At 41.7% G+C, this 72,089-nt stretch overlaps 2 pseudogenes; one reads left to right on the forward strand and one right to left on the reverse strand.

Moving 5' to 3' along the window:
* The first annotated feature begins 42,624 nt into the window (after positions 1–42,624).
* Positions 42,625–52,359, forward strand: LOC147427357 (uncharacterized; annotated as a pseudogene).
* Positions 52,360–54,429: 2,070 nt separating this feature from the next.
* Positions 54,430–55,898, reverse strand: LOC147427358 (uncharacterized; annotated as a pseudogene).
* Between the last annotated feature and the right edge of the window lie 16,191 nt (positions 55,899–72,089).

Here is a 72,089-nt window from a genome sequence, read left to right on the forward strand (position 1 = left end):
CATACATACACATCCTATGGTCTAAGGGGCATAGGGCACTATATGTAGTTGTCTCGTGATGGGTCTATAACATTCTATGTCCTTAGGACCATAGGGCACTATATGTAGGTGTTTTGTGTTGACTATATATAAATCATATGGACTTTAGTCTATAGGATGTTTTATCAAGGTGTTTTGTATTGAGGGCGATAGGGCGCTATATGTAGTTGTCTCATGATGGGTATATAGCATCATGTGGCCTTAGGGACACAATGAGTTTGTATACATCCTTTGGACTTAGGTCCATGGCCATGGGATGCTATATGTAGGTGTATTGATATGATTATATATATACATCCTATGGCCTTAGGTCCATAGGGCCTTATATGTAGGTTTTTCATGATGACTATATGAACATCCTACGGACAAAAGGCCATAGGATGCTATAGTTGATGTTTCTAGCTAAATATATATAGATCTTATGGATTTATCACCACAAGGTCCATAGCCTAGGGAGTGATTATATACATACATCCTATGGCCTTAGGTCCATAGGGCCCTATATGTAGGTGTTTCATGATGACTATATGAGCATCCTACGGACAAAAGGCCATAGGATTCTATAGTTGATGTTTCTAGATAAATATATATAGATCTTATGGATTTATGACCACAAGGTCTCCTCAATTCGTGTTTTGTGGTGAGCTATATATGCATCCTATGGACTTTGGGCCATAGGGTGCTATATATAGTGATTTCAGAAAGCTGGAGCCTGCCAAGACATAAGGGGGTACGTATGAGCCGCACGATATGCCACGTTGCGCATCCACATTCATTGATAATATGCCACAACCATTGATTATATCTAGAGACCGTGTCTCAAGTAGTCCTGTGGATGTACATCCATATGACATGTTTACGTCTTTCAAGGGACATAAAAAACAATGGTGTGCACGTATCGCATGATCAAATGTGTGATCAAATCGCACCTTTATAAGCCTCTTCGCAAATACGCACCAGCACCTTTGCAACCCATTCTAGTATATGACCTCCTCGTTTAAATACTATTTGTATAAATATATACATGTATGTTGCATGTATACTTACACTTTCAAAACACGTGCAATTAGTGCGCAATTGCATGTGGCGAAAAAAGCCTTCTTTTTTTTTTGCTTATCCCAAATTTTTCTAAAATGTGTTTTCAAGTCTCCCGATCAATACTGCACGAAAACATATCGCACTTTTTTCGAGGAAAAATTCTCTAATTTTGAATGTTTCTAGTGAATTTTTCAGTATATGATTTTGGTCCCGGGACGGAGATTTCGACCATGGGTGTCGTTCCACTCGTAGCGAGACGACACGGGCATTGACAAAGTCTCACGTAAATTTTTCAAAAAAATTCTATACTATGACTCTTTTGGTATGACTCTCCTCCTTGAGAAAACGATTATAAACTCCTCAAAATTCAAAATAAAAGAGAGTGGGAAGTTTAGGTTTAAAACTTGAAATTCAAATTTTGAAATTTGAAATTTTAACCTAATCTCTATCTCTCTCTCTCTCTCTCTTTCTTTTCAAAATTTTCGAAACCCTAGTCTTCTCTCTCGAGCACAGCTCTGTGCACTCCTTGCTTCTCTCCTAAACGCCCTCCGTGCGCGCTCCTTGCTCCTCTCCTAAACGCCCTCCGTGCGCCCTCCCTACGCCTCTCCCAAACGCCTCTTTTGCGCCCCTCTGTCACCCTTGCTGCGCCTGTGGTGCCGCCCGCTCACGACATCAAATAGCCACCCGTTGCCACCTTGTGGTGCTGCCCTCTCACGACATCGAATACGCCCATTGCCGCCCTCTGACGACATCGAATAGCCGCCCATTGCCGCCTTGTGGTACCGCCTCTTTCGCGTTCTCTCTCCCTCTCTACGTAGTGCCTCACATGTAATCTCAATCTTTAAAAAAAAAAAAAATTACCGCTCTCTGTAAAAAAAATAGTAAAACTGTAAAACAGTAAAACTGTAAAATAGTAAAACTGTAAAACATTAAAATTGTAAAACAGTTAAATTGTAAAATAGTAAAACTGTAAAACATTAAAACAATATAAGAGAAAAACAGAAAAGAACTAACCTTTCTGTTGGTGTGAGATAGGTCCTAGAAAGAGGAGATGTGGTAGGGGGTGCGTGAATGACGATGCCACCGGTAGATATTGAAGCCCTTTATGAATGGGGAGAGATGAGAAGAGGGAGATAAATAGTTGTTTGGAGTGAGAGAGAAAGGAGAGTAAGAGAGACAAACAGAGGAGAGGAAGCTGAGAGAGAGGGAGGACTGATAATAAGGCCAAATTAACAATTTAAATCCGAGAGAGAGAGAGAGAGAGAGAGAGAGAGAGAGCACCTTGTGGCCCTGGGGCCGTAGGGTGCCGTAGGGTGTCAACGTAGAGCATAGAGGGGTTTAGGGTAGCATAGATCACACCTGGGCCCTACGCCATAGGGTGTCAATGTAGAGCATTCAGGTTTTTTTAGATTATTGCCATGGAGCATGGCACCTTGTTGTCGTAAAACAATAGAAGAAAAACTTAGAGAAATGGTGGTTTCTTATTAGCAAATGGCACAACCGCCATTAGATGCCTAGATATAGACCATGGAGAGTTTTCCTTAGTATTCAACAAACCCTATGGCCATAAAGAGAGCATCGTATGTCCATAGGTTGCCCAAAAACCCTCATAGTGGTTTCTAGCATACAGGGTTCCATATAGAGCATAGATCCGTTCTTACTAGCATAGAGCGGACCCTATGGACTTTAGGCAAAAGGGTGCCAATATAGAGCATGGAGAGACTCTTACTAGAATAGAGGGGACCCTATGGCCTTCAAGCCACATGGTGCCAATATAGAGAAAATAGTGTTTTTTATTGACAAATATAGCTCCCTATGGCATACATGGGACCCTATGGCCCGAAGGCCATAGGTTCCTAATATAGAGCATAGAGCATAGAGGGTTTTTTTGAAAGAATGAGGGCACCTTGTGGCCTTGGGGCCATAGGATCTTACTAGCATAGAGGGGACCCTACGGCCTTCAGCCCTTGATGGCATATAGAGAACCCTATGGCCCTGGGTCACTAAAATAAAACTACACATAGAATCTTTAGAAGGGCAGACAGGGTGTGGCTACAAAGGACACCCTATGGCCATAAGGCCATAGGGTCTCACATCAAAATAGAGGGAATCATATGGCCCCAGGGCACAATATGGCCATAAGGCCATAGGGTGTCACTTCATACTAGAGGCCATAGGATCTCATATCATACTAGAGGGTAACCTATGGCCCTAGGGCACCCTATGGCCTTATGGCCATAGGGTTTCACCTCATACTAAAGAGTAACATATGGCCCTAAGTCACCCTATGACCATAAGGCCATAGGGTGGTCTCACATCGTACTATAGGGTGACCAATGTCCCATCTGGCCATAGGGTGTCAATGTACAATCTCAAGGGTCATAGGGTTCCTTATGTTGCTATTGAAGATCCTATGGCCCTAGGGCCATAGGATCACATGGTGCTCTATGTCCAAAAGGAACAATAGGGCCACAAGATCTCTAAATTGAACAATATGGTTTCCTAGGGCCATAGGACCACAAGTTGCCCTATGTCCCATCTGGAGATCTTGTGGCCCGAGGGTCATAGGGTGGCAATGTGCAATCTCAAGGGCCATAGTGTTCTCTATGTTCCTTTTGGAGATCTTATGGCCCTAGGGCCCTAGGGGCATGGGGCTGCCATGTTGCCCGTTAATGTGCACCATGGGGTTCCCTATGCTCATTATTGCCACCCTTGGGCCCTAGGATGCCCTCCAGTATGATGTGAGACCCTATGGACTTAGGGTCACAGGGTGACCTATGTTCCTTTTGAAAACCCTGTGGCCCAAGGTCCATAGGGTGGTGATGTACAATCTCAAGATCCACAGGCTTCCCTAGGGTCCATTTAGAGATTCTATGGCACTAGGGCTATATGATCCCCAAAAGGAACATATGGCCCTAGGTCCATATGATCAAAGGATGCCCTATATCTCATATTAATCCCTTGTGTCCATAGGGTGCCAATGTACAATCTCAAGGGCCATAGGATTCCATAAGTTCCATTTGGAGATCCTATGGCCCTAGGGCCATAGGATCACAAGGTGTCCTATCTCCCATCTGGAGACCTTTGTGGCCTAAGTGCCATAGGGTCAAAGGGTGCCCTATGTTCCATCTAGAGACCTTGTGGCCCAAAGGTGATAGGGTAGGAATGTACAATCTCAAGGGCCATAGGGTTCCCTATGTTCCTTTTGGAGATCATATGGCATTAGATCCATAGGATCTCCAAAAGGAACATAAGGAACCTAGGGCCATAGGATCAAAAGGTGCTATATGTCCCATCTTCAGAACTTGTGGCCCAAGGGCCATAGGGTAGGATTGTACAATCTCAAGGGCCATAGGGTTCTCTATGTTCCTTCTGAAGATCCTATGGCCCTAGGGCCATAAGATCTCCAAAAGGACCATATGGCCCTACTGCCATAGGATCACAGGGTTTAGGGTGTCCCATCTACAGATCTTGTGGCCCAAGGGCCATAGGGTAGGAATATACAATTCCAAGGTCCATAGGGTTTTTTATGTTCCTTTTAGAGATCCTATGGCCCTAGGGCCATAACATCTCCAAAAGGAACATAAGGAACCTAGAGCCATAGGATCAATGGGTGCTCCATGTCCCATATGGAGACCTTGTGGTATCAGGGCCATAGGGTGGGAATGTACAATCTCAAGGGCCATAGGATTCCTTTTGTTCCTTTTGGAGATCCTATGGAACTAGGGCCATAGGATCTCCAAAAGAAACATAAGGAACCTAGGGCCATAGGATCAAAGGGTGCCATATGTCCCATCTACAGACCTTGTGGCCCAGGGGCCATAGGGTAGGAATGTACAATCTTAAGGGCCATAGGGTTCCATATGTTTATTTTGAAGATCCTATGGCCCTAGGCTCATAGGATCTCCAAAAGGAACATATGGACCTAGGCCATAGGATCACAGGGTTCCTTGTGTCCCATCTAGAGAGCTTATGGCCCAAGGGCCATAGCGTGGCACTATGCAATCTCCAAGGCCATAGAATTATCTATGTTCCTTATGGGGACCATATGGCACTAAGGCCATAGGATCTCCAAAAGGAACATAAGGAGCCTAGGGCCATAGGATCAAATAATGCCCTATGTCCCATCTACAGACCATGTGGCCCAAGGGCCATAGGGTGGGAATGTACAATCTCAAGGGCCATATGGTTCCCTATGTTCCTTTTGGATATCCAATGGCCCTAGGGCCATAGGATCATTAAAACGAACATAAGGAACCTAGGGCTCTAGGATCAAAGAATGCCCTATGTCCCATCTAGAGACCTTGTGGCCCAAGGGCCATAGGGTGGGAATGTACAATCTCAAGGGCCATATGGTTCCCTATGTTCCTTTTGGAGATCAAATGGCCCTAGGGCCATAGGATCTCCAAAAAAAACATAAGAAATCTATGGAAATAGGACCAAAGGGTGCCTTATGTCCCATCTAGAGACCTTGTGGCCCAAGGTCCATAGGGAGGTAAGGTAAAATCTCAAGGGCCATATTGTTCCCTATGTTCATTTTCGAGATCTTATGGCCCTAGGGCCATAGGATCACAGGGTGCCTTGTGTCCCCTCTAGAGAGCTTATGGCCCAAGTGCCATAGGGTGACACTGTACAATCTCAACCGCCATATGGTTCTCTACGTTTCTTATGGGTATCCTATAGCCCTAGGGCGATAGGATCTCCAAAAGGAACGTAAGGAACCTTCGGCCATAGGATCAAAGAATGCCCTATGTCCCATCTAGAGACCTAGTGGCCCAATGGCCATAGGGTGGGAATGTACAATCTCAAGGGGCATATGGTTCCCTATGTTCCTTTTGGAGATCCAATGGCCCTAGGGCCATAGGATCTCCAAAACAAACATAAGGAACCTATGGCCAGGGGATCAAAGGGTGCCTTACGTCCCATCTAGAGACCTTGTGGCCCAAGGGCCATAGGGGGGAAAGGTACAATCTCAAGGGCGATATTGTTCTCTATGTTCCTTTTCGAGATCTTATGGACCTAGGGCCATAGGATCACAGGGTCGCTTGTGTCCCATCTAAAGATATTATGGCCCAAGGGCCGTAGGGTGACACTGTACAATCTCAAGGGCCATATGGATCTCTATGTTCCTTATGGGGATCCTATGGCCCTAGGGCATATGATCTCCAAAATAACCTAGGTCCATAGGATCAAAGAATGCCCTATGTCCCACCTACAAACCTTGTGTCCCAAGGACCATAGGGTGGGAATGTACAATCTCAAGGGCCATATGGTTCCCTATGTTCCTTTTGGCGACCCAATGGCCCTAGGTTCCCAAGGGCCATAGGGTGGGAATGTACAATCTCAAGGGCCTCTATGTTCCTTATGGGGATCCTATGGCCGTAGGGCCATAGGATCTCCAAAAGGAACATAAGGAACCTAGGTCCATAGGATGAAAGAATGCTCTATGTCCCATTGACAGACCTTGTCGCCCAAAGACCATAGGGTGAGAATGTACAATCTCAAGGGACATATGGTTCCCTATGTTCCTTTTGGAGATCCAATGGCCCTAAGGCCATAAGATCTCCAAAACAAACATAAGGAACCTATGGCCATATTGTTCCCTATGTTCCTTTTCGAGGTCTTATGGCCCTAGGGCCATAGGATCACAGGGTGCCTTGTTCCTTATGGGGATCCTATGGCCCTAGGTTCCCAATGGCCATAGGGTGGGAATTTACAATCTCAAGTGCCTCTATGTTCCTTATGGGGATCTTATGGCCCTAGGGCCATAGGATCTCCAAAAGGAACATAAGGAACCTAGGTGCATAGGATGAAAGAATGCCCTATGTCCCATCTACAGACCTTGTGGCCCAAGGGCCATAGGGTGGGAATGTACAATCTCAAAGGACATATGGTTCCCTATGTTCCTTTTGGAGATCCAATGGCCCTAGGGCCATAGGATCTCCAAAACAAACATAAGGAACCTATGGCCAGAGGATCAAAGGCTGCATTATGTCGCAGCTAGACACCTTGTAGCCCAAGGGACATAGGGGGGAGAGGTACAAGCTCAAGGGTCATATTCTTCCCTATGTTTGTTTTCGAGATCTTATGGCCCTAGGGCCATAGGATCACAGGGTGCCTTGTGTCCCATCTAGAGAGCTTATGGCCCAAGGGCCATAGGGTGGCACTGTACAATCTCAAAGGACATAGGATTCTCTATGTTCCTTATGGGGATCCTATGGAACTAGGGCCATAGGATCTTCAAAAGGAACATAAGAAACCTAAAGCCATAAGATCAAAGAATGCCCTATGTCGCATCTAGAGACCTTGTTGTTGGGGTATAAAGCCCAATGTGGTCGCCCAGGTAAGTGGGCGGGCCGCCAGGTATGTACACATATTCTTTTGTAAAACCTAATAAGAACTCACTATGCTCTACACATTACAGTAGAGAGAGTTCACCATATCGTCGTGCTCTTCTTCTCACACTCTCTCTCGTGTCGCACTTCCGCTTGTACTCCTTCAACTGGTATCAAAGCTCAAATCGAGGCTCGGGGCAGCACTGTAGGAGGCTAGAGTCACCAACTCAGATTGGAGTGAAATTCTACAGGTGAAGACACAGCCCCAAATCATTTCATTCTGAGGTCATCTTGGCCACCGTTCGGCTTCGACAAAGGTCTACGCAAGCCATTTTCGACTACGTGGTCTTGGCGGGTGCAGATCCGACTCTGCAAATTTGGGGTTTTCGGCCTACGAATGCAGGTGCTGAGGATATCGACACTCCCAGAGTGTTGATTTGTGGCTGTCTACACATCGAAGGACAGCTCACAGTTCTTGGAGGCGTGTCACATACGACACGGGCGCATCTCCACACAAACTGTAGGCGACATCCACTAGTTCATCAGGTAGCTTGTGTTTGCTACTTGATATTCCAGATTTCATCTTGACATTGCAGGTACTTCCACATGGGATGTATTGTCAGAGATGATGTATGTCTGTTGAGGGTTTGCTGGCTGTGAGTCACGCAGCAAACAACCGCCGCAGCGGTTACAACATACAGTGGGAAATTTGTGGATGTATGACTTTGTGGGAAGTCTATGTACTGTCAGATTTACTGTAGCCTTTGTTGAGGGTCGAGTGAGGTTTTATTGAGCTGGGGGATTCTCGAATGTTGAGATCCTTTCGGTGATATAGGTCTTGGAGGGACCCCTCGAGCACCCTTAGATAGGCAGCTAGGATGTATTGACCGTGAGTTAGACAGTTGGGATTGCATCTTTGCTTTACTGCCATTGAGGCATTGTCGCAGTCTATGCTTATAGGACAGTGACAGGACAGTGAGAGACAGTACAGGTGCAGGACAGGTTTACCCGCATCTTACAGTGTCAGAGAGACAGTGTTTTTTGAGCTATTTTTGGTCTGTTTTTGAGTACACCAGAGCCATTTTACAAAGGAGACTCTGCCAAAATTTATGTAGAATCTGAAGCTTTCTTGGTTCATTTGACAGGTTGATATTGGTTCGAAGGTCAGTTTACAAGGGAAACTCTGCCAAGTTTTTCCCAGGAAAGTAAACCACTGTGAAGCGTGGCTATGGTTGGATCACAGGACACTGCTCTTTACAATATCAAGAAGCTGGATGGAACCAATTTCCCATTGTGGAAGAAGCAGATTTGGCACGTGTTGGTACAAAAGAAGCAGATAAAACCTATAAAGCTCAAGGGGATAAAACCAGAAGATATGAATGAAGATGAATGGAGCGAAATGGATGAATTGGCACTTTCTACCATTATGCTGACTTTGGCAGAAAGCATTTACTTCAATGTAGCAGACGAGATGTCGGCTTATCAAGCATGGTTAAAGCTCAGTGATCTTTATGAGAAGCAGAGTGCAGCTTCACAGGTATACTGGCTTAAGAAGCTTGTTGACTTGAAGATGAAAGAAGGGACACCTATGTCCAATCATTTGAATGAATTCAACACAATCTATAGTCAGTTGTCAGCTCAAGGTGTCAAGTTTGATGAACCTGTTAGAGCTATGTTCCTGTTGATCACATTGCCGAAAAGTTGGGACACTTTTCGCACAGCTTTGAGTAATTCTGCACCTCCAGATGGTTTGAACATAGCAGGTGTAGAAGGAAGTCTGCTTACTGAAGAAACCAATAGAAAGACAATGGACAAAGGCAAAGGAACAGCCTTAGTTGTCAGGGTAAGGACCAAAGAAAAGTACAAAGGTGGAAAGAGGAATCAATCTCGTAGCAAGTCCCGCAGTGCTAAAGGCAAGAGTGACATAGAATGCTACCATTGTGGCAAGAAGGGTCACATGAAAAGAGACTGCAGAGAATGGAAAGCACAAAAAGGCAAAGAGAAAGCTGAAGACCATGGTGAGAAGAACAAGTCCTCAGTCAAGATTCAAGAAATAAATGTGACAAACACTGTTGCAGAGGATGACAGTCTAGTGTCAAGAGACATCTACTTCTTGAAGAATACAATGGACTCAGCTCTTCTTACAGCATCTGATGGAAATGCACTGAGTGACTGGATTATAGACTCAGGGGCATCACTTCATGTGTCTCCAAACAAGGAGTGGTTTACCTCTTATGTGACCACTAAAGATCATGTTCGGCTAGGCAATGGGCAGACATGTGATATCTTAGGTGTTGGAGATGTTCAATTGAAGTTTCAGAATGGCTCTTCTTTCACGCTGAAGAATGTGAGACATGTTCCCGCAATTACAAAGAGCTTGATCAGCACAGGTTTACTTGATGATGCTGGCTACGTCACCACTTTTGGACAGAACATGTGGAAGATATCCAAGGGTTCTATGACAGTAGCACATGGAGTAAAGTCTGGAGGACTTTACATGATTTATGTATCAAATGTCTCTAAAAATGTAATCAATGTAACCGAGCAGCCGAACGTTTCTTTGTGGCATAGCCGGTTAGGACATATGTCCAAGAAGGGAATGGAAATCTTGTCTCGTTATGGTTATTTGCCTAGCTTTTCATTTAATGATTTTGAATTCTGTGAACATTGTCTGTATGGTAAGCAAACACAGCAGCCACATAAGCATAGAAGCAGTAGAAGAGATACACAGTTGGCACTTGTTCATAGTGATTTGTGTGGACCTATGCCTAATCTATCTCTAGGGGGAGCTTCTTACTTTATGACATTTGTAGATGATTACTCGAGGAAAGTATGGGTTTACTTTCTCAAGCACAAGCATGAAGCATTTAGTGTTTTCAAAACGTTTGTGACACTTGTGGAGAATCAGAGTGGCAAGAAGCTTAAATGCTTATGCACTGACAATGGTGGAGAGTATGTTTCAAAGGCCTTTCAGGACTTTTGTGAGTCAAAAGGTATAAAACGTGAACTTACTGCTCCTTAGAATCCTCCTCAAAATGGTGTTGCAGAGAGGATGAATAGGACCATACAAGAGAAGGTCAGAAGTATGTTGTCTAATGCACAGCTGCCAAATGGGTTTTTGGCTGAAGCTGTATCAATAGCTGTTCATCTTGTAAATAGATCTCCTAGCAAGGTTTTGCAGAAGGATTCAGTGCCAGATATGGTATGGTCAGGCAAGGTGCCCTCATACAAGCATCTCAGAGTCTTTGGCTGTAAGGCATATACTCACGTTTCAAAGGAATTTAGGAACAAACTTGAGCCAAAGAGTAGAAAGTGCATCTTTCTAGGCTATGGTAACTCTGGTGAGATGGGGTACAGACTTTGGGATCCCGAATCCAGAAAGGTTGTCCGCAGCAATGATGTTCACTTTAATGAATCCAAATATCATTCTAAACCAGAGAGGGTTGAGCATTGGTTGCCATATTAGATTTGGTGTTGCACCAAATGGATGTCAAGATAGCGTTCTTGCATGGTGATTTAGATGTGGAAATTACATGCAGCAGCCAGAAGGGTTTGTTGAGAAAGGCAAGGAAGATTGGGTATGCCAGTTGTTAAAGAGTCTTTATGGCTTAAAACAATCACCGAGGGCATGGTACCATAAATTCCACAAGTTTATGCTTTCTCAAGGCTACAAACGTAGTGAGTTCGATCCCTATCTATATACAAAGAAGGCTAAGGATGGCAGTTGGCTGATCCTTATTTTGTATGTGGATGACATGTTGATTGTTGGCAAGCACTTGGAAGAAATTTCAGCTTTGAAGTCAAAGATGGCAAAATCGTTTGACATGAAAGACATGGGTGAGGCAAGTCATATACTTGGTATGTGCATTGAGAGAGACAGATCAAGGAAGTTGATTTGGTTATCTCAAACAGAGTATATTGACAAGGTTTTGCAACGTTTCAATATGGAGAAGGGAAAGGCATTGAGTGTTCCATTGCCACCATATGTGAAACTTAGCAAACAAGATTGTCCTGTGTCTGAGGAAGAACAGGCTGAAATGGATAAGATTCCATATGCGTCTGCAGTGGGTAGTTTGATGTATGCAATGATTGCTACTCACCCAGACATTGCATTTGCAGTGGGAGTAGTAAGTTGATACATGTCAAACCCAGGCAAGAAACATTGGGAGGTAGTGAAAGGAATATTGAGATACCTGAAAGATACAAAGAGTATGCGTATATGCTATGGGAGTCAGGAGCTAAGTATAAAGGGTTTTATAGACTCAGATTATGCAGGTGACTTAGACAACCGAAGGTCTACGTCAGGGTATGTCTTTACATTGGCTGGTGGAGCAGTATCATGGCGTTCCAGATTACAAGATTGTGTTACTCAGTCTACTACAGAGGCTGAATATGTTGCAGCATCAGAGGCATGCAAAGAATCAATTTGGCTTAATCGACTAGTAACAGATTTGGGAATCAAAGAAGAGATGCCTGTGTTATATTGTGATAGTCAAAGTGCTATACAATTGGCTCGCAATCCAGTTTATCACTCAAAGAAAAAGCATGTGGATGTGAAGTATCATTTCATTAAGGAAATGCTCGAGGATAAGCAACTTCAGCTTGTCAAAGTTCACACCACAGAAAATCCTGTTGATCTACTTACAAAAGGACTTCCCTCAGAGAGCTTTGCACATTTTCGCAAGCAGATAGGTGTAGGGTAGTACATCACTTCTCTACATCTCTTGTATATTAGCTTGTATAGTAGCTTCTCTCACACTTAAAGTACCACATTGGACTTTAAGTGGGAGGTTGTTGGGGTATAAAGCCCAATGTGGTCGCCCAGGTAACTGGGCGGGCCGCCAGGTATGTACACATATTCTTTTGTAAAACCTAACAAGAACTCACTATGCTCTACAAATTACAGTAGAGAGATTTCACCATATCATCGTGCTCTTATTCTCGCACTCTCTCTCGTGTCGCACTTCCGCTCGTACTCCTTCACTTGTGGCCCAAGGGCCATAGGGTGGGAATGTACAATCTCAAGGGCCATATGGTTCCCTATGTTCCTTTTGGAAACATAAGGAACCTATGGCCATAGGATCAAAGGGTGCTTTATGTCCCATCTAGAGACCTTGTGGCCCAAGGGCCATTATGTTCCTTTTGGAGATCTAATCTCCCTAGGGCCGTAGGATCTCTAAAACAAACATAAGGAACCTATGGCCATAGGATCAAAGGGTGCCTTATGTCCCATCTAGAGACTTTGTGGCCCAAGGGCGATAGGGGGTAAATGTAAAATCTCAAGCGCCATATTGTTCCCTATGTTCCTTTTCGAGATCTTTTGGCCCTAGGGCCATAGAATCACATGCTGCCTTGTGTCCCATCTAGAGAGCTTATGTCCCAAGGGCCATAGGGTGGCACTGTACAATCTTAAAGGCCATAGGGTTATCAATGTTCCTTATGGGGATCCTATGGCACTAGGGACGTAGGATATCCAAAAGGAACGTAAGGAACCTAGGGCTATAGGATCAAAGAATGCCCTATGTCCCATCTAGAGACCTAGTGGCCCAATGGCCATAGGGTGGGAATGTACAATCTCAAGGGACATATGGTTCCCTATGTTCCTTTTGGAGATCCAATGGCCCTAGGGCCATAGGATCTGCAAAACAAACATAAGGAACCTATGGCCAGAGGATCAAAGGGTGCCTTATGTCCCATCTAGAGACCTTGTGGCCCAAGGGCCATAGGGGGCGAATGTACAATATCAAGCGCTATATTGTTCCCTATGTTTCTTTTCGAGATCTTATGGCCCTAGGGCAATAGGTTCATAGGGTGCCTTGTGTCCAATATAGAGATCTTATGGCCCAAGGGCCATAGGGTGACATTGTACAATCTCAAAGGCCATAGGGTTCTCTATGTTCCTTGTGGGGATCCTATGGCCCTAGGGCCATAGGATCTCCAAAAGGAACATAAGGAACCTAGGGCCATAGGATCAAAGAATGCCCTAGGTTCTCTATGTTCAAAGGTCATAGGATCAAAGAATGCCCTATTTCAAAGGCCATAGGATCAAAGAATTCCCTCCCTAGGGTCATAGGATCTCCAAAAGGAACATAAGGAACCTAGGGCCATAGGATCAAAGAATGCCCGATTTCCCATCTAGAGACCTTGTGGCCCAAGGGCCATAGGGTGGGAATGTACAATCTCAAGGGCCATATGTTTCCCTATGTTCCTTTTGGAAATCCAATGGCTCTACTGCCATAGGATCAGAGGGTGCCCTATGTCCCATCTAGAGATCTTATGGGCTAAGGGCCATAGGGGAGAAATGTACAATCTCAAGGGCTATATTGTTCGCTATGTTCCTTTTCGAGATCTTATGGCCCTAGGGCCATAGTATCACAAGGTGCCTTGTGTCCAATATAGAGAGCTTATGGCCCAAGGGCCATAGGGTATCCTTGTACAATCTCAAAGGCCATAGGGTTCTCTATGTTTCTTGTGAGATCCTATGGCCCTAGGGCCATAGGATCTCCAAAAGTAACATAAGGAAACTAGGGCCATAGGATCAAAGAATGCCCTATTTTCCATCTAGAGACCTTGCGGCCCAAGGGCCGTAGGGTGGGAATGTACAATCTCAAGGGCCATATGTTTCCCTATGTTCCTTTTGGAAATCCAATGGCTCTACTACCATAGGATCATAGGGTGCCCTATGTCCCATCTAGAGCTCTTATGGGCTAAGGGCCATAGGGTGGCAATGTACAATCTCAAAGGCCATAGGGTTCCCTGTGTTCCTTATGGGAATCCTATGGAACTAGGGCCATAAGATCTCCAAAAGGAACATAAGGAGCGTAGGGCCATAGGATCAAAGTGTGCCTTATGTCCCATCTGGAGACCTTGTGGCCCAAGGGCCATAGGGTGGGAAGGTACAATGTCTAGGGACGTATTGTTCCTTATGTTCCTTTTCGAGATCCTATGGCACTAGAACCATAGGGTCAAAGGATGCTATATGTCCCATCTTGAGACCTTGTTGCCCAAGACCATAGGTTAGGAATAAACAATATCAATGGCCATAGGTTTCCCTATGTTCCTTCTGAAGATCCTATGGCCCTACTGCCATAGGATCACAGGGTGCCCTATGTCCCATCTAGAGATCTATATGGCCATAGAGTTCCCTATGTTCTGTTTGGAGATCCTATGGACCTAGGGCTGTAAGGGCTGCCATGTTGCCTGTTAATGTGCACCATGGGGTTCCCTATGTTTGTTATGGCCACCCTTGGGCCCTAGGATGCCCTCAAGTATGATGTGAGACCCTATAGACGTAGGGTCACAGGGTGCCCTATGTTCCTTTTGAAGACCCTGTGGCCCAAGGGCCATATGGTGCCAATGTACAATCTCAAGGTCCATAGGGTTCCATAAGCTCCTTTTGGAGATCCTATGGCCCTAGGGCCATAGGATCACAAGGTGTCATATGTCCCATTTGGAGACCTTGTGGCCTAAGGGCCATAGGGTGGCAATGTACAATGTTCAGAGATCAAGCATGGCTAGATAATGTGAGGTAGTTTTCTATTTGACCAGTAGCATTCAATATAGAGACTCTACTTGGGCACCTAGGCCAGCCATGTAGCACTAGAGCCATTTATAACAAAGTAATGTTATGCTGTTAAGTGTACATAAACTTGGCTCAATCATATTCAAATCGAACATAAATACAAATAATTTTATATTGTTATGTTTTCAGAGATATGGCTCAATCCTCTTCAAAGAAAAGAATGCCAAATTCAGTTGATGCAACAGGTTCCACTCCAAGCCCATGGTATCTAGATTTTCACTTACCAAGTGGTAAATCTGATAAGAGAGTCCAGTTGTTCTTTAGAGATAAAGAACAATCTCCCTTCAAAGATTGTGGAATTGTCAAGGAGATAAATAAAGATTGCTCACATCTTGACATGTCCCCATGTCTTGGTGTGAAAGTACAAAACGGTGATTGTTACTTGCTAGAGCCCATGGCCTTTGCTTGGGAGTTGCTGAAAGATAGCAGTGATGGAGAGACAATGATAAAGGCAGGGTGGATAGAAATCAGAGAAGATACTCCCAGCGAGAATCTCATGGACATGCTTACTGAAGGCTTCAAGAAAGTTATTCAATATTTAGCCAGCTTGAAGGCACAGAATAGTAAGAAGCGAAAAAATGAAGGTACAAGTCAAGTTAATCAGAAGAAGACTTTAAAGGAGAGTGAGACACCCTCAGTCAGAAATAGCATCGAAAATGTGGAGCAAGAAAGTCTTTCACTAGTACCTCTAGAGGCTCCACGTAGGGATGAAGCTAGCTTAACTAAACCTCCTTTAATAACTCCTTCAATAGCAGTAATTGCAGATTCAGCCTTAGTGAAGGTGCTAGCCTCAATTGTTCAACCGAAAGAAAAAGATCTTGATAAGGATGTTAAGAAGACTTTCAAGAGTGGGCTAGATGGGTACATTGGAATAGAGCACTACTTCAAGTTTGGGGTGCAGTTTACACAACTCATCTCTGTTGACCAATGCAATCTTGCACCTGATCACTTCAAATGTAGGCCATTGTCAAGTGTGTATGTAAAGCTCCTTTTGAGACAATTTGCAAAGCATTCTAGACCAGTCTCCAATGCAGCTGACCTTATGCCATATGATCCCATAAAAAAGGAGCCTCTAAAGGCTAATGAAGTACATGCAGACAAGCTGGCAACATACCACTACTGGATTCTTTCTGGTCAACACTCCATAATAGCAGCTAGAGCATTTTTGCGCAACAAGAGCACAAAGTATGCTTCAAGGAGAGAGTTCTACAAATACAAAACTGCAAGGATTGTTGTAGATACCCCTAAAGAGATTGCAGTGCGAATCTCCAAAATGGAGAACATAGAGACACAGACAACAATGAAAACCCAACCTTATGTGGAGGTCTTGAAGCATGGGCGTGGACAATGGCTAGCATATTCTTCTCCAAAAAAAACCAAAGGCAGGTGTTCCCCATGGTCATGAGAGTCAAAAAGATTGGGATGTAAGTTCTATTTCTTGTTTCAATGAAAACCCAACCTTATGTGGAGGTCTTGAAGCATGGGCGTGGACAGTGGCTAGCATATTCTTGTCCAAAAAAACCAAAGGCAGGTGTTCCCCATGGTCATGAGAGTCGAAAAGATTGGGATGTAAGTTCTATTTCTTGTTTCTAATTTTCTTAATCTGTAGTTGTAGATAAAACCTTATTACTTTTTGTTTCTTGTGGGCCTTTGTGATTATGGCAAACATCACATTTAACCATAGCTCATTTGCGAATAGAGAAGCCCACATGGTCATGTATCCAGAAGACTTCTATGAGGAGTGGATAAACATCCTAGAGAACCATCAAGCCTCATTTGCACGTGGACGCCAACCATGTATAACTACTTTTAGATGCTTACGAGGCTTAGAAGATAACGATGTTAAGCTATTACAACAGGAGCTCAAAGAAGAAAATATTTGCTTGGTGAAGCAACCACATCAACCGGACATGATCGACCTCTCTGCACGTGCAACAAACATAAAACAAACGAAGGTGTTTTTGGCTGAGATGTTCAAGTTATTCAAAGAGCTTGATCCACTAGAAGCCATTACTTCATGGGAGGAATGTAGATCTCATTATAACATTACAGATCAGATCTACAAATCTCTCTTTATTAGTTGCACCCAATGGCTACATCTTAGGCTTCAAAAAACAAAGGAGACCCTAGCAATTCCAGAAGTTGCCAAGGGATATGTGCAATGGATCATTGCACAAAAGAATGGTTCATCTAGATTACAATTCAGCTTGCCATGGACCATAAAGTGCGTGGGGAAGAATCTAGAAGGCATTGAGTTTCTCCAAGGTGAGAATAATTCTACAGTGCGTGTTGGTGTATGTATCATAGACACAACACACAAGGGCACTATATCTAGTGGTTGGAGTGCTGCTCAATTTGGAAAGGTTATTAATGGAGTTTGTAGGATAGCACATCAACCATCAGAATTTGTTATTGTTGGTCTAGTCAAGTACCAACATGCTGCTTCTCTTGAGAAGGCAATCTCTGAAAAAGCAAAATGGTATGAGTTGTATGCTTTGCCTCTTGGATCTTTAATAGCATCAGGGACCGTCCAACCCACTGCTCTTCATGAAGTAATTTTTGGAGTTTGGGCTTTCTTTAGTCAAGAAGAGCAATTTGCCAATCACTCTAGTCTCAAGGAGTCTCTCTTTCAACCAATGTCTACTCTAGGCATTGACGACAATGAAGAGTTTGATGCTATGACTACCGCCAAATCTTTTTTTGTTCAGCGCGCCATCAAGTGTATTTGTCTCAAAGAGGATGATAAGGTAGTGGACATATTTTCACTTGGCTATGGGACCAAAGAGGCACTTCTACAACAACGAGAGGTGATCTCAGTTTCTTGTACCAATGAGCAAATGACTGAGCTAGAAGCTCTTTGCCATTCTACAATAGATGAAGATGACGAGCTTAAAAGGTGGGCAGGTTTGGTCTCTACTCCACAAAATGATAATGGCAAGGACTCAGAGAATGAAGAAATCGATGAGCCATTAGATGTTGAGGCTGATGCCATTCTAGAGCTTCTACAGGAAACAGGTTAAGCTAGCCAAAATTTCAATTCTTTCATGATCTTTAGAACATTGGTATTTGGTTTGGTGTTTTTCTTTGACTTTGTAATCTTGAACGTTGATTTTGAAATCTTAAACATTGGTCTGATTTTATTTCACAAAACAATTGTGTATGCTTATGATTTAGAGTATTTTCTAATGAGATGATTTGAATTGAAGTGTGCAAATATTTCATGAACAAATGGTGCCAAAGAGCAAAGAGTACCTTTTAACCATGTGCCCATAAGATATGTATGCTTGGTAATTAAAGTATCTTCAAAATAGATGAATCAAATATAACCACAAAATATGAAGATGTGAAAGTTTTCTAAATCTTTCTATCAAAGTTTTGAGTAGCATGTGTGTTTGATGTGCCAAATGTTTAGTTTCCATATTTAAAGATTTCTTTTTATTTTGTAACTTGAGTTTATTTTCGATGTCAAGGACAATGTACATTGTCATAAGGCCAAAAGTTGATTTATAAACACAAGAAAATTTTCACTTTATGGTATCAACACCCTATGACCGTAAGCCATAGGTTGGATCAAATATATTTACACTTGAATAGATGATGGAGAAATATTTTGTAATGTTCTATCATTATGTACTTTGTGATAAATCTTATGTTTTCAAATAGATTGACACTTGAAAAGATCATGGAACAAGGGTTTGTATTGTTTTGGCATTATGTACTAATGGATCCATACTAGAACCCTACGGCCTTAGGGCCATAGGGCTCCTTTTTAATGTAAGGATGCAAAAGGATGAGATTATGACCATGGGGCCAAAAAATACAAGTAGAGAGCCATTATGTCATCTTTGTATGTAGCACACACAGATCTTGTATCTAGTACGTAGCACAACTAGACCACCTTATGGCCTTAGGGACATAGGGTTCCTTATTGACGTATAAGTGCAAAATTGATGAGCATATTGTTCTTAGATGCAAAATAGAGCACTTACAATTTAGGTTTCTAAGCCCTTGATAAAATTGTATCAATTTAGGTTTATAAGACCTTGATAAAATTGTATCAATTTAGGTTTATGGAAATTGTATGTAGCATTTATAGAATTTAGAGAAACCCATGAATCTAAAGTTTAGGGTCATAGGGTAGTGTGACCATTGGGTGCAAAGTATATGGTTCCCATGACACCCTATGGCCTCAAGACCATAGGGTTATGACTCTATGAAACAATAAAATATCCTAAATATGAGTGTCAAATATTTTATGTTATAGCTTAACTAAGAGGCTTAGACTTTTTCCAAAGTTGTCAAAAAAGAGATCCAAAGTGTCTTGCTAGTGACCTTAAGGGTAATAAATGTAGACCACACTTTGTAAGTAGCTTGTAGAAAAACAAAAAACAAATTATGGCCTTAGGATCATAGGGATCATACACCACAAAAAGTAAGGTGAAAATCCCTGGCTCTTGTTTGTAGTACATAAAGCAATATGACCACCCTATGGCCTTAAGGTCCATAGGGTTTCTTGTAATCATAAACAGCACCATATGGCCCTATAGGGATCCTTGTTAACATTAAGATCAAATATGGCCCTATGGTGCTAGTACATAGGCAAAAAGGAGACGAGTCTATGGTCTTTAGCTTCAAAATATAGCACCGTATGGTCATAGAATTTCTACATAACACCTAAGCAACCTTATGTACACCTAATGGCCTAAGATCCATTAAGTGTACTTTGTAGGTAGTACATAATGCTCTTGTAGGCCACTTTGGTGACCTTAGGCTGTTAATACAAATATGCAATATAATGATCCTATGGTTCAATGTCTCAAAATAGAACACCTTTTGGACATGAGGTACATGTATGTAGTACCTAGTACTTTTGTAGGGCCATAGAGATCTTCACTAACAAAGAGAGGACCGTATGGCCCTAGGACCTAAGGGTGGCTTTTTAGAGGTGAGTCAATAGTTTTTGGTATAAATTTGAGCACCGTATGGTCATAAATTTGATCACCGTATTGCTTAGAGTTTTTTTGAATCGTTAAAAAAGGGATCCAAAGTGTATTGCTAGTAAACTTTTGATTATAAGGTGATAATTGTGGACCACACTTCGTAAGTAGCTTGTAGAAGAACATATAGCAAATTATGGCATCATGATCATAGGGTCATACACCACAAAAACCAAGTGGAAATCCCTAAGCTCTTGTTTGCAGTACATGAAGCAACATGACCACCCTATGGCCGTGAGGCCATAGGATTCCTTGTAGAAAAATTATGTCCTCATGATCACAGGGGTCATACACCACAAAAACCAAGTGTAAATCCCTAAGCTCTTGTTTGCAATACATAAAGCAACATGACCACCCTATGGCCTTGGGGCAATAGGGTTCCTTGTAGACAAATTATGGCCTCATGATCACAGGGGTCATACACCACAAAAACCAAGTGGAAATCCCTAAGGTCTTGTTTGCAGTACATAAAGCAACATGACCATCCTATGGCCTTGGGGCCATAGGGTTCCTTGTAGACATAAATAGCACCATATGGCCTTAGAACCATAAGGCTCATTTTAAACATGAAGATCATCCATGGACGTATGATGTTTATACATAGTACATAGGCTACCTTATTTACACCTAATGGCTTAAGAGCCGTTAGGTGACCATGTAGGTAGTACATAATGCACTTTTATGTCAATTTGGTGGCCATAGGAATTGTATTGAGCATAGAAATCACCTTGTGGCACTAGGGTCATAGGTGCCAATACAAATGTGTAATGTAATGATCATATGGTCCCAATGACCCAAAATAGAACACCTGATGGATGTGAGGTACATGTATGTAGTACAAAATACTCGTGTAGATCCATAGAATTCTTCACTAACAAGAGAGGTTGGTATAGCACAAGTACTAAAGATACCTCCATAGAGGTGCAGAAAATATAAGTCTATAGTCCCAATGTGTGAAATGGAGCACTTTATATTCATGAAACTATAAACTGTCAATATAGAGGGTACCATATGATTCTAGGGCCATAAGATTCTTGACCAACATATGGAGCACCCTATGGCCCTAGGGCCATAGGGTGGTAGTATAGAGCAATGAAGTGAACTTTGCATATAGTATATAAAGCATTGTAATTTAATTCTCATGTATATGTCATTTGGATACTCAATCTTTTTCTAAGTGCTTGATTATAGAAATTAATCACATTTGTATGTATTTTCAAAGCTAAAAGTAGGTGTTGTTTAAACTTTCAGGTCATCAACAAGATATTGCAATTGAGGATGTTTCATGTGAGTTGATCGGTACAGAAGATGTTCAAGCTATTGAAACTATTGAAAAAGAGCCTCTCAATCCCCATTTAAACCAAAATGTCCATAAAGATGATGACAAAGAGATCCAAGATTCCGAAGGTCAACCAACGACAATTCTCCCATGATATCGAGATTGTTGTTTCTCTTTGATTTTGTAAATATTGACCAACAATATTGTTTTGTTTTAAAAACTATTTTGCATGCTTGTGAGTTTTAATGTTTTCAAATTAGATGAATTAAATTTAAGTGTGTAAATATCATGTCATGAACATATGGTGGCAAAGAGCACCCATTATCTATGTGACCATAAGAGTGTATACTTGTGAGCTTGAGTATTTTCAAAATAAATGAATTTAATTTAAGTGGAAAATTTATACATAGACATGAGGTTACAAAGGTCATCCTTTAGCTTTGTGATCAAATGATGTATGATGTAAAACTTTAAAGCTATGTGGTTATTAATATATTATGTAATGCTTTTAAGCTATGTGATGCTATGAGGTTTATTGTCACACATATGACATTGTACCACTTAAGGCTAGGGGTCTTGTCAAAGCATCCTATGATCTTAGGGTCAGAGGTTTTTCATTGTTGAAGACAAATTTCATGGTTGTAACATCATATCATTCTTTGTAGACATGCAACCTTATGGCCCTAAGGCCATAGGGTGGCAATTGTATGCATCCTCTAAAATATTTAAAAAAATCTATGACTAGTGACCTCATGGTCAAAGGTTCTAATTGTAGGACACACTTTGTAAGTAGTAGCTTGTAAAAGAGCATATAACAAATTACGGTCTTAGGATCAAAAGGTTCATACACCATAAAAACCAAGGTAAAAATCCCTCCGCTGTTGTATATGTAGTAGTGAAGCAACATGACCACCCTATGGCCTTAGGACCATAGGGTTCCTTGTTATCATAAATAGCACCCTATAGCCTTAGGGCCATAGGCTACCTTGTAATGCAAAGATGATCCCATATCCCTAATGTGCTAGTACATAGGTAAAAAGAAGATGAATCTATTGTCCTTAGCTTCAAAAGAGAGCACCTTATGGCCATTGAAGCTCTACATAAGTACCTTATGTACACCTAGTCCCATAAATTTCACTATGTGTACTATATAGGTAATGCTCTCATTGGCCACATTAGTGATCATAGGTTTCTTAGTTAGCAAAGAAAGCACCTTGTGGCCCTAGGGCCATAGGGTGCCAATATAGATGTGCAATATAATGTTCCAATGGTTCGAATGACTCAAAATAGAGCACCTTATGGACAAATGGCCATAAGGTTCCTCACTAACATATGGCTCCACACAAATATAGAGAGGACTGCATGGCCATAGGGATAGAGTATGTCATTGTAGAGGTGCAAAAAGATGAGCCTATAGTCATTATGTATAACTCAACACCTTATGTCCATATAGCTATAAACTTTTCATATAGAAGGCACCCTACGGTCCTAGGGCAATAGGGTGCTAGTATAGAGCCATTAAATAAACATATCATGTAGTATATACAACATTGCAATATAATTATGAGATATTTAATATGTAGTTTGGATACTTATTGTTTTTTTAAGCCATCAAGATTGTAGGTATTTTCAAAGCTAAAAGTGGGTATTGTTTAAACTTGCAGCTCTTCAACAAGACTTTACAGTTAACAGTGTCTCTTGTGAGGTCATTGATACAAAGGATGCTCCAGCTATTGAGCCTATTGAAGAAGAATCTATCAATCCTCATTTGAACCAACAAGCTTGTAAAGAAGATGACAAAGAGATACAAGTTTTTGAAGGTCAACCATCGCAGTTGTTGGACAGAAAATCCAGCGATACAATGGAAGTAGACGATGATGCAAGCTCCAAAGCATATAGAAGGACAGAAGAAGACTCTGTCAATAACATTTTAGTAGCTCAAGATTTGAGCATTAGAGTGCATGGTGATCCAAATCTTTCATCCAATGATGGACCAACGTTGACTATAATACTGAGCTTGTATGGATTGCTTTTGAGGCGTTGTTGGCAAAAGTCCAAAAAAATGAAGAGCTTGAAGTTTAAACATGAGTATATTGTTTTGCGAGCATGATAGATTGAGTTTTTAAAGAGTCTCCTAAGCATCTCCAATGTTGGCATATGGTCAATAGCTAATGATACACAGGTTATGCAAATCATCAAGATTTTAGAGAAGGAAGCTGGAGAACAATTTCCATTCTTTATGATTTGGGGGCAAAGCCAATGTCAACAATGTGTAGAGTCAAGAATCACTCGCCTCGACAATCCTGGAGTAGAGGCATTTTTCAAACCTTTAACTATTGCATCAACAAAGTTTGGGATTGATTTAAAAAGATTGCTTCTTATAGATGATGCACCATTGAAAGGATACATTAATCCTGCATTAAATTGTATATTTCAACCATCATTTAACATTGATGAGGAGGATAATATTCTCCTTGGAGAGCTGCTACCATATACCAAAGCTCTTCATCATGTCAACGACATTCGTACAATTACAAGATCTTCTTTGTATGGACAAGCTCCCATAGTGCAAGGTCACGAGCTTTACAATCATGTACAAAAGGTTGTTTCAGAGTGGGAGGAGCACAATTTGGTTTGTCTACAAAAAACTTCCTCTACAAGCAGGCTACCAGAAGCTCCTCGCATTCTTGATGATGAGAATGGTGCGTCATCTAGCAGTACTGGAATGTCCACTAGAAGTCAAGATAAGAAAAGGCTGACACTTGATCAAGAAAAAATGAGGATATTGAAGAATATCAAATCTATATCAACCTTGAAAGGAGTTGAGTTAATTATGCTTGCTCAGAAATTGGGGTACAAAGAGCCTGTGATCAAAGCACATGAAGCCAAGAATTATATCAAACAAATCAAAATTCAATATTGTATTAAATCGGTTCACATTTATAGAGATGATGGAAAAAAATGTTGTAATGTTATGGCATTTACAAATGATCTTTGTGTATAGAAGAACCTTTGTAAGAGTGCTTATGTTTTCAACATACATGAAGATGTGAAAGTGTTCTAAATTTTTCTATTAGATTTATGAGTAGCACATGAGCTTGATGTGCCAAATGTTTAGTTTTTTTATTTAGAAAGATTTTATAGTCTTTTATTTTGTAATTTGAGGTCATTGAGCTATTAAGAACAATGTACATGGTCATAAGGCCAAAAGTTGATTTGTAACCATAGGAAAATTTGCACTTTATTGTATTAACACCCTATGACCCTAAGGCCATAGGCTGGGTCAAATAGATTTACACTTGAAGAGAGGATGAAACAAGGTTTTGTAATGCACTGTCATTATGTACTTTGTGAGAAAGCTTATGTTTTTAAATAGATTTACACATAAAAAGATGATGAAACAAAGTTTTGTATTGTTTTTGCACTATGTACTAATGGCTCTATACTAAATCCATATGTCCTTAGGGCCATAGCATTCCCTTTTAATGTAAGGATTCATAAATGTGAGATTATGACCATGGGGCCACAAGATGCCAATAGAGAGCCATTCGGTCATCTTTGTATGTAGCACATACAAATCCTGTATCTAGTACACAAGGCAACTAGACCACCCTATGGCCTTAGTGCCATATGGCTCCTTGTTGACATAAAGGTGTAAAAAGATGAGCATATTGTCCTTAGATACAAAATTGAGCACATACACTTTAAGTTTATAAGCCCTGAGTAAGAGAGGACATCATATGAACTTGGCCATAGGATCTTTTACTAACATAGAGAGCATCTTTTGACCTTAGGACCACAAGGTTCTAGTACAAAGTCATTAGTGCATAATGCTTTTGTATGTAATTTTGCCTAAAGCAACCTAACCATCATATGGTCCTAAGGCCATAGAGTTCATTATTAACATAAAGGTGCAAAAAGATGAGCATATGGTCCTTGCTTAAGGCTACTTGACCACCCTATGGCCTTAAGGCCATATGGTTGTCTATTAGCTTAAGGGTTCAACAAGATAAGATTATGACCTTGTGGCCACAACATTCCAATAGAGAGCCATTAGGTCATCTATGTATGTAGTACATAAGGATCTTGTATGCAATTACATAAAGAAATTTGTGACCACCATAGGGTTCAAGCCCTCAATAATAGAGAGCATCCTATGACCCTAGGGCCATAGGGTTTTCCACTTACATAGAAATCATTCTTTTAACCTAGGGCAAAAGGCTTATAAGACCACAATATTAGAGAGTATCCTATTACCCTAGGACTAAAGCGTTATAGTACATAGCCATTAGCACATAATGCTTATGTATGTATTAGATAAGGCAGCCTAATCACTCTATGACCCTAAGGCCATAGAGTTCTCTATTAACATGAAGGTGCCAAAAGATGAGCATATTGTCCTTACCTAAGGAAACTTGACCACCCTATGGTTTTCGGGCCATAGGGTTCCTTGTCAACTTAAGCATGCAACAAGATGTATGGAACAAGCTTTTGTAATATTTTAAATCTTCTTGTATCTTGAAACCATAAGCATTCTCACAAGAGATTCCAAAGAGCATCCTATGACCCTAGGACTAAAGGGTTATAGTACATATCCATTAGTACATAATGCTTATGTATCTATTAGATAAGGCAGCCTAACCACTCTATGACCCTAAGGCCATAGGGTTCTCTATTAACATGAAGGTGCCAAAAGATGAGCATATGGTCCTTACCTAAGGAAACTTGACCACCCTATGGTCTTAGGGCCATAGGGTTCCTTGTCAACTTAAGCGTGCAACAAGATGTATGGAACAAGCTTTTGTAATATTTTGGCATCTACAAATGATCTTTGGAATCTCTTGTGAGAGTGCTTATGGTTTCAAGATACAAGAGGATTTAAAAAATTAAAAGTCTTTTTTACCATTTGATATTTTTTTATATGTTTACTGAATGTAGCTACATGAAGCCAAATTGTAAGAACCTTGCTATTTGTTTTTATGCAAAGCACCCTATGGTCTCAATGCAATAGGGCACCACCTCTATCTTCTACAAGACCTTTACCAATTGTAACTATAAGAAGCCACATGATTTTCACTCCATGACATTTGCACCCTATTAACATAAGGCCACAAGGTGGTATAATTGATTCCACAAATCACTTACTGTGTGTGGCTTGGATTTAGCACCCTATGATCCTAAGTTCAAGGAGGTTACTTCCAAGTCACAAAGTAAAAAGCAAAAGCCTCTATATTGAGAACTGCAAAGAAAAACATAAGCCTATTTGTTCACACTTAGGCTCAATTTAATGATAGCTAAAAAAGAAGGCCTATTTTTTTTAGGGAAAAGAAAACCTTTTTGAGAATCTTCTGAAGTGTTTATCATTTTAAATTACCACTCCACAATTTTAATGTCAAAAGAATCCAAGGGATTTGCATCATATGCTATTAAACCCCTATGACCTTGAGACTATAAGACAAACAAGGTGCTTTTTCTAAAATGTACCACAAAAGTTGTCATGTAACATATTGGGTGCCATGTGTAGAATGTGCTGATTGTTTTATAATCACAATTTGATTATTGACTGTATGATCATACATGTTAAAATGATATTATATTTTTTGAAGGATTCCAAATATGAAGAAAAAGAGTTTAAACATAACTTGATCTTTGTTGTACTCATCATGCATCATAAATATCATCCACCAAAACTTTTGGTGTTGTATATATTTTCAATCTTTTTATTTAATGAGAACATGCATGTTATAGCTTGAAACGTAACAAAGATTTGAATTTGTGAGGTGCATCTTATTATGAGGATACTTTTCTTATTTAAATAGCATTGTAAGTTAATGGTTTAATATTTATGGCATATTGCTATGGTTTCTTTCTTAGTAAAGTTTTTTTTGGGAGTGATATAAACTACCAATTATTGTTTATAAATGTTATTGCTACAAAAATGGTGTTTGTTTAACACCCTCAAACTTGGAGATACCATACTCTTTGTACTTAGTAATTTGTTTGATATAAGATCAAGATCATCAATTTTTTTGAAAAGAGTGGAGTACTACAAAAAGGTGTTTGTTTAACACCCTCTATCTTGAAGACACCATACTCTTTGTACTTAGTGCTTTGTTTCACATGAGACCAGCACCTGTTGGTAATCTTTGTGTCTACAATTCATATGATTTGGCATAATCGATGTACAAAATTTTATGGTAGTCACAACAAATTGTGTTTTTAAACATGTCTTTTCCTAGAGACAACAACTCTAAGATCTTCCATTAAAGTCTTACAACATGTATTAAGGAGTAGATATAGCATATTTGTATAGAATCTTAATCTCATGACCACAAAATTATATGGAAAGTTCTTATATTGTATTTCTATGTAAAGAAAAAATTGTACTTAAAACTATAAAGTTATATTTATGTAAGTGTCTCATATAACAACTTACGGTCACAAAAGAGATATAGTGCCATAAGTAGGATGTTATGATCTTAGGACCATAGGATACTTTAATATTACTATTTAGGTTTTCTAATTGCTAAATATTAGTTATGGTTCTATTATACAATATTAAAATGTAATTAAAACTTGATAGTGTTGCAAAGTTAAGACATTTTATTTCTATAAGTGTCTCATGTTACATTATAGGACACAAAATATATCAAATGGCACTATAAGTGCCATATGTGGCATCTTATGGTCTTAGGGCCATAGGGTACTCTATAGTATTGTTAAGCTTTTCCAATTGCTAAATGTTAGTTATGGTGTAATTGGTATTTGATAGTGATGCAAAGTAAAGACTTAGTACTTTGCTATACAAGCAAATTAAGGTCATTGATATTATAAGAACATTTGATATTGGTGCAATAAACCTATATAGCTTAGTAGCCATCTTATTGGGTGTTGTTGGATACCTCTTCTTTTAAGATGCCATCTCTAAAAGCCTTGATTAAAGTTTTAAAAGCATTTATTGATTGCAAATCCTTTTGCTTTAACTTACATTAGTGGTTTTATTATAGATTATTAAGTAGAAAAATAAAAATAATAGGTAGAATGTTGACATCACATCTAGACTAACGAGAAATTGAGCCTTAAAAGAGTTAAATAACACAATCTTGACATCCCAATTAGCATTTGGGAAACGGGATTTTCCCAAATTATCTAAAATGGTGTTAGAATATGATGGAGGGATCATCTAGCAAGTAGTGGTTCAATAGAAATCAATGGTAGAGAAGTTTCCATGTGCCGAGGTTGCCATATCATGCTAAGGCTAAACTACGTTCATATGAGGAAGTTAGCAAGCATATGAAAGAGGGTGCTGAGGATACCAAGAAAAGGAAGAGGGAATCTCACAAAGTTCCAACGACCACTTTGCAGTATGAAACATTATACAAATTCATTGCAGAGACCATTGACCTAAAGAATAATCTTACCTATGTTTTTGAAAGTCAATAGATAGCCAAGGTGAAGAGCCAAGTGTATTCAAAGCGTGGTATGCATGGCAAATTTTGTACTCAGCAACCTGTATCTCAACAGATCCCAATGCAAATAAAGTCTGGGATAAGGTTGCCGGGAGAGTGGATGGCACAAGTCAAGCTATTGGGCAATAGGATGTTGAACGTCAAGAAACAGATTGAGGACACTACTGAAGAAAGCACTAATTTGGCCATAGTCACTATAAGGCCAAAGTGGATAGCAGCCCAGGCAGAAGCTAGCACAACTAGACCTAGCACCAATGATAGCACTAAGCCACCTAAAAGGAAACAAAAGATATTACCTTTTTTGAACCTGTTAAAGGTGAAATATACGACTCCAAGCAAGACTACTAAAGGGGTATAGGGCCAAGGCACTTCAACAAATCAACCCAATGAATTGGCTCAGACTCTACCAACATCAATTGAGAAAAACAACACTACTAGAGATCAATACCCATGAGCTGACACCGCGAACAAGGATACATCATGGTCCCAGTTAGCGTTAATCCCTCCTCCACCACAACCAACTTGATTGGACATCCTACAGAGGCTCCAAAAAAAAACATCTTCATGGGAGAATGGTCATCCAATAGGTAGATAAGGCATTGGTGCCTTATCCCACTCCCCTCATTGTATATGAGACCTCTCAAATTGACGTGGTACCATCACATATGGATGTGTAGCCACCATGATGTCTAGATGGTACACAATTGTGAATGTCATGGGACTGATGATAGAAGCATAGCAAACGGTTCCTAGTTCGGTGATAATTGAACTACAGACAGAACTTCGAGAAACCAAAACCAAGCAAGAGAAGACAAAGAAAGAAATGGAGCAACTCAATACCAAAATACTAGAACTTTCCATTGAGCATAACAAAAATACAAGGATAATGGCTTCACAATAGAAAGAGATTGAAACACTTCAAAGTTTCAATAGACTACTAATGGACAAGAAATGGGTCGCATAAGAGACAAGGGAGGGTCAAGGACAGGAAAACATGCTTGAAAGCACTACTTGCCAATTATAGCACCCCGAACAAGCCATTACAATAAAGAATATATATCTATCAATCCTTGGTAGTTATAGCTAATGTTGATGGGAACATTAACTTGAATATCGAGGATTTACAATAGAGACATATCTATTTGAATCCTTGGTAGTTATAGCTAATGTTGATGGGAACCTTAACTTCAATTAGTGAAATCAATGAAATCTGATCTTGAAGGTAAATCTGAGCAACACACAACAACCTTGGTGAACCAAGTGTGGTGGAATATATAAAGAACCGGGATTCTAATGACGGTGAGGAAGAGAATGATGATGACCACGAGTAGGGGGATGGCATTGGAGTAGACTATAACAATGATGATGATGATCAACCCCCTCCAAGCTCAGTAGTTGGCGACAAAGGCCAAACCAACATTGGAATTGGGCTAAACAACTAGGATAGTCAAAACTCAGAAGCAAGATCAGACCCATCCTAGTCAAGATCAACAACAAGAACAATAGTAGAATCACTCTAAAGAGCAAAGGAAATCTTGTGCCATGGACTTGGCTACACAACAAGCCATTGTTTCATAAAGGCTAGTGAATCAGCTTCAGGACAAGGGTAAAGGCATTCAAATTGATCCTAGCTCGCATTCATATCCACATCACTCTAATGCCCTACCAATGTTAAACAAGAAGTTGAGGAGGCAAAAGGCTCTAAAAGTTCATGAATTTATCCATGATAAAACAATATATACAAGCTATGAGTGATTCCAGATGCTATTTGTAGGAGCATCCAAAATGGTCCGAGACTAGAATTGAGACACTACTATGATCATCATGTATGCTAGTTACCCCCTCATCCTAGTTGTGTTTAAGTTTTGGATGAGGTGCATGAATGGTTTCCGAGAGCTGAAGACGTTATAGTCAATCCCCACATAAAGGACCCATCCATAGCTGTGATCTCAAGAGTCTTGGACTACAAGTAGATATGCTATTAGGCAATAACTAGGCAATTTACAAATTCCCTACCAACATTAAACAAGAAGTTGAGAAGGCAAAAGGCTCTAAAAGTTCATGAATTTATCCATGATAAAACAATATATACAAGCTATGAGTGATTCAAGATGCTATTTGTAGGAGCCTGCAAAATGGTCCAAGACTAGAAATCAATACACTACTATGATCATCATGTATGCTAGTTACCCCCTCATACTAGTTGTGTTTAAGTTCTGGATAAGGTGCACGAATGGTTTCAGACAGCTGAAGACGTTATAGTCAATCCCCACATAAAGGACCCATCCATAGTTGTGATCTCAAGAGTCTTGGACTACAACTAGATAGGCTATTAGGCAATAAAGGACCCATCCATATTTGATCTCAAGAGTCTTGGACTACAACTAGATATGCTATTAGGCAATAAGCCAACTTACAACTGCGTAAAAGATACTAGAACTAGATTAAGAACATGCTTGTTAAGATATAAATTGCAAGGGGATCTATACATTAGAAACCCAAGATGCTCTTGGAATCTAATGCCACCAATAGCAGAGGGCTATAAACTAGAATGAACTTCATCAAATTTGCTCCCGATTCTTCAGTGCTTATGTGTGCCTTACCTGGTAAAGAGGTTGAGCTCCCTAGATATATTGAACTCGCTCATTAGCAAACATGTACTAAGATAGTGGAGGGACTAAGAGACTCGTATGAAGGAGCTATGATCTTGGCGGGGGGGGGGGGGGGGGGGGGGGTACTACAATTAAATAATACCTATCACATGAGTTCAACATTGGGGGTTATTGTATTCTATATCCTTTCACATTTTTACATACGAGAGGGTGTTGACAAAATATTCTTGGAAAAAAATTTACAAATTGAATAGGAAAAGGGTCCTTTTAATTTGTGAGAAATTCACAGCTAGGGGGTTTTATAAATAGTGCTTGAAAGCACGTGATAAATAGGTTTTACATATAGTGAGCCCCCGAGGCTATGATTGAATGGACAACATGGAATCAAGTCTTGGATGAAGATCAAGTGGATGATCTTGTTCACACTCTATAGAACTTCAAGCTAAGAATGGGGTAGTGGCGAACTCAAATTCACCACCTCATAAAGATTGCTAATCAGCTTATTCTCCAACTCAGAGTTGAGGCAACCAAAATCCCAAAAAAGGAGTTGGCAAATAGGCCAACTTCTGAACCACAATTCAGGGAGATGGCTGAAGTTCTCTTTGAAGCCAAGGTTAAATGCAATCAGCCACTTTCTAAAGGTTGGATCCATATAGCCGCATATTGTCACAAGATACCTAGAGCTAGACTCACTAAAGGAATTAGAACCATGTACAATCTTGATATGGAAACCGTGAATGTCCTAGTACCTTATGAGTTAGAAGTGAAAACGACGTGCAAGGACCGACCCGAGTAGCAGGCTCTCTATCGTTTGATCTAGGAAGAAAATCAAGGGGTCTCCAGTGTGTCATAAGAGTGCTTTACAAGCCTCCAAAGAAGAAGGCTCCTGACAAAAGAAAGGAAGTCAGATGGACTAATACTCCTTAACTGATCATATGGCTATATTGAAATCTTGAAACACTTCAAAATTTAAAGAAAGGGGGAAAGGACATGTAAATGGTGGGAACAACCTCCAAAAAAAGATTCAGATGGGTGGCTGAGCCGACTGGACTTGTAATTATCAAGGCCAATTACCACGGTAACTGATACAATCCACAATCATTTAGAGACCCAGTATGATGGCTATAAATAGGTTCCACTATTCAATTTTAGATGCGACTTCACGATCACTACTTTGTATCTTGGAGCTCCTTATGCTCTTTGTAACTCTAATCAAGCTCGGAGCAGACGTGGCCCACATTGTTAATTATACTTTCTTACATTAATTTGGATATATTCTAGTTTCCCGCCTGAGTTTCTAGTTCAGTCTATATTTCAATTTCAGTCTCTATGTTTCATTTCAATCTTGTCTAATCTAATGATCTGAACTAACTCTAACTAACCAACCTGGAATAGTTGTCATAAGTGTTCAACTCAATCCACATTTCTTTCTCAGTCTCAGATGTAGATAACATGTAAGAAAGAAGATTGAGAGAGAGAGAAATGGAGCTTGAAAATTAGATGAAGTGATGTATGGATATTGGAATTGTTAAATAAAAAGCACGCCTTTGATTTGCGAACGTAATTTTTTCAAGGGAAGAGAAAAAGGATTGAGCATAGAGAGGAGCTAGAAATTGACGCTTTTCATGTTCAAGGTTGAAGTCCAAGAAATTTGGGAGCCCCCAATGGGGTTAAGTAACCCTCTTTGGGCTGCACTTAGCTTTAGCCCCCTTTTAAATGATTGGTTACAATATTTTTGGAGTGTGCACTCTAGGTAGGCGTGGTAATACCTCTTGGTTACCCCCCTCCGTGCGAGGGGGACACCTTAGAGCTACATCCCACTTCGGGCATATGGGACATACTTTGTAGCGCCTAGAGCGCAAGAGTCAAGGGTTGCATGAACGTCCACTTTTGAATGAGATTTCCTTGCTGGGGTGCTTTCAAGACATGTATGTGACAGAGGCAGTATCTGGTGGGACGCAGCTCGTAGTTATTTTGTGGTGTGATCAAAGGGGCGGGCAATAACGTTATTTGAAATATTTGAACGTCGACGACGTCCTGCCATTTAAATTTGCGTCCACTACTTCAATATCGTCTGCACCGATCGAGGTCTCTATTGCAGCTGGACGTGAATGGCGATTACACGCAATCAAAGGTGAGCACGGCCCCTTCCAGAAATTCTGTTTCATTTCTGTAATGCCCCTGGCGAATCTCTGCGCGTTAATTCCTCTTTCTCTGATCATCTCTGCTAATCCTTTTCTCTGCGTGCGTTTTGATGTGTATGCGACGTACGTGCGCTTGTGTGTGTGTGAGAGAGAGAGAGAGAGAGGAAGAGAGAGAAGCGAGAAGCGAGAGAACGCATATTGTGGGTGTATGCGTGCGTGTGGACTCGTGCGTGTGTGTATGACCAGAGAGAAGCGAGATAACGCATTCATCTTATACCTTGTTTGTAGTTAACTTCTTGCGACTGGTGTCAATGAGTTGCCTGTGGAAATTATTGGACGCATTCTGTCTCACGCGAGCTTCGTCACCATTGTTTTTGCCGCTCTCCACACCTGCCGGTTCTGGCGCAATGTTGTCAAGGAACATGTCTACAAGATTACTTGCCCTTTCCCTGTTTCTGTTTGTTCAAAATGTTCGATGTGTTATGGCGCATAATTAGTGCTGTTGTGAAACGGGCAACAAAGCTTCGGGAGTTCTCTGTTATTGGTGGAAGCATTGATGTGGATTCTCTGGAGACTTGGTTGCAATACAGCAGAGAAACCCTTACGTCTTTCACTTTCTTGTCATGGACTAGAGGCCATGTAAATATACTGAAGAGCCATGGCTTCCATCAATTGCGAGAGCATAGAGCACTTTTGAGTGGGGCAGTGCAACCATATCTACACAGGATCTGACTAACTGTTCTTTGCTGCCTTCTCTTGCGTTGCTTACACTTGATGGACACCAACACACTCTAGTGCTGAGATGGGAGGATATCCAGCTACTCTTCTAATACTCACTCAAGCTATAGACTGTTTTCTTGAGTGACATTCTTGTTACAAACGCACCATCTAGAGTTGTGTTGAACTTGCCTTCATCCCTGAAGAACCTCGAGATAAAGAGGATCTTTAATTACTCTGTTGATCATGGTGCCGTCTAAAACCCTACAGAGCCGACCACTCTTGTGCTGCATGCTGATAACCTAGAGTTCTTGTACTTGAAGGGCGTTTCAATCCGAAAGCGCATGTCAGTAGAGGTGCAGCTTACAACGTCTAATTCTAAGAGACTTTCAACATATTGAGCGGTTCCACTTTGCAGATACTTTACAGGGTCTTGTTCTCTGGAATGTTGATATCAAACATCTGGCAGCAGTGACTTTGACGTCTTTAACGAAATTGACACTCTTCAACGACAGCATTCATCTATCCACAATGTGGCCTACATATAGAAAACTTCGTTTCCGGGAGGAAAGTGTCTGCATGAAGTTAACAGAACTGCCGCTGCTGCGTGGTTTTCTCGAATATTCTATTGAGAATCTGAATGCAATTGCAGATCGGTTTCCAGAGTTGTGCTCTTTATCACTCTATATTCATGAGGACGGCAAGCTGTTTAAAGACTCTGTAAGGGATCTACAAGCTGTGTTTGGGCGGCTGACTGATCTTGAGCTGGATCTGGACTATAGAGTAACCGACCATGAGCGTTTGGTAGGAGGGATTCTCGAGCTGTTACAATGCTGCTCAAATTTGAAGTGTCTGGCCGTCAATCTTGAGCGCCGCCTGCAGGTTGAAAGAAAGAAGTTCCCGCGCAAACTAGCTTCTTGCCTAAAACGCCTCATCCATTCCGACCGGCCAGATGCGGAGGTGACAGTTACCACAAGTTCGAATCAAAAAATGGGGCTACGAATAGTGGTGGGTTGAAGTCACGGCTAGAAAAATACATTTTCTCAAACCTGTCAAAATAAGGGGAAACTTGAATTTCTCCCGGTTTTTAGGTCAAATTTGAAGCTTTTCCGGTAATTACACTAAAACTTGTGTAAATATGCCGGTTTTCTTAAAGGCAAGCTTAACATCTAATCAAGATTTTACAATTTCAATCGGTTAAAATACACTAGATCCTAGTTTTTTTCTAACACTGGTTGAAGTAACGTCATTGAGATGCAGTAGTTTCTGGTTCTTTGGACGTCATACTTAATGCTTAAACATACTTCAATCTTTTGCCCCCCCCCCCTGCGGGCTCCCCCATTTTGGCAGAACGAATGCATATAATATATGGAGCAGAGTCCAGACTAATTTTACTATGTTGAATTTTGCACGCCCTCTGTGTTAGAGGATTAATCCATGTCATCACACCAGTCGGCAACCAACACGTGTTCAGATGCCAAACGGCCCGCATTCCCATGAATCAACGGAAGTGAACCGTATTGTAATTTCCATACGTCCTGTATATAAGTGTGTGTTCCCTAATTGTTAACCCTCACGGACACCCTATCACCTACGACGGACGTTGTAACCTACGGCGGACATTGTATTATTTATTTGGTAGTGTCAGGTACCGGGCTTGTCGGTCCATTAGGAAAAGGGTAAGAGTGATCGCCGATGAGAAGCGCACTCTAACTGGAACATTCAAGGGATTAGTTGGCTAAGCATGGAGCGCCCAAGTGTGAATGGGGCGAGCTCATATAAAAGTCAACTAAACTTAAAATTCACTCATTCTTTCATTTGTGCAATAGAAGAGTGCTCTTGCTCCATCTCCATCTCCATCTCCATCTTCTTCTTCTTCACCTCCTTGTGTGTGTGTATGTGTGTGTGTGTGTGTGTGTGTGTGTGAGAGAGAGAGAGAGAGAGAGAGAGAGAGAGAGAGAGAGTGTGGGCGATCGAGCATTACAAAGGCACGACGGTGGTGGCGAAGCGGTTGAACGCGACGAAGCGACGGCTCCTTCTTCTTCGAGACGAGGAATCCTCCACGAAGCAAGCGTAGAGCGGTGAGTGACACACCATCGCCTTCTTTGAGCTTACTAGTTTAGGTTTGTTGTGTGCTTGGAGCCATTTGTGGCTCGCACACGGTGTATCGGCACGTTCTTTGCATTGATACGTGCGACATACGCGCACATTTTTGGCGCCGTTGCCGGGGAATGCCATACATGAAGCTCGAGTAGCACTCTGTGCTTCTCCGTGGTGCAATTTCTATTGTAGGAAAGGTAAGGAAGGAGTGTGTGTGTGTTGAGAAGAGGGATTTGGTGTTATATTGTGTGTTTTTTTAGTTAATGGAGATTTCAAAGGTTTTGTGTTTATTCTCTGTGTATTAAGGTAGTTAGTTTTCTTTGTTAATGGAAATTTCAAAGGTTCTGTGTTTATTCTTTGTGTATTAAGGTAGTTAGTTTTCTGTGTATAGTAAGTAGGAAGTAGATTAGTGAGAGTTAATAGAGTGTGTTAGTGTATAAGAGTAGGTATATTAGTTAATAGAGTGTGTCAGTGTATAAGAGTAGGTATATTAGTTAGAAATAGGTAGATAGAGTGTGTGTGTGCTATCGCGTAGGCCACGGCAACCTTATCCTTTTTTTTTAAAAAAAATTTAAAAAAAATTTAAAAAAAATAATTTAAAGGTAGGACCGGGATCGGGAATATCTCCCACACCCAAGCCCGAGCTCACGCTCGGACGTAGGCTTCAGTCGCCTTTTAAAAAAATCAATTTTAGCTTCACACGTAGCTAAAAATCGATTTTTTGAGGACCAACGGAACGTCAGATGCCCGAAAATTGTGCTGTAAAGCACACAGCGACCCTCTAAGTGATACGCTCGTTTCGAGCTATCACACACTTTAATAAAAAAATCAAACATTAAAAAACATTAAAAAACAAGAAAAAATCAAGTAGAAAACGGGGTGCAAAACACCCACAAAACAAAGCAAGTAACCTTTGAGGGTACTTGCCGACACTTGTAGGGCACCCAAAGCACATGTATCTACGCTCTGGTCGTGTGCTAGAGTCCGAACAACTACCTAGTGCTTCGATTTACGGGGATACTCACTATCCTTCCACGCTAGGGTCTACGCCCTAGGCGGGGACCCAAGGTAGTGCAACCCAAGACCCAAATATAGCGGCTAGCGACTCTTTCTTTGACTACGATATTATGGAAGAACATCTTACACAAAGCCCCGGGGGAACAAATGAAACCGTGCCTAGCTGGGCCCAACAACCTGGAACTAGTGTTTTTAGCCGTTTGATGGAAACTTTTAGTAGAGCTACGCGCTTTAAACCTATGGCTAGTGAAGTAAAGGAAGGGGGTGGGGAAGTAGAATCACCATTCACATCTCCTGTAGACCCCACATGTGAGACCGCGGGGGACTGGACCATGCAACTCTCCACCCAACCGTGCCATATATAGACTCTAGCCGCTAAATATAGCACCCCTTGACCGCATGTCCGTCCTGGCCCTTGGCCCTGCCCTTGGCCTGACATTACTCCCCCCTTGGAGAAGCGTTTTCGTCCTCGAAAACACAAGTGGTAGTATCTTCCTAAGAGCACTGCTGTTTTCCTTATTGGCATCCTCTACACGGGCCAATTGTCCGTATGACCGATACCTGGTGCAGTGAGCAGGTTCAATGAAACCAAGAGCAACATCTTGATTTTCAACATTGTTTTCCTTTTGCAACCACCCGTATGGTAACTCATGATAACTCATGTGAGTATCTTGAAAAGCTCATAGCTACTGAAAGATAGAATAGGGAGTGTCCTCATGTCAGACTTCTGAACATTTTGGAACACACAGAACCACATGTTCACCCCTAACAAAGGTTACATGCCAACATACTGTGTCAGCACACCTACTAAGTCCTTGACTTATGAAACTATCGGTATCCAGCCCCACCACAACAGGTGTTCAAAGTTGAAAACCTAACCTAAGAAAATTCTAGAATAAGGAGAGAATCACCTATTCAGAATGCATTGTGCTAACGTATGCGCTTAGCAGATCCTTTAGCACGGTTTACTAACGTATGCGCTTAGCATATCCTTTAGTACTAAATAGAATACTTGTAAACTGCCCATCCAACGTGGGATGAATAACAGCAGTAAGAGTGAGGTACTTTCCCCAACCAGTTACAGAAAGTCTTCCACGACTGACGACAAACTATGACTCAACCATTGAGTATCCAGCCATATACTCGATATGGAATGGAGACAACCAACTAGGTTGAAGGTAGATTGGAGGTTCCAACAACCAATCACTAACATCCATACTCAGCCATCACCTTGTATGGCAGGGTGTAAACTCATACGAAATCTGCAAGAGAGATTGCACTAGCAATGCGAAAGGGTGCAGAAAGAATAAAGTCCATGGATTTGCATGCCGCTCCAAATAAATTTGTGTTAAACACTAGGGTCCATAACACCTAGTGTGCATGTATTTGACACAAACCTATCCAAACCGCAATTCCATGACGAGACTTTCCATGGTACTTACGTGAAAATATTGCAACAAAGTTGGACCATAATAGAAGGTGACAACCCGGTTACACCTAGGAACCAACCATGAGACCGTCTTATGAACGTAGCATACTTTGCAGCAAAAGTTGGACCATAATAGAATGTGACAACCCGGTTACACCTAGGAACCAACCATGAAACATTCTCATGAACGTAGCATACTTTGCTATATGTAGAAACGACCCTTCGTTAAGGTGGTTTCATAGCACTTGTAATCACAACAAGTCTGTACTTAGTACCCGACAATTTTTGGCCACTGAAATTGTTCCTGATACTGTGTGTGTCAATTGGTCTAATGAGCGGATGCGACCAGTACCTAGGGACTTCGTCGCGACACATCATTTCGAATTGGGCGCCAGTGTCAGTCCCAAAGACTCATATTCTCCACATGTGGAATATGTCTCAAGTAAGGATGCTAGGAAAAGTGACATCCATCAAGTACGAGTTGTATTTGTGTGTGGAGGTAACTACGAACACTCTGCGACGCGAGTGAGAGGGACCCTCATTATCATGCTCCACATTGGCTAAACCAAACTCCTTGAGTTCCTAGACCATGTTGTATCCCATGTGACAACATGTGCCAAATCGAACCCTACAAGTAGGTTCGTAACAGTGTAAGGCAAAAAGGTAGATTGGACACTTGGCCCAAAATACTTTGTGCCGACATGCACTTGGCATGGCTCTGTAATATTCAAGCGTACTTATACGTCTTGAAAAAAAACAAGCAAAGCGTATGAAAAATGGAATAACACCAAATTAATAGATGCATACCTGGATTTTTGAACGTAATGTTCACTTACCAGTATTCAAACGGAGAGGAGCACATCTCCTACCTGAAAAACCAATAGCATTGCACTGGGAACTGTGGGTGTTGCCTTTGCAATCCAACCCCTTTGGTTAAAATCTACGTAGTCAAACCCCTTGGTAAGACCCTTTGTAGAAACTGCTCAACTAGCAGGTAACGGCAACCAACATAGTTAACCGTGTACATAATGATTGGAATCAACTTGAAAAGTTGAGTTTGTCCGCTACCGCATGGTAGATTGCGGAATTCTTTCCTTGAAAGTCTAACTGAGAAAGATCAAACTGTGATCCTCAATGCCTATGGGGTGATGTAGCAGTCACCCGTCGGGTCGTACCCCAAAACAATATGTCCATAGACACTCCGTAGGGCTATAGAGAGAGCAGGTAATCCACACAAGTGAACTGGCTAGCTTGTGTGGACAGCCATGCTGTCACCACTGATTGCTGCATCTATACTTCCTTATAGAGATCAACTGTTGTGAGTTGAAGATTATCAAAAACTCAGCTTGAGTGTTGCACTGAAAACATGTAGTGCAAAAAGGACACCCTAAACATCCGTAATGACAAGACTCTTGCTCGTGCATTAACGTCGATGTATACTTCCCTGGGTAGATCTGTTCAATCTTGAAAACAATCACCCTAAAGAATGCCAATAGTTGGGTCCTGCCCTTGGCCTGATAATGGCTCTTAGCCGGTGTGGCTCATAGCCCTTATGCAAATTAGTGTTCAATGAACAAACCGATGACGACTAATTTAAGTAGCATCTTAGCCACGTGCTAGCTGAGAGTTAGAGCACCTTGGCTCAGACTGACTCACGAGCAAAAGACGTATCCAAAGCTTCTTAGAAGATTTTTTATTTTTCCCTTAAAGAGAGGGAAAGAGAGAAGAATGACATGCTGGACTGAGGAATTTTTCTTAAGTTTTTAGAGTGTGTGCCCAAACTGTGTGCTCTTACGCATCTTGTGTCTGACTTGCAGCTTATCGTATAAGCATTCCACAGATTTTCGGTATGACTGTCTCATCAAGAGAGATAACAGAAAAACACAAAACTCACTCCGACCCACCTACCTTGTAGGGGTCGTGAGTGTATGAGTACGACATAGCTTTGGCACTTTGCTTCGAAAATAAGTGCTAGATTGAGGTTTCTTTTAGTATTGTTGGGTGGTAATAGCAACCAACCATCAGGTTCAATAATCCATCACTTAGTCTGTCCTTGACAGAGTGATAGCGGAAGCGTAATCTATGAAGTGGTGGATTCCATGCCACTTGCGTAGCATGCCTTGCAGGAAAAAGCGTAAGCCCTTGGCTAATATGACAGCCTCAAGCGTGAGAGCGGAAACCAAAAGTGCCTTGCACATTCTGCATTGGTAGTGGTACATCATAATGGGATATCACCAAACCTAAAATGGGAGCAAACTGCTGGTCATGCCAGTTCCCCCAACCTGTGTGCCAACGTCCGTGATTCGAGGTCAATGGGCAATAACGCGGCACAAGGGAGAAGCCTTGCTTCGTGTAAAATTGCCAAAGCACTTTGCTTTGCACAATGATAGTAATTGCCAAGGAAAGTGTAAACATGGAAAAAACAAGAAAAACTTAAACTTGGCGAACTTGGTTGTTGCTGTAACCAGTTGTCCCAAGATTTTGTAGGAGAAAACTTGCTCATAGATGGCTCATAGCCCTATCCTTCCCAAGTTGTATGCTCATAGCATATGCCAAATATGGGGAGTGTTAATTCAAGAAGCCTGATGTGAAGCCTTGCTTCATAGAAATATGTTTGTGCTGACAGTCAACGAATGTGGCTACAGATATCATAAAAAGAATCGACCTTGTCGAGCAATTTCAAGTGAAATTAACCAGTATTGTGTGGCAAGCATCCTTTGTCAGTTTGTAGAAATAGTGACAAGGAGTCAGCCATGGCGAGCAACTTGCTGCCCACAACAAATCTAGTAATAGGCCATGCCTATCTCCTTGAGATACTGAAAATTGGTCCTTGGCCGTTCCTTTGAAGCAAAATGTAACCTATGACGAGCGTGATCGATCAAGGTACTCAGGAGAAGCCATGCTTCATATAACTATGTCCGTCCTCATTGCCAACAAATGCTATAAGCGACGACAGATGTCATAGCAAAGAGAGTCGACCTTGTCGATCACGCACAAACAATTGACCGTGTTGAATTGTAATGTAATGGAAAAAATAGTAGAACCCGTGCAAATTATGCAGCTCGTACCTACTTGGCTCTACGAACGATAGCCGTGATCATCCATGCTAGTGCATACTAGAGTTATCAAACACATGCTCAATACTACTCTACTTCTGGCTGCCCTGGGCCTTGCCCAATGCGCAACCAATTTGGAATCTTGTGAGAACTTCCATAGCATTGCCATAGATAAATTCTACCTATCTCTTGGCCGGAAACTATTGCACCAGTCGGAATTCACAAAACCAAACAAAGTGCAGATGATTGTAAAGAATGCAACAAGTAATGCCGAAACATAGACAAAAATACCTAGAGCGTTAGCAGATGCACCTTGAAGCCTCGCCAAGATGCCAACCCACGACCTTGTCGTGCATGGTGTTGGATCTCGAGTCTGGTGTCCAAATCGATTCCTTTCAAAAACACTAAAGAGCCTCGAATCGGCATCCGCTAGTGATGTCGTGCATTCGATTGGCAATCCATGGCGAAGGTAGAAACCGTGTTGCCATAGCCTTATGGTGAACTGGAAGCCTTGATTCCCTAGCACTGCTGCATGCATGCCTTGGAAAAACCACCGTTGCCTCTCTTCGAGACACTCATGCATCTTAGCAAACCGGTCAGTTAGTCCGCGAATGGCCCTTACGGAGCATTGCGTACGCGTGCAGCCATGGCTCCTTCAATCGTTGCATGCAACCTTGGGTGGGGAGTGGCTAGTTCTTGGATGCATAGCCTAGGCCTTGCCTGTGTGTAACTACCCTTGCATGGGCAAGGTTAGGGCATATATTTTTTTTAAATAAAAAAACTTTGAAAAAAAAGAACCTGCAGGTCGTCATGGCGGCAGCAGACTGCGCAAGCAAGGAGGCTGAGAGGGTCGATGCTGTACACCGTTTCCGGGAAAGTCCCTGTGACGAAAAGTTTCCCCCACGGCAGCGCGAAGCCATCCCCACCCTCTGCGTTCAGATCCGAGCAGGTCGATTTCGGCTTCGTCTTGTGTGCAAGGGCCGCTTCCCGCGGCCTGCCTGTCGGCTCCCCTATCGAATCAAGGGACTATGTCCCCGCCATGACGACTTGACGACCATCGAGAGAGAGAGAGAGAGAGAGAGAGAGAGAGAGAGAGAGAGAGAGAGAGAGAGAGAGAGAGAGAGAGAGAGAGAGAGAGAGAGAGAGAGAGAGAGAGAGAGAGAGAGAGAATATGCAGTATAGCAAGGCTTCCTCCTCTTCCGCCATAGCTCCTCCATGGCTCTCCCCTCTCCCTGGCTCTGATACCAATGTGAGACCGAGGGGGACTGGACCATGCAACTCTCCACCCAACTGTGCCATATATAGACTCCTAGCCCCTAAATATAGCGCCCCTTGACCGCATGTCCGTCCTGGCCCTTGGCCCTGCCCTTGGCCTGACACCACACTCCCTCAGAGTGTCCACGTGGACATTCTACCTACCTCATTTAATGAGGGCCCTACCGGGCTACCACCTTCCAAAGTCGCCTCTAAGGTAGCGGTGACTAAAAGTCAAAACACGGGAAGCAACATTGCATCCACCTCACGGAAACCCTCTAGTACACCATGTTTGGACTGGGTATTTCTCAATGAAAATTGGGAATATGATCTACACACGGAGACTTTGACCGACCTATACATGGGCTACACATACCATGTGGGTTGGTTAGAAGTTGTACAATCCACATCTAGTGCCACTAGTCTAGAGGAACAACAACACATGATCTGCAATGTCATCCATAGGATTATCCAGTCCGAGAGGCAAAATCGAGGAATAAACATACCTTCGACGGGTACTATGCAATTTTTAGACACTCTATCACAAATGGAGACTCCCCCAGTGAGTCCCATCGATCCCCCATATGTTGTTTCGCCAGGGGTCTCAATGCAATCTGAGCCCACAAGTGATAGCTTTACTTTTCCAAGTCTAGCTCATCTTTCCCTTGATGACACCACGGCTAGCTACCATGCCTACCCCAATGATGGGCATGCCAAGAAACACACCATGGACCTCATTTGTTAGTAAAGCACCACTACATGGTAGCTCAATGCCTGCAACAGTACCTACAAGTGTGTACCAATCGTATGCGCCTATGGCTCACACTCATGTAGTCCCTACCCCTCCCATTGTTTCAACTACCTATGCTCCACAACCACAATACACAAGTTCTTATTTCCATGGGACTATACCGGCTAGCATTAGCATGTCACATCCGACGTCTGCTATGCCTAGGGCCACTCATATGAACTATGGACCACCACATGGCACAACATTGTACCCAATGTGGAACCCAAGGACTTCCTATGCGCCAAGCCCAATGCCAATACCTACTCCACATGTAGTCTCTGGAGCACCTTCACCCACGGTGCCTGCTCACTTAGGTGACTTGGCAACATTTGCTCAAGCTATAGGTTGATCTATTGCTGAGAATATGCGTAACGCTCCTGATAGAGAGCCTAGAAGTAAGGCAGTACAAATAGCCAAGCTCACACAAAAATTTAGTGGAGACGGGGATGTGAGAAAGCATATCGAAGTGTTTGAACAAATATGCGATTCTCTAGGAGAACACAATGACCTACATAAGAGCAATGCTTTAAGCCTAACCTTAAGTGGAAAGGTAGGGGATTGGTATAGAACCCTAAGGGTGGAAGAAAAAACGATTTACCCTACTCTTAGGAGACTGTTCTTAAAAGAATACATACGAGAGGGAGTGCTTTGGGGTGTAGCCTCTCAGCTCCAGAAAGCCCAGCGAGAGGAAGGAGAGTCGGTGAGAGACTTTATAAGTTGCTTGAAGCATTTGAATTCTCGTTGTAATGCAAATGAACGCTTCAACAATAACCAATTGCTTGATAGATTCATTAGGGGGTTACGACATGAGGATATCTATAATGGCCTAGTCATTAGAGGTATCACCACTTGGGACGCAGTCACCACCAATGCGATCCAATTGGAGGATAATTTAATGATTCAAGGAGAAAGAGTGTCTGTTGAGCCTAAGTCTATTAGCTCACAACCATCGGGGCATCAGCCAATGACCCTAAAGCCTATTGCTAAGGAGCCAAAGATATCTGAGATGACTTTAGTAGATCTCACCAAGGCTATTCAAGAGAGTCTTAGAGACAATCGTGCTCCACAAAACAATCATATGTATCCAAGAAGTGAGCAGCAATGCTGCTCAGTATGCTATGGACCGCATAGTACCAGTGAATGCCCTACTTTTGGAGTAAAATTCAATGGGAACTGCAATGCATGTGGGAGATATGGTCATCAAGCTAAGGATTGCATAGTATTTAAGCGTGCGATGGCCAATAGACCAACCTTAGCATGGATAGACACACCTCGAGTGCCTGCCTTGATGCCGGCCCCACCTATTGAACAAACAGCACAACACATGGTCCCTAGTGAATGCCCTACTTTTGGAGTAAAATTCAATGGGAACTGCAATGCATGTGGGAGATATGGTCATCAAGCTAAGGATTGCATAGTATTTAAGCGTGCGATGGCCAATAGACCAACCTTAGCATGGATAGACACACCTCGAGTGCCTGCCTTGATGCCGGCCCCACCTATTGAACAAACAACACAACACATGGTCCCTAGTTCCCAAAATGTTGTTCAAACAACACCCTTACCAGCTCCAGTGCTAGGACCGCAACCACCACATCCGAGAATCACTTCTGTGAATCAAGTGGGTTGTGAGTCATCTATTGCTTGTTGGGAAGGCAATGAGGAAGATATAGATCCTAATATCGCCTATGGGATGGATGTGCTTGAAGAAAGTCCAAAATACTACATGGAGGACTATTGGGGACAAGTCAAACCTGTATATCAAGTAGCTTCTCTTGCGGCAAGAGGCCAAAATATGAACTACACTGCTAAGAGACCACCTCTTCAATGCTATGAGTGTGGAGGTCCACATCGTGTAGCCGAGTGTCCTATTAGGCTACAAAAGAATGCCACACTAATGCAAACCAATCATGCGAGCACGTCTACAATGCCGATACTCATGTGTAATCGATGTGGCATAGATCATTTGATTGCCCAATGTCCACATCGTGTAGCCGAGTGTCCTATTAGGCTACAAAAGAATGCCACACTAATGCAAACCAATCATGCGAGCACGTCTACAATGCCGATACTCATGTGTAATCGATGTGGCATAGATCATTTGATTGCCCAATGTCCAAATAATCCAAATGCACCGAAGATCACGCCATTAAACTTGATTGAATTTACTGAGGAGCCATCACCAAGTACACCCGTGGTACTAGTAAACGTACTCACATGATCGATGGTCCGAAAACAAAATTATATTCTTGAGGAAAGAGACACGGCATCAATTGCCCAATCTCAAAAAAATAAGAAAACACGAAGAAAGAGATCGCAAAAAGCAGCGACGTCACACCCCAGTTCAAAGACCAACATAGGGACTGGTGACGACCCCATATATATGAACGACGCTGAAGAAGATTCTGATTCAGGTGAAACCATGGAGACCAAAACGACCACTAACATAGAAACCAACAAGGAAGATATTCATGAGCCACAATGGCCAGGATCCAAAAATAAGATAGGAACTTACCCAAACCCTACAGAGGAGATTGAGCGAGTCAAGCAATTAAGGAGTTTGGTAGAAGATAGTCAAAGGGATCTAGAACCAGCACCTAGGAAGATCTAGATTACAGACACCGTGTTCCCTACGCAACAACAACCTCACCAAGTCCATAGACCCTTGGACATACCTAGTGTCATCCAAGAAGAAAGTGACTTAAAGTCATGGGAAAGTGGGCGTACTCACTTCTTGATGGAAATAATGTTTACAGAGGGACTACCTGATCCTATCGAAGAAATGGAGATCCCATGTTCCCCACGTCAAGGGACTCAAGGCCAAAAGGTGCCGTTAAACATTGCGATATTGATGGATTTCATGTCTTCAGAAGTTAGAACCACCATCATGTCCAAACTATATAAAGACCTTGAGCTAGTCTCAGCTCTTCGAGCCTTCCTCAATGGAGAACTGAGGTTTGGGCTACCACAATTTGCACAGATGGATGGAGCTGGGGAGATGCCAATAGAGGAGGAACACTTAGATCCACAACCCAACCTAGATGGGAACCTTGTTATAGAAATACCTGTTAACAAGTTGGGACAATACTTTGAGGGTGATGAATCTAATGCGACTATACCAATCACTACTAAGGAATTAACTGTGAAGGAAATCCTTGATGGTGGCGCTGGGGTTAGCATTGTGACTAAAAATTGCTGGGAAACTATGGGAAGACCTCACCTTGCGACCACAACCATAGTAGTGAAGATGGCCAATGGGTCTATTGTTAAACCTATTGGGATGCTAGAAGATCTCAAGATCAAGGTCTTTGGATATAAAATACGAGTTACCTTCATTGTTATGGATTTCTCCAAACACACTATGGCATCGGAGATGATCTTAGGACGTCCTTTCATGAGGGAAGCAAAAATGGTGCATGACATGTCCAAAAACCATGTCTACCTGCAGTTCCAAGATTCTGTTATTCGAGTGGATCTTGTTATTGGTCGAGCACATCCTCTAGGAAACTAGTTTATAATTGATCATAGATCTGACACCATAGTTCACTCGGCCTCATTGCAGTATTGTTACACGTGTAAAGAGGACACTGATGTTGGGGAAGATTCTCCTTATATGGATGTACTACCTGGGATGACTAAGTCGGACAATGTGGATTGGGTCCACCTAGCAGCAACCATAGACACTTGGTGAAACAGGGGGAAGACCTGGGTAACACCTGAGGGGGATGAAATGCATTATGCCTGTACCTTTAAATATGCTACAAGCAATGCATATAGCTTCTGGGAAGACTCATCCTAATATAACGAAGAAAACATACAAGTGGGTCTCTAAAGCTTCTTTAGCGACCATGGAGGATGCTAAAAAACAGAAGCCTTGTAAGAAACGTCCCACTCGCTCCAAGAAATGTAAATGCTACACACCCGCTCGAGAGCTAGTTTGGGTAACAAAGAAAGAACGATTTGTTCCACCTAGCTCAACAAGGGGGGAGTCCCATGAAGCTTCTATCTCCTCATGTAATGCATCCATAGAGGTAAAAGCTTCTCCACATCGTCGACCTACAATAGTGGACCTCCATAAAGATACAAAGGAATCCACATCTCCCAGTGTTCAAGAATCACCTAATGATCCACTTCAAGTTCGATCCTGGGAGAGTACCTTACCACCCTTGCAACTCGATGAGGCACCTAAGGTAATAGAAAACTACTGGAAAAAATCCTCACCTGTTACCGACTGGAACAACTAGTTTCAAAGGGTGAGGAGCACATTTCAAACGGTATGATCTACCCAAGGAAGGGGGGAGTGTTTCCTGACATCCATCATTCTCTAACTTCCCTCTCAACCTTCCTCCGTGACCTCTTAATCTCCAATCTTAGGGAATGTATATATAAAGACTTATACTCACAAAAAATCAAAAATAATAAAGAGCAAGAGCAATTAGTAAATGAGTATGCACAATAAAAGTCAAAACATTGACTCAGACCTACACATTCGCATCTGGTACACTGAAACAAAAACCTATGTCATCAAATACCTTTGATCCCCATCACTCGAGTGATGGAGGGTAGGTAGGATTAATACAATAGGAGTGTTTTTGTTTTAGAGTTGAGTGATTAGCAAAGTTCTTTTTTCCCACTGATGTGCCTCCTAGAGGTATTCCTTGTGTTTCCTAGTGCGTACAGGAGCGTGTTGCTGTTGTTAGGATTTGGAACTTCATGGAATCTTTATCTCGACTCACTCTTCAAATCAAGCGCGACCATGGACACAAACAGGTGTTTCTTGTCCATTAGCATTGCCCCTTATCTTTTTTGCATCTATGATTGTCTACTTTGATTGTGATTGGTAGCATAATATCCAGCACCTTTGCTTAGTAACAAACATTTAATTCAATGTAATTTTTTTGTCATAATCACTTGTCTAGATTTAAAAATCAAGCAGTCCGACTGAGCTAGTTTGACCAAGTTTGGTGTTAGAGATCTTCTCTTAATACCATGGGGAATGCCTTCCTAATAATCAATGGTTACTTAGGTTCTTAATCCGATTTAAGCAGCATTGTGTGAAATGTACTAGGGCTTTCTAGTGGGCTTGACCCTATTGACCTTTAGCTTAAGTATTATAAAGGGAGTTTACTAGTGTGATGAGCCTAGGGAGGTGTATCAGTGTTATATGACCCCCCAAAGTTACAAAATTAAAATGATGAAAATGAACAAACAAAAAATCAAAGTGCCACAATGTAAAATCTTAAGTTGGAAGAGAAATCTCAGCTTGATTGGGTACTTCACTCACATGTATCGCCTATGGTACTAGAGCCCTAGAGGTTCCCAGAGTGGGCGCTTTTCCTTGAAAAGCAAAAAACCCAAGGCATACAAAATAAGCACACACATCAAAATTGAATCACTGTGAAAAGACTTTGGGGGGTCAAAGAAAAGGTAATCAGTCAAGCGATGATTTCATGAGAAATTCCTTTTATCGTAGCTTAACTACAAGGTCTTCTAGGTATAGCCTCTAGTCAGCCCTCGAACATGAAATACTTGGCTCTCGTGATTAAACAACTTATTTGACCAGAGAAAATTAAGAAGCTTACCCATGGTATTAATAGTCGATCTCTAGTGCCTTTCGACCGTTAAATTAGCGACCCCAGACTTGTTTAATTTTTTACCTTTACATCTGTTTATGCATTTGATTACATTGCAATTTAATGTTTATTGTTTGCTGACAAATTGTTCAAAATTTTGTTACCAATCAATTTGTCTGCCTAAAACTGCATATGCTTTTCAATCGCTTATGAGAATGCAATTACTGTGCCAATGTTGTTTGATTTTGCAGTGACTGAACAAGGCTAAGGACATTCATCTCAAATGCTCTTCCACCTCGACGAACAAGCTTCAACTCAAGAGCTTCCGAGGACGGAATCTACATCAGGAAGGGGGGCATGTTAACCCTCACGGCTCACGGACACCTTATCACCTACGACGGACGTCGTAACCTACGGCGGACATTGTATTATTTATTTGGTAGTGTCAGGTACCGGGCTTGTCGGTCCATTAGGAAAAGGGTAAGAGTGATCGCCGATGAGAGGCGCACTCTAACTGGAACATTCAAGGGATTAGTTGGCTAAGCATGGGCGCCCAAGTGTGAATGGGGCGAGCTCATATAAAAGTCAACTAAACCTAAAATTCACTCATTCTCTCATTTGTGCAATAGAAGAGTGCTCTTGCTCCATCTCCATCTCCATCTTCTTCTTCTTCACCTCCTTGTGTGTTTGTATGAGAGAGAGAGAGAGAGAGAGAGAGAGAGAGTGGGTAATCGAGCATTACGAAGGCATGACGGCGGCGGCGAAGCGGTTGAGCGCGGTGAAGCGGCGGATCCTTCTTCTTCGCGGCGAGGAATCCTCCACGAAGCAAGCATAGAGCGGTGAGTGACACACCATCGCCTTCTTTGAGCTTACTAGTTTAGGCTTTTTGTGTGCTTGGAGCCATTTGTGGCTCGCACACGGTGTATTGGTAACTTCCTTGCATTGACACGTGCGACATACGCGCACACTAATCAATACATATCTCATTCTGGCCTATCGCCTACAACTTGCCACGCCTCTGAGTGTTCTCTCTCTCTCTCTCTCTCTCTCTCTCCATTTTCTGTGAGTTTCCTTTCTCTCACATGGTATCATCGCAGCGAGAGGACAATCATGCCTTCTCTGTGCCCCACCATGAATCCCCCTGCGCTGCTAGTGTTTCTATGGGCAACGAACCTCATCATGGTTCTCCTCGCTGCCCTACAGCGAGTCCTCCATAACTCTGCGGACTCTCTGTAGAGGCGAGGTGTTCATCCTTCAGACCCAACGACTCCAAGGCTGCTCAAAACCCACCTTTCCCTGCAGACAAAGCCGCTTGGCTTGGCCTAAATTTTGGACTCTCTGCCGACGTCGCAAGGAGTCACATGTACTGGCAACCGGCAGTGCAACACCTTTTTAAAAGGGTTAAACAAGCCCCCCCCCCGCCACCCCCGCCCGTTTAAACATCATTTAGGTTTGAACTTAGGCTGCTTACAATTGTGGTCTATACCCTAGTGCTTTGACTCATGATCTTCTTCGCGGGCGCATGGGTTAGATACTTGCTAGTAATAAACCAACATGTTTAATCAATTTTGGTGATTGAACATATCGCCCTTTGTGCAAATGCAAGGCCTTGAGAAAAATTCAAGTGTTCGAGAACTGACTTGCTGGACTGGCTTAGTAGGTCAACATAAACGCCACATGGACGACTCTCAAGGGTGCCACATCCTTGAGAGTTTGTTATTTATAGAGAAGCAAGCCGCTTTCCCTCCCTCCTCCCCAACCACACATGCCAATGCTGACGATGATGAGACAACCATCATTGCAACATTCCTCCATAACCTGACTGCTGCAGAATTGCTAGTGGACACACTGCTGTCGGTACCGCCTCCTCACTTGAGTCGCTTCTCTCAATCAACACCAACAAGGAGAGTTATTTCCTTGGGGAGCTCTTGCATCCTCAATTAGTGCAGCCCCATGCTGCCTACAACTCCCTGGTTTTAGCTCGCAAAGCTTGGTGGCATCTTGAAGCGAGCAATTCAATAAGCAATATTGCACCGGCTGCCTCTTGGGACGTTTCTATCCAACCTCAAAGCATTGATATATCCACCAATGCTACAAAAAATTACAGAAATCCATTGGTTGCAGGTAATCAAGACACCTCTTTCATTGTTGGTCCCACATGCCGCTTTTGTCGAAGAACCCCGCACAAAACCTGCTCAACACCGATGACCCGCTTTGACGGTGAGCCACCTCGCAAGCCTCCTACATTGAGCGGTGTTTTCCACCTTTCCTCCAAGGATTTGAGCAAATCCAATCTCTGGCCTCTCCTTAAAACTACAGTAAATAACTATTCAAATCCATTCTTCAAGCTGGATTTACTTGTTTCTTACATGGTTGTAAACCTCCCACCTGAGAATCAATTTCACCCTTTACCAGTTGAAACATTCTTCCACGCTGACTCGTAGATATCTGATGCTGCCGGATTCTCTTTGACACCACTGCTGTTGTTGGAGTCATTTCCAATATTGTAGTTGGAGTAATCAAAGGTCTTATGCAAACACCGAATGGTTGCCTACTCCCATCGTCTTCCATTGTTTTTGACCCTGGTGGCCTCGCCTACAAGAGCCCTACCTTCCATTCTGAGCTAACTCCTCAAACTCACCAATTTGTGTGTGTAACCCTCATGGAGGCTCTCCTGTTCATTCAACACATGGTACCTACTCTCATATTTCTTACCTTGCTGCCCTTTCAACACTTAACCTCGATATCAACTTTGACTCTAACCGATGATTTCATGCTTTCACTTCGCTTGCGGGGCGAATGTGCAATGTCCAAGTTCATGAAATCATGCATTCAATGGACCTGACGAAGAATATCAAATCACATGCAAAGTGAAGATCCGATTTGAAGGCTCGACTCCTGATGAAGGCAACCATCGACCCTGGCTAAATCAATTTCCAGCCTCGTTCATGACTCCATTATGTAAAGGTTGCATAAGCATGCTCATTGTATAAAAACCAAAGCATTTAGCTTCGCATTCACCATGAATCCATAACACATGGATGCCCTTGTATGACGACATGTCTTACGGGGGCGTGTTAGATGATTAATCCATGTCATCACACCAGTCAGCAACCCACACATGGTAAGATGCCAAACGGCCCGCATTCCCATGAATCACTTGAAGTGAACCGTATTGTAACTTCCATATGTCCTGTATATAAGTGTGTCTTCCCTAATCAATACATATCTCATTCTGGCCTATCGCCTACAGCTTGCCACGCCTCTGAGTGTTCTCTCTCTCTCTCTCTCTCTCTCTCTCTCTCTCTCTCTCTCTCTCTCTCTCTCTCTCTCTCTCTCTCTCTCTCTCCCCCTTTTCTGTGAGTTCCCTTTCTCTCACACTCTGAACTTTTGTGCACGAGGACTTGAATTAATATAAATTAGCTCGATAGGAATTTCATGTGATTGAATCTTTGAGAAACCTGAGCACAAATTAAAGATTATAAAGGAAGGAGGACGGGATCAACTGCAGTTCCTTCTCCTACTGTTTAGTTAAGCATAGCTTGGTTTTCAGGTTAATCTTGCGTAAATCGTGATCAGATGCAACTATTAAGTCGCTTTTGCTTTGCGAATGATGAGCAACATCGATTGGACCCCTCTTTGCTGCAAATGGAACGTGCACTCTCTTTGCCACAAAGAGTGGAATATGATGAATTTCCTCGTCATTACTAGTTTGCGTATTGATTTTGAGTACGGGAAGCTATAAATTAATTTCTTAGTGCAGTACTAGTGTGCTCAAGTGTCATTAGTGGCATTACTTTGAAAAACAAAAGCATAGAAACCACCATTCAGTCCTCTAAAATGATTGGTCAATGTATATCCTAAAGTTATAGCCTAAAGTTATGCACACGCATTCCTGACACATTAGATGCTGTGAAACTTCATGTCAAATCAAACTTTGTTGAATTGAATCAAATACATACTGGCTAATTGATAGGCTCCTTCTTGCATCAAATTTACAGGCATTAGAGATAATCTTGAACATAATGATATTCAGTCCACTAAATTTTCAATTATTTCTGGCTTAAATATACTCAGCTGAGCTAGATTGAGCATGTAAGCTTATGAATTGTACATTGTATGAGTACACACATGAATTGTACCCCAAGTTTGGGAGAGCCATGGCAGGAGTATGTAATTGTTTGGATATATCAATCTCAATCTCCATTTCAGTACTCTTTAACACAAGGACTTTTGAGACGTTCTCTATATATATATAAAAAGAGAATTAATTTCTATATACTTTTCTAGATTGATATAATCAAAACTAGAAAAAGTGCAATGTAGAAAAAATGGAACATTTCCTAGGTAGTGACGTATCTAGAAAATTAGATGAGGCTTTCATTGAAACTTTTACATATAGAAAATTAGATAGATGTCCATAGAAAATTGCTATATAGAAAATTGGAGGGAACCCCTACAACATTATACATATAGAATATCAGATGGACACCCATAAAAAATTGCTATATAGAAAATTGGAGGGACGTCCTACAAAATTTTACATGTAGAAAATTGAATGGACGTTTATTTTTAATTTTTACAAAAAAATAAACAAATTGATTGATCTATAGATAAATATTAATCATTTTCTAGCCTTCAAACCGATCAATGTATCATCTTTGCGTCACTTTTGAATCATCCACTATGACACACATTACACTAATCAATAAATTAACAACTTTGACTAAAAGAAGATGAAGTCCTTTTTAGCATTTCTATCACATACAATCCAAAGTAACAATAAAACTACTCATAATCAAGTAGATTTCTATTGAAACTCTTGTCAAACCTATGATTTAAAGTGACTACATTTAAACATTGAACTTTAATCTCTTTGCAAATAAAAGATAACATCATCATCTCAAAAGAGATAACCTTTTGGTTCTAAAACAACAAAATGTTCAATCACCAAGAGAACGACAAATAACATGAAATATTGGTTATGCACTTGAGCCCTTACATAAAAACGACTTTCACTTCATCAAAAGTCAACTCATGATCAAGTTACCTTTCAATGACAACCCTCCCACTATCAACCCACCACCTCACCAAATTCACTCTCATTTTCTCCAAACTCAAACCTCTCGTTTGCTAAAAAAAAAATGACCTCTCCTCCCTTTTAATCTTGTAGTAACTAGATTTTAAAAATAGATACATGTGATCAATTGTCTCCAGGTCAAAGTATCTAAGGAGAATAGTCTCCTCCTCCTCCACATTTAAAGATAAAACCTACGTAAAAAAATAACTTACTACTATAAAAAAAGGGTTTTATGAAAACTCATTTTATATATATGATAACAAAAGAACTAAATATTAAAAAGATGAGAATTACTTCATCAAAATTTGGAACATACACATTCAATATGTCACCTGCAATGCATTTTTCCTCCTTAAAAATTCAACAAAAGAGCTTAATATTAACAAATTTTGATTATTTCTTACACATGTAAGTTAACTTTTAATACTACCTTTGTTTTCTTTTTTATCTTCTTGGAAGATTAATTTTCAAGCTTGTAGTAATAGACTCTTTAAGCTTTGCACTAATCTCTTCAATAATCCCAAGGACAAAATCTCTTTAAGCTTTGCACTAATCTCTTCAATAATCCCAAGGACAAAATATGTAATCTTCTTGAAGAACTTTAACAAAAACTATGCACCTTATTCCATCAAGTACAAGTCAAAGAAAGAATATTTAGAACTTTATTGAAGTAGAAATTGTCACCTTTCTCTCTCTAGTACTTTTTCATGAAGCCTCATGATTATTTTCTTGAGATGACAATGAAATAGAATCCACAGTCTCATATCCCAACTGATGTTAAAAAAAATATAAAACATATATGAGAGTCTTTATGTGTAAAAACAACACATATGCCATTAGTGGCATTACCTTCAATGGCATGTCACTCAAAAAACTTTCTCTTTGCTCTGGCATGGCTCTGACTCTTTTTACATTGCCATTTAATAACAATGCTCCAAAAGACGGAAAAGATCCATCCACATTATTTAAATTGAGGTCTTCAAACTGAAATTCATATAGAATACAAAAAACAAAGTACAAATTGTTTTTTTATGATCGTTTAATTTTTATGTATCTATATTACTTGATAAAATCATATACTTGCTCCTTCAATGAAGATTCCATACTTTTGGTTTTCTTCCACATAGAGAGTAAACCTTGTCTCTATAATGGATAAAACATTTCATAAGACTTCAATATATAAACTTAGGAACATGAAAAAACTAATTTTTTTTTCATAATTGTTATAAAGACAATCAATTCATGAAGTTATGAAAAGGTTCACAATTTTCAATGAATTAATTAATATCGATGTGTCCTCAACTTGATTTTGTGTCGCCAATGCCATACAATCCACATGAGTCTCCTCTCCCACATCATCACATAATTTAGGGTTTGCATCTACAAGCTCAATTCTAGACACGTATAGAAACACATAAGTAAGTAAACACATGGCATATACATTTAATATAAGAAAGAAAGACCAAAATATAAGTAACATCTCTACGGTTGAAGCTTTCAAAGCAACAATCACTACAAGAGGTTGTGTGCACTTGTGACGCTATTAGCAACAGAAATACATTGGGTTTTTATACTCCCCGGCATCGCTAAGACCGTCGCTGACAGCGTCCATACGGGAATGTCGCTATGAGCGTTGCAGTATGCAACGATCATAGTGACATTTACAGGCCACCTATAGCGATGTTTATAGCGACACTGCAGAGCCTTCATAGCGATGCCCGAGAGAATTTTTTTTTGGTGGCAGGGCATTGAATGCCCTGCCACCCATCAACCATATTGAATGTCCTGCCACCCATCAACCATATTGAATGTTTCAATAATTGAGTAAACCTAAATGAAAGCCCAGATTCACCTTTGAAAGAAAGTGCAAGCTTAGATATAGACCCAAAGTAGTTACCCATAAGACAATAGAACCATTAACTCCATCATCCATAGTATTGTTTGCAGAATAAAGATACAAAACTAACAAAAGTAAATTGATGAAACTAAATCAATGACAATTGTACGCATCATAGGCAAAATCACTTTATTGTTAAACTTTGCAAATGTGATAGTTACAACACCATTGTCATTATTAAAAAAATATACATGGTTTTCAAAAAAATGTATAAACTTCATCTCATGATACATATGCTATAACAAAAGTAAACTAATGCTATCCAGCAGACTAACGTCGTCTAATCAGACGTCTCATCGTGTCCAAGCGGCGTATCTATCGGATTCTGCAAAAAAAACAATAAGACACCTTTCTGTAAGTATAAACATATAATTTATAAAACAATACAACAAATAGAAAAGAGTAAACCCTAATACTAACCATGCCGCTGTGAGAACTCAGAATGTCCATCAAGGCATTGAAGCCCTTCCTGCCTACGTACTCGCGCTTGTATGGTGTGGGGTCACGTCTGTCATCAACCACTGTCAAAACATACAAAGAATCCATTATGTTAGAAAAACCCCTAAACCCTAAACTATCAAACCTAAAGAGCAATGCGAAAACACTTACAAAATCGGCCTCAAATGATACCCACTCGGTGCTCCCCAAGTGGTGCGAGCTTCATGCCTCTACTCGCGCTTTGGCTACCTCCTTTTGTTGCTTCCAATTGTCGGGATTCTCGCGTGCTGCTTTCTTTGCATTCTTCCAATCTTCTTTGGCCAGCCAATCTGGTCTGTTACACCCATGCGTAATTGCTTTTTGCACTTCGGAACGCTTGTGCTTGCAGTATTCTTGCATTCGAACCTTCATCGGGTCTTTGTTGAAGCGGTCATCCCGTGTTGAAATGAGAAACTCGTCATCATGAAGCATGTTGATGACTCTGCCTTTTAAATCACTTGGTACTTCACAGGTGTTTAGTATATAGTGTCTAAACACCTGAGAGCAAAGACCGTGCATGCACGAGATCACCTTCTTGCCTTCATCATCCAAAATGATGCTGCCACTGAAGTCGACGAAGTAAGGCAATCCCTCTTGCCGGTGACGTGTGAACCTAGGTGTCCCGGCAGGGTTCTCTAGTGGCGTGTCGATGGGGATACAGACGTCAAGTGTCTCCACTAGAGTCTCGGCCCCGAAGCGAGGAGTGTCGACTGGAGTGACTCCTGGAGAAGTAACTAGTGGTGTGTGGCTACTAGGAATGGCCATCAACCACGCAAAACCTGGTGTATATGGCGATGCCGTGGCTGGTGTGGGGGCGGGCAGAGAAGGGGAGGGTAAAGAGCCTCGTTGATCACGAGGTGGTGTCGAGGCATTGGTGGCGGCATCCGGATCCTCACAACAACCGCCACCGCCACCACTAGAGCACCGATGCCTAGATGAGTGTGAAGATCGTCTTGTCGACACCGAAGCTTCAGAGCGCGCTGAATGCTCCGAAATAGAGGGAGACGCTAAAGGAGTAGGAGCATGTGATGGTGCTCCAGATCGATGACGCTCCACGTACCACTGTCTCTGCTGGGGTGTCAAAGAAGAAAGAAACTCATCATCATCCACACCTGCATTAAACACACGAGCATTTAATCTTAATATTGAATGAATGGAGAAGAAAACATGAACAAGTCGAGAGAGAGAGAGAGAGAGAGAGAGAGAGAGAGAGAGAGAGAGAGAGAGAGAGAGAGAGAGAGAGAGAGAGAGAGAGAGAGAGAGAGAGAGAGAAGAGAGAGAGAGAGAGAGGACTCATAAAGGGGGAGGGATTCTTGTGTAGAGATATTTCGTTGAATTTATAAAAGCACTGCTCTCTAGGTGCGATGGAGACTGAAGCTGCATCGCGAAGGTCTGCTCATATAAGTTGCTTGTCCCACCACAAAATCTAATTGATCGGGTGAAAGAGACGTTGAGAAGCAGTAGTAGTGCTTCTTAGTGTCTCTTTCACCCGATCAACTAGATCTAGCGGTGGGACAAGCAACATCTTTATTGAGCAGACCTTCGCGATTACAGCTTCAGTCTCCATCGCACTTGGAGCGCAGTGCTCATCGTCCCTGCTTGTGAGAACATACCTAGAGCATACGTACCCGGAGTGGATGTAAAGACCATTAAATACAATGATGCATATAGATAAAAATGGACAAAAAGCCACCTGAATACAATATATATTATAAAACGGAGCAAAATTGTTCAAATACAATATTTATGGCTTTAAGAGGTCTCTCTCTCATCCTCACAAAGCTCAACATAACTTACTATATCTATATAGAGCTCTCCGTTTAAACAAATGTCCTCCGTTTCATTTTGTAGATCCTCTGCATGCACCCCATATAGAGTAGTAACATCTTGATGCTCGTCTGGCACCACCTCAGAGGCTTCTGATGGAGCATCTTCTCCGATCTCCTCCATTGATGCCGCTGTGATTGGCACATGGTAGCCTTCATACGTCTGTACACTACAAGGGGCTACCTCTATGACGTACCACCAATTTGATGCACACTTTGTAGGATGAAATATCACCTGCCAGAGCCACATAACTTACATGAGAGCTTCCAAGCACATAACTTCTAAAATTGGATGTTAACTATTTACATACTTACTTGTTCACAATGCTCGGGTAGTACAAAGGTGTCTCTTAGGTTAGTCCATTTCTTAGTTGAATCCACCTCAAAAAAACCAGACTGTCCTCTACACACAGTACCGTTGCGACCCTCCATGATTATCTTGAACCATTGCACGTTGAACAAGTTGACAAGAAATCCTCTATAATTGATCGTCGAAATCTCTTGTAGCGTGCCAAAGTAAGTAAGCTCTAACACCATAGGATCTGCATCAGAGGACCGTCGTCGACTAGACTGTTCAAATTTTGCCATGATTCCACAATCTTGAGTAAAACGCTTTTTGTTGATTTGTTCCGCCCTAAAATGTCAACCTTTACACCATGCTGTTGTGTATGACTTATACTACAACCAATAAATATTATGAGTGGCCGTTCAAACATATAGAAAGTCACTATTCGTACATTGCAAACTTACCTTGGTCGCGCAACCCTAGAGTACTCCCACTGCTCCTTAGTCACTTCTTCACCGCACTGTTGTGCGCTTTTCAATTGGTTGTGCAATCATCTTAAGCTCATGAATGTTGGTAGGCTCTCCAGACCCATCGGATAGTGCATCAGTGGTCGTCTTCCCCTTCTCCACTCGATTCGTGCCCTTTGTTGCTCTTGCTTTGCATCCTCATATTGTGAAATCCACTTTTGCATCACTGGATTGGGAAGCATCCAAAATCGGTTGATTTTAGCCTCTAGATCTTCTATCACCTTCTTCTCAATACCGAGATTGTACATGACAATCCCAGATATGTGCTCATCATCTATGGTTCGCCATAGCGTGTCCCAGGCTTTATCAAATCCGTCTAGCCACTCTCCAATGTACACTAGGGACTCTGATACTAGCCAACCTTTGCCATGCTACCCACCGGGTGTGCCTTCTACGCATATAACCCTTGAGCGTTTTCATGAAACGTTCTAAAAATAACATCCATCTGGAATGTACTGTGCCAGCTATTTCCACCTCATCAACTATGTGAACAAGAAGATGCACCTGAATGGTTAGCATGGTAGTAGGAAAGTGTTTCTCAAATATGCACACAACCTCCACAGTGTTTAGTTTGGCGAATGGTATGGAGTCTACATTGATCTCCTTTTTTGAGATCCATTGCACCAACTTTGCAAGTTTGTAGATTGACAAACATCCCTCAACGGCCACCGGTAAAATAAACTGCAAAACACATGCAGCAATGATATTAAAGTCCACACACAAATTTGTTACACAATTCCCACTATGATATATTCCTCTATGAACATGCTTGACACATTTTATGCCAGTCGTGTGACTTCAAACCGGTAAGCTTTCCTTCTTTAGTAAAACACGTTCGGAGCGAGTGCATTACGCCAATGGGGGTTTGCACAAATCGAATGGTCCCTTTTACTTTGCATTCTTGGGCTCCTGTGAAAATCCATGGTGCTTTAGGGAGTTTTATCAATCCATCGAATGCTGTCTACAGCCAATATTGCTCCATACGATCCATATTTCTTAGGTCAACAACCCTGACTCCCAAAGTATCTTTATTGTCGGTAAGATGTTCCCATAGCATATTGCCCATATTCTTGAATATGTGCATTGGATTGAGCAAGTGGTTGATGATGATTCAGGGCCAATATGGTAGCTCGTACCATAGAGAGATTCTCTTCATCCCTGGGGGCAAACCGTCATCACGCATCTCCTTTTTCTCTAACCATGCTTGTGCATACATCCTCGGTGGCTCTCTTCCCAAAAAGCCGTCGCGTAGCACATGATTCTCGGGAAGATACGCTTGATGACCTTCGTAGATTTTCTTCTTCAATGAGGACACCCGAGGTGCATTCAGTATAGGTCCACATGTGACACATGCTCTGTATTTGCTTGTTTGAAGCCCTGCATGTATACACATGATAATAGATAAGCTTGAGAAAAACCAAGATTTATAGTATTTGAGTTTAAGTGTAGTCGCCTGAGCATTGTGTTAGTCCGGGATAGTCATGCGTGGTCCACATTAGAATGCCTCTAATCAAAGCATTCCGCCGACATGTGTGCCGACTCATATCGACCACTTCTATGCCAATCCACAATTGTTGTAGCTCTTCCAATAGTGGACGAAGATACACATACATATTCTTCACTTTATACCGCCCCGGCACAATCAAGCTTAGCCATATGTGCCCCTTCTTCGTAGTCAACCAAGGGGGAATGTTGTAGTTGACGATGAAAACGGGCCATACACTGTAAGATGTTGATCTTTGACCAAATGGATTTATGCCATCCATAGCCAGGACTAAGTGCAAATTTTGAGCTTTCTTGGCAAAATCCGACCATGTTTCATCTATATGTTTCCAGGCTGTGCAATCTACAGGAATCCGTAGCACACATCCGAAGCTTTATTCTCCTCATGCCATGATGCTAGGGCGGCCATGGACTTACATTCAAAGAAATTCTTGATGCGAGGAAGCAGAGGAAAATATCACAAAACCTTTTGTGGAATTTTTGTTCTGTGGAGATCTACTCGATATATCTCGGAATCACATTTTGGATACTTCTCCATGTCTATGTATCATACAATGGCGTATTGGCTTCATTTTCATATCATCATAGATAAGTCTTTCTGAATCCATGATCGTCTCGATCATTTCATCGATCTTAAGCTCAAACATTTCCTCAATGGGAATGTGGTCTGCATGATCATGCCCCGAGATGTCAGGCTACATCTTGTGGCCTCACATATGCTGCTTGACCAAAGCCCTTGCAAACACGTCTATTGGATTGCAAGATTGCTGCCTGTTGGCCAGCGTCAGAGTCCGATGAGTTATAATTGGCAACAACTCGATCTATAATAGATGGATCTAACTCGCCAAATTCGTGAGCGTGCTACAAAGAAACATGTCTGGTAGGTCGCACAACATGCTTACATTGATTACAAGGACATAAAATCCTCGTTGAGAGATAGGTGTTTTGGTTGGACGGCCCCACATCCTCGTCACTACGCATAATGAGGGTGAAAAACTTATAACCTGGACATAAATTTAAAATTCTATTGGAATCCTCCGTCTTTTATCTCTCTCTCTCTCTCTCTCTCTCTCTCTCACACACACACACACAGAGCCGTTTTTTGACCTAGTAGACAGCAGTTCACTCTTTTGACCATAAGTTGCTCATCCGAACTCCGATTTAGGTGATCTATAGCCTCAATCGAAGAGCACGAAGCCCTCTACGCATTGATGTAAAGACAGAAGTTTTCTGTGTAATGGAAGGCTTTGCTGTAACAGCATCTCAGAACTGAAAAAACTGTCAAAACTTTGCGTTTTTGTTGCCGACTTGAAAGCAATGTCAGACAAAACTCGCAAGGGTGGAAAAGCCACACTCGCCATGGAGAATGATGAAAAATCTCCAAGGAATTTGGATGCTAATCCAACCACATCGTCTACAACAACGGAAGCAATGATCATGGCTTACTTGATCTCGTTACAAGAAACCGTCAACAAGCAAGGTGAAGAGTTGCGTGCACTTGCAATGGAAAATGGTACTTTAAGAGTTCTCGTTGTGGAGAATGAGCACCTCAAGAAGGTTCTTGAAATGCAAACAACGCGCTTGATGCATCTTGAGAATGAAGTTCAAGAATGTAAACGCTCTCTTGTGGACATGAATGTAGTGAAAGAGCGCTTGAGCAAAGTTGAGAGTGATCATGTATTGAAAGAGGAAACGATAGATACAATACGACATGATGTATGTGAGATGAGAAATGCATCCAAATCATGGGCTGATATATGTAAGGATAATGTGGTTTCTACATCTCCTATCACGCAAGCCGTTGTCCAAGCAAAGAATGTAGAGAATGTGGACACTCAAGAATTGCAAGAACGACAAAAACGCTCAAAGAACATCGTCATTCGTGGAATCAAGGAGGAAAGCATGGAAACACCCCAATCTCTTGCGGTTGCTATTGAAGAGTTTTTTGCTACACACTTTGGCATGTCAGGAATCATGGCTTATGGTGCACATCGAGTTGGAAAACAAGGAGTCCCTCGCTCGGGAGAAAGACCTATTGTATGTACCATGGCTGATGAGGTAAAGAGAAAGATCATCCTTGACAATGGTTGGATCTACCTCAAAGGAACGGGTTGTAATGTATATGAGGATCGCACTCTTATGCAACAAAATGTATGTCGCAAAGCATACGAGGAAAGAAGCAAGAAGGTTAAGGTATCATCTCAAGAAGAAAAGGCACTTGAGGAGGATGCAAGTCCACCCAACAAATAGGGACACATGATCTATGAGACCAACTCACGCTTGCGAATAAGCTTTTGGAATTGTAACGGGTATCCATGGAATGCGGGAATTGGCATTGATGAGCTTACCAATGACTCCGATGTGATACTTCTTGTCGAAACATGGGAGCATGATGCGCAACGAATTCTTGGATTTGACAAATACGATGTACATTCTTTGATGTGGGCCAAAAATGCAAAGCAACGAAGAGGCCAAGGAGGCATAGCATGTATGACCAAAAAGGGTTTGAAAGATGTTTCCATTGTCAAAGAAGATAAGTATAAACGCTACTTATGGCTGAAAATCAGCCCACCAAATGGTCAAGTCATGTTTGTGGCCGGCTGCTACATTCCTCACTATGACTCCAACTTTTATGCTCGCTTGAATATGGATAGAGATCAGCCCTTTGTTGAACTAGAGGAAGACATTGCTTATTACAAGGATCAAGGTGAAGTCATTGTTTTTGGAGACATGAATGCTCGCACAAATGTTACAACACGACACACAACAAGTCGACATGCCGCATGTATCAAGAAGAGTGGATGACTCATACATGTATAATCGAAGTTCTAATGATGCAAAAGAAGTGGATCACTATGGAAAGTCACTTCTACATATGTGCAATAGTATCGGAATGCTCATTGCAAATGGTGTATCTCTATGGCAAGGCACCAATGACTTTACATGTAGAAAGCACAATGGTGCTAGCGTGATTGACTATATGTTATTCTCAGAAGCCACTCTAGAATGCATACAAAGCTTTACACTTGGTGAATGGAATCTGGAATCGGATCATAGGATGTTATGTATTGACCTCAAGTGTGGTAAACGGCCCGAGCATGTAGCCTCCAATCATGATGTGAATCATTTGTACCTACGTCTAGACTTCAAACGAGCACTTATATATGCTGATATGGTGGACCAAATGTTAAGCATGATAGAGCATCAAGGGAGCCCAACATTAGAATGCAAGTGGAAAGTTTTCAAAGAAGTAATTTTCTCTTGTGCGAAGGAATGCTTTTCGGCGAAACACATGTCTTGCAAAAGGTCTAAGAAGGGTAGCACCAAGAAGAAATGGTTTGACATGGAATGTAGTCAAGCTCGAAAACACTTGCTAAGATTGGATGCAATCAAAGACAAGGAAGTTTACTTGGAATGTTCACACACATACAAAGCACTTGTTCAAAAGAAGAGGAGAAGGTGGGAAGTCGAAAAACAACTTCTTTTAGCACAAGAGAAAGCACATGCATGTGGCAAGTTTTGGCAAAATCTAAAAGGCAAGCGCGTTGAGAGCTTTGGTGACTTGACTCTTGACGATATGTATATGCATTGTAAGAACCTCTATGAGCAACCCAATGTTGATAAGATGGAGGGTTGTAGCTCCCTTCCATTTATGTCTCCCTTCTTTACCATTGAAGATGTATGCCGCGCGCTTGAGAAACTTGCTACTCGCAAGGCAGGTGACCTTCAAGGTGTCAAGGCTGAAATGATTAAATGGACAAGCAAGAAAACACGATATTGGATATGCGATATGTTTAACCTTGCACTTCAGTATGGCATGCCTCATGATTGGAGTGCAAATTGGATCAAACCTTTGCACAAAGGAGGAGATGTAAACAATGTGAACAACTATCGCACTATAATGGTTGGTTCTTTGATGGCAAAGTTATTTGGATGTATCATGGAGATGAAGATAAGTGAATGGGCTGAAAAGAATGGCAAACGTGCGCTTGGACAAGCAGGTTTTCGAAAGCATCATAGCACTATTGATCACCTTGTCACTCTTCGAGTTCTTATGGAAGCGTTTCGATTGAAAGGAAAAAAGTTGTATTGTTGCTTTGTGGATTTCAAGAAAGCTTTTGACATGGTACCGCGAGGAAATCTTTGGAGACGTATGCAAAGCCTTCAAGTGCCGAGAGAATTTATGCATGCAGTCTTTCGCATCTACCAAAAAGTGATATGTCGATTACGTATGGGAGATGGAATTTCAGAATTTTTTGCAAACACTATTGGTGTCAAACAAGGATGCCCACTTTCCCCAACCCTCTTTGGGCTACTCATTGATGAATTGGAATACATGGTTCTTGATTTTATGCAGCAAGAAGGCATAGAAGAGGTTAAGATTGGAAATGCGGTGATCATGCTTTTGCTTTATGCCGATGATGTAGTGCTCTTGGCACATACCTTAGAAGATGCACAAAAGCTTATGAGTGTCTTGGAACGCTTTTGCCTACATAGTGGGCTGATCGTGAATGGATCCAAAACCAAAGTTATGCTTGTAAAGACCCTCAATGACGAAAATCCATGCATTGTATACAACAATGAGAAACTTGAAGTGGTAGATCACTTCAAGTACCTTGGCCTTGAGGTTCCATCCAATCATAAATGGAAGGATTGTGCAATGCGTCGCTTGGAAGCCGGAAAGAGGGCTTATTATGCATTTGAGAACATGTGCAATGCAGGAGAGATCAAGTGTTGGGCTCTCAAATAGTACCTCTTTGACACATTGGTGACACCGGTGCTTCTTTATGGAGTGGAGGTGTGGGGTGGAAGCATCGGGAAGTCTACTTGGAAAGAGTTTGAGAATGTCCAAAAGCGTTTTCTCACCAACTTTCTCCAAGTCAAGACACAAACACCCTACATGCTCTTACTTCTTGAGTCCGGATCGCTTCCCATTGAGGTCTTGGGCATGGAAAGGGTTGTGGAGTACATGCGTAAGACACAACGTAGCCCTTTGAATCGACTTCCTAGAATCGCATATGAAGCAAGTCAAAAGGTTCAAAAGACATGCAAGAGCAAAATAGTAAGTTCGGGGTGGATGCTTGATATCAAGAAATGGTTTGGAAGATGGGATGCATGTCACTTGGTCAAGGATGCGTCGATCGACTCCCAAGTTAATGAGGCCTTCTTACAATGCCAATGTATCATGGCTTGGGAGAAATCTGGAGGTTCTCGCTTCAGCCATTACACCACACACGTTGCACCAAACTACAAATCTCTCTTCTTCTCGGAACGAGGTAACCGAACCCATTCCTACATCCTTGAGCCCATCCCGTTGAGTGCGATCCGCACCATTGCCTCCATTCGTCTTAGCTCCCATTCTCTACACTGCGAGACAGGACGTTGGGGCACTGGCGAGGAGTGTCATCGACTTTGCACCTTATGCCCTCGTCAAGTGCGAGAGAGTGAGTACCACACACTACTTGAGTGCTCAGCTTTTGACCACATTAGGTCCTCTTTTCCCCATATATTCAGCCATGAGCTCTCCCTACATACCTTCCTCTCCCAACTACGATGTGGACTCTCTATTGCGACGCTCATTTCAGCCATTTTTGAGCATCGAGAGTCACTTATGAACTCCACTCACACCACGTGACATGTTCATTTGGTCCCATAGGTCATATTTGACCTCCCAGGACGATAATAGAACTATCTATCTATCTATCTATCTATCTATCTCTCTCTCTCTCTCTCTTTGTTCACTCTGTAAACTACCTCACATTCTCTAGTCATGTGCAATCCACACACACCTCTATCTAGAGGTGCACGGAGATCAGAACCACCGGGTTATAATCTTGTCTTTATTGGTCAATGCCTATATTTGTGGGTACAAGAAATCTACACACCCACATCTACATGATAGTGCATGTAGTGGACAAAACCCCTTTGCCTCTTCTCTAGTTGTAGCATTAGCTGATGCCTGCTCAAAGCACTTAATCCTTACTCTAGATTTGACTGGCTGTGTAGTGTATGTGTGTGTGTGTGTGTATCTCTCTGTGTGTGTGACCCTTGGAATCATCATCTTGCATCACTAATTTTTATGTAGGCTCAATTTTCTCTTCCATTGGCTGATCATGATGGCTTATTGTATGGCAGCAGTAGTCGAACATGCAGGTGGAATTGCTAGTCCGCATGGACTGTCGAGGCTGTGAGTGCAGGAAATTTTCTCATGTAGGAAAACTGAGTCTTTTTCAGTGTTTTTCATATGAGCAAGTGTTTTTCATACAATGCTTAACATGATCGCACCTTCATTGACATGCACTAAAATCTAACCTAAATCTTAAAAAAGCTAGTCCAGCGAACATAAATCTAGATCTAATTTAATCTTAAACTCAAAATAAACATAAATCTAATCTAATCTAGCGTAAATCTAAATCTAACGTAAATAAACATAAATCTAATCTAGCGTAAATCTAACTCAAAATAAACCTAGATTTAATCTAATCTAACCTAAATAAACCTAAATCTAATCTAACGTAAATCTAATCTAACGTAAATCTAAATCTAACCTAATCTTAAACTCAACATAAACATAAATCTATGTAATCTAACCTAATCTAATTTCAACTTTAACATAATCTCTTTCTCTCTTTGTTTTCTCCCCTTAGCTCTCTCTTTCGTCTTCCCCCCCCCCCTCTCTCTCTCTTTGGTTTTTTATTCTCTCTCTCTCTTTCTCTTTGTTCAACAGGTCTTGAGTTCAACTCCTCGTTCGCTAGATCTTTAAGGTCTCTTGGGATAGTCTCCTACAACGTTAAAACTCTCTTCTTCTCGGGTGTGTGTGTGTGTGTGGGTGTGTGTGTGTGTGTGTGTGGGTGTTTGTGTGTGCCAATAAAAAGAGGAAAATGGTATAACCTTTCTATCACCCAAGTGTGGTAGATTGATTATGCCATTTCCTTCTTGAATAACAGGTTTTGAGTTCAACTCCTTGTCGGCTAGATCTTTAAGGTCTCTTGGGGTAGTTTCCTACGACATTAAAACTCTCTTCTTCTCGGGTGTGTGTGTGTGTGTGCCAATAAAAAGAGGAAAATGGTATAACCTTTCTATCACCCAAGTATGGTAGATTGGTTATCCCATTTCCCTGTTGAATAACAGGTCTTGAGTTCAACTCCTCGTCGGCTAGATATTTAAGGTCTCTTGGGATAGTTTCCTACGACGTTAAAATTCTCTTCTTCTTGGGTGTGTGTGTGTGTGTGTGTGTGTGTGCCAATAAAAAGAGGAAAATGGTATAACCTTTCTATCACCCAAGTGTGGTAGATTGGTTATGCCATTTCCCTCTTGAATAACAGGTCTTGAGTTCAACTCCTCGTTGGCTAGATCTTTAAGGTCTCTTGGGATAGTTTCGTACGACGTTAAAAATCTCTTCTTCTTCTTCTTCTTCTTCTTCTTCTTCTCTCTCTCTCTCTCTCTCTCTCTCTCTCTTTTCCTCTCTCAATGTGTGTGTGTATGCATTCTTTGTTTATGCATGTGTGTGTTTTTTGTTTATGCATGTGCTCTCTGTCTCTCTCTCTCTCTCTCAAAAACACAATGTGTGTGTGTGTGTGTGAGAGAGAGAGAGAGAGGGAGAGAGAGAGAAAGAGGGGAAGGGAACATGAGAGAGAGAAGAGGGAAGGAGCATACCTGGATCTCCTTCCTCTCCTCCTATATGAGTGTGTGTGTGTGTGTGTGTCTGTGTCTATGTGTGTGTGTGTGTGTGTGTGTGGAGAAGAAAGAGAGAGAGAGGGAGAGCGTCGGTTACCACTTTACTTGCTTGAGCACCAAAAACTCAGATTTGCAATTTGAGTTTGGGCGCTCTTGGTGTATTGTTTACCCCTATCGGCGTCGCTATGTTACAAATAAACTAGCGACGCCCATAGTGATGCCGTGAATTTTCACTTTTAAGTGTTGCACTGCGAGCGTCGCTAATGTGAAGTTCCTCTTGTAGTGAATACCACCATTTTCATTTTTGTAGTGCCAGTGTCTTGAAAAGTTAGATGAGTTTAGTTAATTTCTTTCACAAGGACCCTATGAAGCCAAATATCTTTATGCGTACAAAATATATCCACACTTACATCATTTGTAGTCTTGTTCTTATCATATTTTTGATGTGATTGTGCATAGGTCAACACAAACTGATAAATGTGTATCACAAAGAGTGGAATATCATGAATTTCCTCGTCGTTACTAATTTGCATGTTGATTTTGAGTACGGGAAGCTATAAATTAATTTCTTAGTGCAATATGAGTGTGCTCAAGTGTAATTAGTAGCATTACTTTGAAAAATAAATCATAGAAACCATCATTCAATCCTAAAATGACTGGCTAATGTATATCCTAAAGTTAAGCACACGCTGTGAGCGGGATGAAAAAACACACACAACGCCTCTATAATGACCCGACACACACTCTTGGGATGATACACACACACACTATGAGGCACCACTCGGCTTACACAACCCACCTGGACGAGACAGGGAACACACCGATGGAGTGAGAGGAGAGAGACTAACGATTTACCCACTCCACACAGAGAGAGAGAGACACACACACACCCAAAAACCTCAGCTCAAAAGAGGAGAATTTCTGATGTTTAGATACAATTGAGCTTGGAAGTTGGGCCAACACCAATGGGGCAAATAGCTCACACAATATGGGTAAAATATGCCAGATACAATTACAACATGGAGCAGAAGCTTCACTAGTAGGAGAAACTTACACAGCCAAAACAGCAGAAAAACAGTGAGGAATTTGGCAAAATGGACAGCGCCATCGCATCCAGAATGGCCCAAAATCCTAGTCTACAATGTCAAAGTGCTCAAATCCGACCTCGGATGAGCAGTTTAGGGCCAAAATAGACTCCAAAAACAGCAAAAACACAGTTGCCGCTGTTCCTTCTCTTCTCTCCATGTTTTTTCTGGTCTTCTCTCAGGTTTTTTAGTTCCCACACTTAGCTTTATTACTTGGGCACCCTTGGCCTTTTAGTTTACCTCAAACGGACCCCGAACAGGCCAAAAAGTGGCCTCGTAGTGCATAGTTGTCACCCTGCTACATCCATCCACACACCTGGCACTCAACTTTTTTCAATAATGCATCCCGCCACCACATGAAGTGGCCCCAAAAGATGGTCCTCATGATGACCTTTTTGCATAATTATCACAAAGAAACCTCCATGTTGTATCCGTACTCATCCACGTGCAAGTATTGACCCCATTTGACCTCCTGTCGTCGGTCCGAGGATAGCTTCCTCGAGAAGTTTTACGCACTACCAACTCCTCATTATTATAGAAAAAACACACTGGTACTAATGATAGTAAAAATCGATGCACTATGTACATGCTATCCTACCTGTACACATGTGGGCCCCACGTAACCACCTGGCTATGGAAAATGAGAAATCCTTTATTCGATGCACCATGCATGTGTATGTACATATGCGCAATCTCTTGCTCCAAAAAACTCCTGACATAATTTGCCCATCCCCTAGCCTGCTAGATCATTCATGATCAGCAACAACAAAAAGAGATATGAGACTCGTCGCGTCATAGGTCTCCTCATCCCTCACATGCATTACTTGCTCCACAGACAACTCATCTTGCTCCACCATCATCAATCTAGCATGATACAATTTAAGACGCAATCCATTTACCCTTGACTTATATAGAATCCCATCCAGGTTAGCCAATTGATATGTACCATTTGGAAAACACTCCTCTACCTTGAAAGGGCCTTCCCACTTAACTTGAAACTTCTTTTGGAAGGTGTTGTCCAGCTTACTGTTATAGCACAAAACCAAGTCATGCTTCTTGATACCCTTACTTTTGACCTTTTCATTTATCTTTGCCAAAGCCTTATCTTGCATCTACCCATAATGTTCTAATGCACTCATCCTATCCAGCTGAACCTCTTGTAACTGCAAGAGCCTCTCTTTGAATGCATCACTAGGCTACCCAAGCAACCTTTCTAACATCTTGGCTGCAGGCAACTCTACTTCTACAGGCAATAGTGCTTCCTTTCCATATACCAAGTGAAATGGAGTAAACCCTGTACCTGTCTTCACCGAAGTACGGTAAGCCCATGATGCACTAGGCAATTCCACATCCCAATTCTTTCCTTGGTGCTTTGTCACTTTCGAAAGAATATGTACCAACTCACCATTGAATCTTTCATTTAATCCATTACACTGTGGATAATAAGGAGTTGTATGTTGGTGCCTAATCTTCATGTTTGTGCATTAAAAATCTAGTAGCTTAGCTTTCAATCCTGGCCCCTTATCCGAAAGTAGCTCTAATGGCACCCCAAATGCAACATATTTCATCGTACACAAATTTTTCCACATCCTTTGCAGTGATATGTTTTACAGCTATAGCCTCTGCCCATCTAAAGAGATAGTCTACTGTAGTCAAAATATAGCTTTCGCCCCTGCTTGTGATAGGTAACGGGCCGATTGCATCAATCCCCCACTTTTCAAACACATCAAATGCCATAATGGTTTTCTGTAGCTCTAGCTTCAACACTCTCTTCCCAAATGCTTGACACCTATTGCAAGACCTACACCAATGGTGAACATCCTTGTGCAAACTAGGCCATACATACCCCTCTTGCAAGATCTTATGCAAGGTGATCTTTAGAGCAAAATGTCCGCCACATGCGCCTTCATGATTCTCTTCCAACAGTCTGTAAAGCTCCTCCCGCCAAGGTACACATCTCAACACGAGATCGTCCCCTTTCATGTATAATACATCACCAATCAATTTGTACATGGATGCTCTACGCACAAAACCATACTTCTTAGACTTGTGAATGTCCTTCAGAATGATTCCTATTAGCAAAAACTCCTCTTCTTGAGCCAAACTTTCCCGGCCATGGTAAAGAGGTAAATTGGTCCTCAACACAAATAGCTCCCCACTCATGCTTTGATCTACTTCATGTGCCTCTCCATTAAGAGCACGTTCAATGTATTTGATGCTCCATGCTTCAAACTTTTTTAATAGGCCTTTAATTCTGAAACACATTTCCTTCAATGAGGTGTTCTTACTTATCCACACAC

Source organism: Adiantum capillus-veneris, chromosome 23, assembly GCF_014529385.1.
Source record: "Adiantum capillus-veneris isolate H3 chromosome 23, ASM1452938v2, whole genome shotgun sequence".
NCBI classification, from domain to species: domain Eukaryota; kingdom Viridiplantae; phylum Streptophyta; class Polypodiopsida; order Polypodiales; family Pteridaceae; genus Adiantum; species Adiantum capillus-veneris.